General features: G+C 34.8%; 2 protein-coding genes and 1 long non-coding RNA gene across 5 annotated transcripts; 2 read left to right on the forward strand and 1 right to left on the reverse strand.

The window, feature by feature from the left end:
• The first annotated feature begins 3,932 nt into the window (after positions 1 to 3,932).
• On the forward strand, positions 3,933 to 9,196 carry LOC116421431 (zinc finger protein 2-like). 2 transcript variants are annotated; one of them, XM_031950969.1, is made up of 5 exons: positions 3,933 to 4,281; positions 5,085 to 5,171; positions 5,462 to 5,588; positions 6,991 to 7,104; positions 7,720 to 9,196. In XM_031950969.1, the coding sequence occupies exons 2-5, from the start codon at positions 5,142 to 5,144 to the stop codon at positions 8,700 to 8,702; spliced, it is 1,254 nt and encodes a 417-aa protein (XP_031806829.1). In that variant the 5' UTR covers positions 3,933 to 4,281; positions 5,085 to 5,141; the 3' UTR covers positions 8,703 to 9,196. The 2 variants fall into 2 exon arrangements, with proteins under 2 accessions (XP_031806829.1, XP_031806828.1); XM_031950968.1 differs by having other exon boundaries at positions 3,933 to 5,171.
• A 20,491-nt stretch (positions 9,197 to 29,687) lies between these two features.
• LOC116421433 lies at positions 29,688 to 39,055 on the reverse strand. Of its 2 annotated transcripts, XR_004231789.1 has the most exons (4): positions 38,970 to 39,049; positions 32,979 to 33,083; positions 30,042 to 30,176; positions 29,688 to 29,799 (listed from the first exon to the last, which is right to left on the reverse strand). It is a non-coding gene; the product is annotated as an uncharacterized LOC116421433 (long non-coding RNA). The 2 variants fall into 2 exon arrangements; XR_004231790.1 differs by lacking the exon at positions 32,979 to 33,083 and having other exon boundaries at positions 38,970 to 39,055.
• LOC116419037 (zinc finger protein 420-like) lies at positions 38,377 to 59,562 on the forward strand. Its single transcript, XM_031950963.1, has 5 exons — positions 38,377 to 39,098; positions 50,193 to 50,283; positions 50,721 to 50,847; positions 55,636 to 55,746; positions 56,577 to 59,562. Exons 2-5 carry the CDS (start codon positions 50,251 to 50,253, stop codon positions 58,739 to 58,741), a joined length of 2,436 nt encoding a protein of 811 aa, XP_031806823.1. The 5' UTR covers positions 38,377 to 39,098; positions 50,193 to 50,250; the 3' UTR covers positions 58,742 to 59,562.
• Positions 59,563 to 60,948: the final 1,386 nt, after the last annotated feature.

Raw genomic sequence — 60,948 nt, forward strand, 5'->3', positions numbered from 1 at the left:
ATTAGCTTTTATTTGCTCAATTCTAATTTTTAAGAAGTTATTTTTCTTAGCGAACTTTTGTGCCTTCTTTCCCAATTGGCCAATTTGCTGCGTTATAAGTCATCTCTCCTTATTAACTTTTTGTATATCATTTTGTACCACTCTCAATTCTTTATCTAATTTTTCCTCTATCTCTCTTACTTGATTTTCAGAATCCTTTTTTGAGCACTAAAGAGCACAAAACTGGGCCTGAACACAATTCTTATTTTTCTTGTAGGCTTTGGATGTAGGGCATTTAATTTTGTTATCTTCTTTTGAGTGTGTGTTTGATCTTCCTTATTGCTATAATAACTTTTAATGATCAGAAACATTTTTGGTTATCTGTTCATTTTCCTAGTCTATTACTCTGCTTTTAACTCTTTGTTAAAGTAGGATTCTGTTTCCAGAGTGGAAGGGTGCTTGTCCCAAGCTTCAGGGATTTTGTGCAGTCATTTTAATTTTTTTTTTTTAATTTTTTTTTATTAAATAACTTTTTATTGACAGAACCCATGCCAGGGTAATTTTTTACATTATCCTTTGCACTCACTTCTGTTCCAGTTTTTCCCCTCCCTCCTTCCACCCTCTCCCCAAAGATGGCAAGCAGTCCTATACATGTTAAATAGATTACAGTAGATCTTGGATACAATATATGTGTGCAGAACCGAACAGTTTTCTTTTGCTCAGGGAGAATTGGATTTAGAAGGTATAAATAACCTGGGAAAAAAAAAACAAAAATACAAGCAGTTTACATTCATTTCCTAGTGTTCTTTGTTTGGGTGTAGCTGCCTCTGTCCATCCTTGATCAATTGAAACTAAGTTAGATCTTGTCTTTGTTGAAGAAATCCACTTCCATCAGAATACATCCTCATACAGTATCATTGCTGAAGTATATAATGATTTCCTGGTTCTGCTCATTTTGCTCAGCATCAGTTCATGTAAGTCTCTCCAATCCTCTCTGTATTCATCCTGCTGGTCATTTCTTACAGAACAATAATATTCCATAACATTCATATACCACAATTTACTCAACCATTCTCCAATTGATGGGCATCCATTCATTTTCCAGCTTCTGGCCACTACAAACAGGGGCTGCCACAAACATTTTGGACATACAGGTCCCTTTCCTTCTTTAGTATCTCTTTGGGGTATAAGCCCAGTAGAAACACTGCTGGATCAAAGGGTATGCACAGCTTGATAACTTTTTGGGCATAGTTCCAAATTGCTCTCCAGAATGGCTGGATGTATTCACAATTCCACCAACAATGTAACAAGTGCCCGGTTTTCCCACATCCCCTCCAACATTCTGATATCTTTCCTTCATTCTAGCCAAATCTGACAGGTGTGTAGTGTATCTGGAGTTGTCTTAATTTGCATTTCTCTGATCAATAGTGATTTGGAACACTCTTTCATATGAGTGGTAATAGTTTCAATTTCATCACCTGAAAACTGTCTGTTCATTCCCTTGACTATTTCAATTGGAGAATGGCTTGATTTCTTATAAATTAAGTCAATTTCATATATTTTGGAAATGAGGCCTTTATCAAACCTTTGACTGTAAAAATGTTTTCCCAGTTTATTGTTTCCCTTCTAATCTTGCCTGCATTAGTTTTGTTTGTACAAAAACTTTTCAATTTGATATAATCAAAATTTTCTATTTTGTAGTCAATAGTGAGTGATCTCTAGTTCTTCTTTGGTCATAAATTCCTTCCTCTTCCACAGGTCTGAGAAGTAAACTATCCTATGCTCTTCCAATTTATTTATAATCTCATTCTTTATGCCTAGATCATGAACCCATTTTGACCTTATCTTGGGTATCGGTGTTAGTGTGGGTCAATGCCTAGTTTCTGCCATACTAATTTCCAATTTTCCCAGCAATTTTTGTCAAATAATGCATTCTTATCCCCAAAACTGGGGTCTTTGGGTTCGTCAAACACTAGATAATTAAAGTTATTGGTTGTTTTGTCCTTTGAACCTAACCTATTCCATTGATCAACTAGTCTATTTCTTAGCCAGTACCAGATAGTTTTAGTAACTGCTGCCTTATAATATAATTTTAGATCTGATACAGCTAGGCCACCTTCATTTGATTTTTTTTTTCATTAATTCCCTTGAAATTCTTGACCTTTTGTTTTTCCATATGAACTTTATTTTTTCTAGGTCATCAAAATAGTTTTTGGCAAGTCTGATTGATATAGCGCTAAATAAATAGATTAGTTTAGGTAGTATTGTCATCTTTATTATATTTGCTCACCCAATCCAAGAGCATTTAATATTTTCCAGTTAGTTAGATCAGATTTAATTTGTGTGGAAAGTGTTTTGTAGTTTTGCTCATAAAGTTTCTGATTTTCCCTTGGCAGATAGATTCCTAAATATTTTATACTATCAGTAGTTACTTTAAATGGGATTTCTCTTTGTAACTTTGACTGTTGGATTTTGTTAGTGATATATAAGAATGCTGATGACTTATGTGGGTTTATTTTATAACCAGCAACTTTGCTAAAATTGTGGATTATTTCTAATAACTTTTTAGTAGAATCTCTGGGGTTCTCTAAGTATACCATCATATCATCAGTAAAGAGTGATAATTTGGTTTCCTCATTGCCTATTCTTATTCCTTTAATATCTTTCTCAGCTCTTATTGCCATAGCTAGCATTTCTAATACAATATTAAATAGTAACGGTGATAGTGGGCAACCTTGTTTCACTCCTGATCTTATTGGGAATGGTTGCAGTTTGTCCCCATTACATATGATGCTTACTGCTGGTTTTAAATAGATGCTACTGATTATTTTAAGGAAAAGTCCATTTATTCCTATACTCTCAAGTGTTTTTAATAGGAATGGATGTTGGATTTTATCAAATGCTTTTTCTGCATCTATTGAGATGATCATATGGTTTTTGTTAGTTTGGTTATTAATATGGTCAATTATGCTGATAGTTTTCCTAATATTGAACCAGCCCTGTGCAGTCATTTTTAGAAATCTTTCTAGGGACCTGACCACAAGTTTACTTTTCGGTCCTGGAATTGTTAGGAACTTTCTTACCCCACTGTAGCTGTAAGATCTAGTGTGCTTTGCTGGTGCTGAGGCTAGGGCTGCAGCTGTGCTGGCGTGGCTGCACTGGGATTGTGTGCTGGATTCCCACCTTGTTGCCCCAGATCTTTTCTGCTGTCCTTCCAAGTTGTCTCCGGTGGTTTAGAGATCCCTAGACCCATTCTTGTGTTGCTGGCATGGGGCTGGGGCTGCACTGGTGCAGCCTTCCCCAGGCCTGCATATTGGCCTCCCACCCTGGCATCACAGATCTTTTCTGCTGACCGTCTAAGTGGGCTTTGGCTAGAAAGTGTTCTACACCTTCTTTATGGATGTTTTGAAGCTCTAACTTTTGATTAGAGTTATTATTTAAAGGAATTTAGAGTGATTTGGGGGAAAGGTTGGCGAGTTCCTGCCCTTACTCTGCCATCTTGGCTTTGCCTCAAGATATTTTTGTATGTTAAAATTAGCAGATAGATTTTTATTTTAATCAATAACTAGTAGCTTTTACATGTCAGGGCTTGGAAAATATAGTTAGCTATATTCTTAATTTCAATTTTCTACAAATTTGAGATCCTAATATTTTGCTTCTAAAAATTCACAGTAGAATTCTCTGCTTGCCAAACACTAGCAATATATTGATTCTTTATGTTTGTATCTTAGGTGATTTCTCTGTTTTGGATCCTTGACTATTTACTAAGCAACTGTGGTTTATAATTTCTTAATGCTGATTTCCTCCCCCACCTCCCCTTTATCATTTTATCAGCCCTTGATCAGTGATCCAACCTTTGTGACTCCAGAGGATTTGTGCTCTCTCAGGGAGAAAAATAATTATACTCTTTTCTCCCTTCCCCTATTTTCCCAAAAGTCGATGCAGGCAATAATCTGATCCTTTCTTGATCTCCAGATTCTTTAATTCCTTGCTCTACAGGGAAAACTCCGGTTCCTGAAGAGAATTCCATTCAACTTAAAAATAAAATCAAGAATACACATTTGATGAATTTTCAGATAATTTTAATACCAGGAGGGACCAAGTCCTTGACAGAAACCAGACCTACTGCAGGAGATGAGATGTCCATGTTTGAAGTTAGAAATTCATATTAAAAAAAATTTCATCCCTTTCAATACCAGGGTAATTTGACCATCATAGCCCAACAAGCTGGATGGGAAATATGATGTCCAGAGAGCAGTAAGAAGGTGAAGAATTTGATCCAAAGACTTTTACCATATAAAGGTGAGAATGGTAAAAATTTGACCAAATAGAGGTGAAAATGATTTTTTTAAAAAATCGAGACTCGGGTAAAAGAAAAGTACCATAACTAGATCATGGTTTGACCCTTTTTTAACTGAGTGAGCATGTTTAAGAATTCATCTGTTACTATCAAAATCAGTATAAACTGAGGCACAGCGTTGTGTTCCATGCAAGTTCAATTTGCTGATAAGGCTAACCCTTACTAATAATTACCTCCTCAGCAAGCCAAAAGTCCCTGAGTAAAGACACATGCGTTATTTTTATAGACAAAAGAGGGAGCATCCAAAAACTAGAAAGCAGTATTATAAATTGGAAATGTTTTCCCATGATTAGTTACAAAGCTTATAAGCATCATAGATGAGGAAAACAATATGATTGATTACACAGTCTGAAGCAGGACTGGCATGAGGAATGATATGATTGCTAGAAATTAGGAATGAGTGGCTAGCAACAATCCCTCCTTCATCCTGTCACTAAGAAATGTTCATTGTTTCACTCCAAAACCTAGAGAGATTGCCTTTCTTATTTCTTCTTAAATCTTTATATCTGAAATAAAGTGAGTAATAGCTAGGATTTCTTTACCATTAAAAGTCTGTCACATGTTACTATTTTGTTTCCTTTCCCATTTCTTATCTGATAGGATTTAACCAAGAATGGTGTGACATAGTGGATAATGTTTGAGGTATTTACTAAGAAGTAATGAAAAATGATTTTCACAAGTACTTTATTGAATCATCATAAAACAAGACCAGTCTCCTTCCATGTCTCTCTCTTTTCTTCCCCAGCCTCCAATTCTCAGGACTCTGCCTTTTTGTAAGAGAAAAAGGACAGAAAAGGGAGTAATGCCAGCATTCCTGGCTGTCAGGTACCAGGTGAATGGGGTTTTTCTTTCTCCTGAAATGGTGTCATAATTTCCAGATAATGGCAACTTTTCCACGTTCCATAGATCTTCTCTGCTCAGATGGGGTGAGAAGAATATCTTTCATTAATTGAGGCTCTTCCTCAGTAGGGCCCAGAGCTAGGCCCAGTGACATGTGCTTTCTAACTTAGGTCACAGGCCTCTACTTTTCCCCTTTCCTGACAGAATCATTACAGGAACACTTCCTATCAATTTCCTCTGTCTCTCGCTGAGCAAGAATGAGTGAGTGTCTTTGTATTTTAGGAAGCAGTGACATTCAAGGATGTGGCCGTGAACTTTAGCCAGGAGGAGTGGGGACAGTTGAACCCGGCTCAGAGGGTCCTGTACAGGGATGTGATGCTGGAGAACTATGGGAACCTGGTCTCACTGGGTAAGCAAGTCTGCCCAATCTTAAGAAAATGTTCCTCTGTTAAATGGGAGTGAGTACAGAGATGGGCCCGGAATCATTTATATTTCACTGTGGCCGTGTCTGAAGTATAGTCATATAAGAGACACAGAAACTACTTTGAAACCTTGCTGGACTGGGATATAAATGAAGGTAATGAACATCCTTCTGCTTAGGGAAAGTGGGATGCTAGAGACTTTTTTTTTTTTTTTTTTTTTGAAAAATCTGAGTGTCTCCATAATAAGAAGTAGAGGAGCAAATAGAGGGTACAGAAGCCTCTAGCATTCAGAAGGGTGGGGGAGGAGCTCAAAAGGAAGTGGAGGAGTCACCTGTCAAGAATTGGCAGGGTGGGAAAATGGGGCAGAGCTCCTTGGATTATTCAGAGCTTCTAGTAGGCCTTAATGTGTACTGTGAAGTCAATGTTATGGAATATGGGACAATAGAATTTTTTGAATCCTGGGTAGGAGAGAAAAAACCTTGATAGAGATGGCTGCACTGCCTATGTGTTTCACTTATATTGGTCTCTAAACTGTGAATATCTAGAACCACACAAAGCAGGTTTAGCGACAGGTTTTTAGAGCTTGAGCAGCAGTTTAATTAATCAGTTTCAAACTGAGGAATGCAGTTTACAAATCAGAATCTCTCCTGGGAAGGAGAATTGTTTCAGTAAAGGTAGATAATTTTATACACAAAGCACAAGTGGAAAGGGAGGGGGAAGATGGATTACAATACAGTCATTCCCAGGATTTGAGCAGTTTCCCATAACAAGCCCAACAAGTGGAAGACAAAACAATTTTTTTGAGTGTTTCAAATCTTGAGGGTTGTGACTACCCCTCCCCAGTTCTGTGACAGGGACAGCTTTCTGTAGTTCTTGATTTCTGTAGTTCTTGATTTGCTTCACTTTTCATACACAGGTACAGAACAGCACAAAAATGTAGCCATTGTCAGAATGATTGATAATTTTAAAGTACATTGTGAATTTCTGACTCCCAAGCCAGAAAAGGGAGCTTTAAGAATTCTAATTAATATGTTCATTACACATATATCAGTTAATATGAAAATCATACTTTCCTTTTCCAGAGCTCAGAAGTAAATAGAAAGACCAAGATATTATAAAGAGTTAATGAGTGTTTATGAGTATAGTTGTGTCAAAATTGCATTCATGATTTCTGGGACAGGTCTGTGTTTTTAGACAAAGTTCTATGATCATGGCTAAGATACAAAGTCTTGGTGAGCCTCAGTTTCCACATTTCTGAAGTGGGAATAATTCCCATCATATTGACTTCATAGGTTTATAATAACATTATGACAGTACATGTAAAGAATTTGCAAACAGTGTCATCCATATAAATGTTGGCTGATACTGATATTTCCTTTCCACCATTAGGACTTCCCATATCTAAACCTGATGTGATTTTCCAGTTGGAACAAGGCAGAGAGCCATGGTTTCTTGATCTGCCAAGAGCTATAGAGAGAGATTTGCCAAAAAATTCTTTGATGGGTGAGTGATTGAGAACCAGAAATAAAGAAATCACTGGAAATACAGCATAGCAGTTTGTGAGACGGCTGTTTTAAGTAGTGTTGAGACCTACTACAGTTGTTATTGCCATGAACGACCCATGGAGGAAAGCTATGTCTCCTTTCTTTCCTATCACCTTTTCCTCAGATGGGATTCCTCTCCTCTTTTCGTGTGTATTTTACTGTCTATTAGCACATCCTCTCAATTTGCCTTTTCTTGAATCCACCTCCCTTACTAAAATTTCATTTTTCTGGATTTCCTCATGTAATTTATTCTTTGCCCTTCCTACTCATTAGACTGCTCCACATAGCACATTGTTCTAGTGATTTTTCCCATAGTCCAAACATTTCATGTTTGCTGCTTACTTTGCTCACTGCTACATGTACTAGAAAAAGCTAGTCACTTTTTTTAAGCTTCTTACAGAGCAAGGTGCCCTACACCCATTTTTTGTTTCATGCTTCCTATACTGTGCTTGACTAGGTGTTTTGGTGGGATTATTTTCAGTTTCATTATCTTTTCTACTGGAACTTTTTCTTTTCTTTTCTTTTTTTAACTGACCAGAGAATAGATTATAGTTGTGTTTTCTCTTGGTTTCAGACTGGAAGAATTGTTGTGAGATCCAGGAATCATCTCCAAAGCAGAAAATTTCACAAGTAGAATCATTAGGAATATTAATGGTTCCAGTAAACTCTGAATGTAGAGTTCATATGCCTGCTAGCCCATTGGATAGGAAGAAGGAAAACTCTGAAAGGGAGACATTCCTTTCCCATGAGAAAGATTCTAGGCAACTGTTAATTATTCCCTCTAAATTCACCACAAAGGAGCAAGCCCAACAATACGGTCAGTGTGGAGAAACTATTGGCTGTTCGTCTATTACTCGGCATCAGAGAAGTAATACTGGAGAGAGTTCTTATGAATGTAATGAATGTGGGAAAATCTTTAGCTGGAAATGTAATCTTACACGACATCTGCTAACACATACTGGGAAAAAACCTTATAAATGTAAGGAATGTGGAAAATCCTTCTTGAACCATTCTTACCTTACTTCTCATAAGCGAATTCATACTGGAGAGAAGCCCTATGAATGTGGTGAATGTGGGAAAGCTTTCTCTAAACATTCATCCCTTACTGAACATGAACGAATTCATACTGGAGAGAAGCCTTATCAATGTAATGAATGTGGAAAAGCTTTTAGACATAGAAGTGCTATTATGAGACATCATATGACTCATACAGGAGATAGTCCCTATAAATGTAGTGAATGTGGGAAACTATTCTTAAACCCTTCATCCCTTATGGTTCATGAAAGAATTCATACTGGAGAGAAGCCCTATGAATGTGATGAATGTGGAAAAACCTTTGCTAGGCATTCATCCCTTTCTCTACATCAGAGGATTCATACTCAAGAGAAGTCCTATGGATGTGATGAATGTGAAAAAAGCTTCTTTGACTTTTCATCACTTACTCGACATCAAAAAACCCATTCTGGAGAGAAACCATATTTATGCAGTGTGTGTGGAAAAACTTTTTGTAGCAAGGCATCTATCATCCAACATCAGCGACGTTATGCCAGAGAGTAATCCTGAGAATATGATGTCTTGAACAAAATTTCAATTAGATTTATCACTTTGTTAAATGCCAAAGGGTCAAGTTAGTACAAAATTGGTGCTACCTAAAACAAATCTTTTCATATGTACTTCCCCTAAGCCAGTATGGTTTCTCCTAAGCAATGATGATTTTAAAAGGAAAAAGTCAATTTTGGAAAGACTGTCGGGGGAAAAAAGGCATGCTGTAATACTATCAATAGAACCATGAATTGTTTCCTCTTTTTAATAGCCTTAGATAATATCTACAAAATTTTATATCTTTTGAATAAGTCATTCAGTACTAGAACTATATTCTAAGAATGTCAGAATTGATTCCTCCATCATAGGGACAGAGAGGAGGAAAAGAAGAGCCTGTCTCTACAAAACTATTCATAGTACATTGTGAAATTTAGTGTATTACAGTATTGGACTATTATTGCAGGATCAGAAGTGACTAAACTGTGTATGTGTGTATATATATATATATATATATATATATATACACACATATATATATATATATGAATAACAAAATCCATAAAACATTTAAAGGGTAGAAAGGAATGGAAATAAGATAATTTTGATATCAATAGACACATTTTAAATATTTTTAAATTGCCTATGTTTGAATTTTCTTAAATGGTTTATTTGAATGTTTTTATTGATAACTAAATTTTTTATTTTATATTTTATATATACAGGTTAGTATTTTATTATTTCAATGGATCTCTTATTGTATTAATGTGGGTACTCTGTCCAGCAATATAGATTATCATCCCTCTTTGCCTTACATTTTTTCCCACTCCTGTCCAAGTCTTTTTCATACATTCTAATTTAGATAAGACTCAATTCAAGTGATGGAGGTTTCTTCTAAGTCTCTTGACATTTAGTCACCAATACAGCAGGTAGATGCCCAACTGTTATCCCTTGTACTTTCTATATGACTCCCTCACTCTTGTAATTTATATCTCTGACAGACAATATCTTACTCATGGCTTTTCTTACATAATTTTGCATTAGTAAGATGGTTGAAGTGTCTACTATCTCCATCATTTATGTTTTCATTGCCCATAATATGGTCTTCAATTTTGATTCCTGATGTTTTCACAAAATCATGGTGTTTGGGAATTGGAGGAGATTTAGCCATTTAGCCCAATGAAAGGGGTCTGTACTGTAATGTACCCAAAAAACAGTCACCCAGCTATTTATTGAAGACCTCTAGGGAGACAAAATTCACCACCTTTCTAGACAGACCATTCTTTTTTCAGACACTATCTTATATTATTAGGTAGTTTTTCCTGACTTCAAGGCTAAATAAATATGTCCCATTTTTTTCAGTTTCTATCCATTCTTCCTAGTTCTCTTCTTTAGGCCAAATAAAGTCCCTTCTCTAGATGATATTCCTTTATACTTCAAGACAGTTATAATGTACCCCCAACTTTTGTCGAGGCTAAACATACCCTTTTTCTTCAATTGATTCTCATATGGTATAAACTCAAGGTCCTTCATCTTGGCTGTCATTATAAATTCTCCAGTTTATCAATAAAACAAGGTGATTCACAATATTCCAAGTGAAATATGATGAGATCAGAGTACAGTGCACCCATAATTACATTTAATTTTATTTCTAGAAGTTATGTCCTTCTTAAATGGAACCAAAGATCACATTAGTTTTATTGGCTATTGAATCACACAATTACTGAAACTGAGTTTTTGATTCACTAAAATCCCCATATCTTTTTTAAAACAGCGATTTTTCTATCCATGATTTCCCCATCTTAAACTTAGGAAGTTGGAAATTGTTTTGTATTCAAGTATAAGAATTCCTATTTATCCATTTTGGATATTACCTTTGGATATGTATAGCCTAATACTATATGGCCTGGGTATTTAAAAACCTTTAATGGTATTTTATTTTTTCAAATACATGTAAAATACATGTAAAGATAGTTTCTAACATTCCTTTTTGTAAGACTTTTTGTTCCAAATCTTTCTCCCTCTTTACTACTCCCCTCTCCAAGACAGCAAGCAATCTGCTATAGTTTAAATATGAACAATTCTTTTAATTATATTTCCATATTTGTCATGTTATGGAAGAAAAATCAGACCAAAAGGGAAAAAAATCTCAAGAAAGGAAAACAACAAAAAAGGTGAAAATAACTGCTTTAATTCACATTCAGTCTCCATATCTCTCTTTCTGGATGTGGATGGCATTTTCCATCCCAAGTCTATTTGCCTTGAATTACTGCATTGTTGTGTACAATATTCTCTTGGTTCTGCTCACTTTACTCAACATCAGTTCATGTAAGTCTTCCTAGGCTTTTCTGAAATCAACCTACTGATCATTTTTTATAGAACAGTAATATTATATAACATCTATATACCATAATTTATTCAGCCATTCCTCAACAGATAAGCATCTATCTACTCAGTTCCCAGTTCCTTGCCACTGCTACACAAAGAGCTGCTACAAACATTTTTGCACATGTGGTTTCTTTTCCCTTTTTTATGATCTCTTTGGGCAACAGACCTAGAAATGACACCGCTGGATCAAAAGGCAGGCACAGTTTAATAACCCTTTGAGCATAGTTCCACATGCTCTCCAGAAAAGTTGAATCATTTTACAACTTCAATAACATGTATTAGTATCCCAGTTTTCCTACATCTCCAATATTGATCATTATCCTTTCTTGTTATCTTAGCCAATCTGAGAGGTATGAAGTGGTACCTCAATTATCTTAATTTTTATTTCTCTAATCAATAATGATTTGGACCCTTTTTTTATATAATTAGAAATGGCAGTAATTTTTTCATCTGAAAATTGCCTATTCACATCTTTTTACCATTTATTAATTGGGGAATGGCTTATATTCTTACAAATTTGAGTCTGTTCTCTAAATAATTTAGAAATTAGAAATTTAGAATTATCAAAAATGCTGGTTCTAAAAAATTTTTTTCCAGCTTTCTGTTTCTAATCTTTAGCCTGGGGATTTTTAACCTTTTTGTGTGTCATAGGCCCTTTCACAGAGTTGTGTTTTTAAATTTATAAATGAAACAGGATTACTAAGGAAGTTAGTTATGGTGATGTGTAATCCATAATCTATGTTACTGTTTAGAGAGTGAGACTGGTAGGTTTGCTTGAATTGGGGACTTCTTAATTGTAGTAGAGCTGAAACTTTTTGATATCCCACACCAATGTGGTAAATCCCTGAGCTACCAAAGAAGAGAAAAATCAGATCATGTTGGAAAAATAGAAGCTTAAAGCTTCTGTGCTGATAAATATTGGCCTCTCTGACTTGCCACTTCAAGCCTAGGTGAAATAGGGAAACCCTCTTTCCTCCTCAAAAAATGGTTACAAAAGAAACCAGTCATATTGAAATACTTATAAAAAAAGTTCATTTTTCTCAGACTAAGAACCTGCTGATGCCCCAGTTGCTTATTCTTTGTAACCACTCTCTGTAGTATCTGACCAGAGATATACAGAGGCAGTTTTCAACTGTTGCTGTCCTTTTTACTGTAACATCCCTTTGATTTGAAAGGCATCTGGTAAATACATTCTTATAAGCATTTGTTAGGTGTACACTAGCTCTTGCCAGGATTTCTTCAACTCTGCATCATAAGAAATGATCCAGAGACTCAAATCTGTTTCTCAAGTACCACCTTAGCTTTTCTCAATTAAATTTTCTTTTTCATTGTCTTCAATGGTTAATGAAAAGGAAAACAGTTTGTACCTCTGTGATCTTGTTTCTTGCCCAAGACTTAATAATTGTTGGCAATGTTCTTCTGGAGTTGTTGTTTGTGTATCACCAGAGGTGGATAGATTTCATTAAATATCCAAGTATTTAATAAGCACAATCGCTATGTTGTAGATACATGAAAGACAACGGAGCTTCCTGTTAATTGTTATCAGTACACCTGATCACCAAGTGCTATCACTCTTCTTCCTCTTCCCCTTTTTTGAAGATCTTTTACTTAATAGTTTCTGTAGTTCTATGAGAGCATCCAATTATCTTTAGGATAAGCCTCAATTTTTTTTTCTCATTAAACATTTCTCCCTTAGCTTCTCTTCAAGCAAAACAAATTCCTATATTGCACCATAAAAAGATATGTCTTTTTCTGCATCTTGAACCCATCATCTTTTTACTAGGACATAAATAGTATTCTTCATCATTTATTCTTTGGATTCATGTTTAATCATTGCATTGATCAGAGTTCTTAAATTTTTAAAGTTACAATCCTAGCTGTTATTGTATAACTTGGCCTGATTCTACTTACTTTACTTTCTCAGTATACAGAAGTCTTTCAGGTATTTTTTAAAACAATCTCTGCTTTATTTTTAATTTTTTAAGGCACAATAGTTTCCTATTATGTTAGAATACCATAATTTGTTCAGTCATTCTCCAAATAATGTGTATTTCCTTTGTTTTTTGCCACCACAAAAACAAAACAGAACCAAAAAAGCCTACTTAAATATTTTTAAATATATGGGTCTTTTTCTTATTTCTTTGCTTCTCTGAATATATGGTTAGAAGTTTTATTATTAAATCAAAGGGTATGCACAATTTAGTAGCTTTCCAAAATTATTGTACTAATTCACAAGTCTGTAAGGAATGCATTAATATATTTTACAAAACACCTCTAGCAGTTGTCATCTTCCATTTTTTTGTCCACTCTTGCCACGTTGAATCTTTTTTTGAGCTCTCATTGGCCTTTCCCTTCCCTTTCTTCTCTGTATAACATTTCTATTCTTTATTATTCAAACAAAAATCAAGTTTTCCCTCCTCTTTCTTTTTCTCCATTGAAGCTTTACTTCCTTTTTCTTGGGAACCTATTGTTATCCCTTAAAATTTGTGGAGTAGAGTTTTCTTCCAATCTCTTCACTTCCTCTAAGAGGGAGATCTTCCTATATTTAAAACATATATTATAGCTACTAAGCCATGACAGAAATACAAGCATGACACATTCAATAAAAATCACTTACAATTTCTCCTCTTCAGAATAGAATTTCAGCCATGATTCTTAAAACTATGTGTGGTGTTTACATCTCAACCCTAATGATCTGGTTTAAAGTTTTAAAAATTCTTAAAGTTAAGACTTTAAATAACCAATTTGCTTCACCTACTAAACCATTCTATCAATTTACTTACTCCTCTCTTTGTTCCACTTCTCTCTTTTTATTTACAATATTTGTCTCCCCAACTTTTTATCTTGAGTTTATTTTTTCATGTTCCTCTCCCTGGTCCTCCCTAATTTTATGTCATCTTTAATTGTCTTTGATCTTGCTACTCTTATAATCTAGATATAGAGTATGGACAATAACTGAACCTAGAAATTGATATCCTTCAAATTTCCTTCAATTTTTCTCAAATTTTGCTAAATTTATCCTCCCCCAATTCAACTTCTGGTATATTTCACTAGTCCAAAGTCAACTAGTCTTCAACTACACAATTTTCATCTTTTTGGACTCAAGTCTCTATTTCTTTTTCTGTTTCTTCCACACCCTTCTTCCACAGAGGCCTGAAGTGATGAGTCACTTGTGAATATATAACTCTTTGACTATGGAAACCACTAAATTATATTTACAACTAATAAACAAACACCACTACCACCAAATTATCATATACTGATCCTAAGTCCCCTTACCAAATAAGACATATTCAGGTTCAGGATTTCAAGGATCAAAATTGTTACCTTATTCACCTTAAGTTAATCTAATACCAGAGCTTATTTTTTTTTTATTTTTTTTAATTTTTATTTATTTTTTTAATACCAGAGCTTATTAAACACTGTACAAACCATGTGGATATAGTTATACAGGAAGGGTACAAAGAAATGCATGCATTCATTTCTCTTCCAGCTTTTAGTTCCCCCCATTTATTTTGTCCAGGAAGATGAAGCTCCCCACAGTCCCCTACTCAGACCCAGCTCAATCATTGCCTGACCCATTTAGTTGATGTGCCATGGTTTATGGCAAATGAAGAAATCTGGAAGCTCTAATTTAGGGTAAACAAATCCAAAGCACCTTTGAATATCCTGGTTATGAGTTAATCAGATAAATACTGGCTCCTGTGTATTTATCAATGCCTCTAGCTCAGAGTTTTAAACTAGGATCTATAAACTTTTAAAAAATTTAACTTTCTTTTTGAGAGGCAGAGTTAAGTGACTTGCCCAGGGTCACACAACTAGTAAGTGTTTAAAGTGCCTGAGGTCAGATTTGAACTTAGATCCTCCTAACTCCAGAGCTCTTGCCCCCCCTATTATTCATTGTATCACCTAGTTGCCCCAATAATTATAGTTCAACATTATTGGTTTTCTTTGTAATGTGTTATATTTTATAGATCTGTAACACAATAGAAACTAAAACCCCTACTCTAGCTCTTTCAATATGCATATACCTTCTCTTCCTCTTGCTAAAGTGGCCTACAACAGAAATACTCTTTCCATCTAATCAAAAATTTTGGGTCTTAGATCATTTCATGATAATACCAAAATTGAAGCATTTTATGTGATGATGAGTTTTCCTGATAATTAACTTTTCTTTGAGGAAGTGATGAGTAGGAAGAGGGGGCAGGTTGAGGGAGAATGATGATGGAAGAATAGAATCCAAAAAATCCTAATGAAAAATGGAGTAATAATACCTGTAAATATCAAGCTTCTGCAAATTTTAAACACCATAAAATGCTAGCTAAAGTGTTACCAAGAAATTCAGGTAGAATGGGTAGTTTGTTCAATTTGCTATATTTGTATCCCCAGTGCCTAGTGCAGACCCTGGACTATAATAGGCATTTAATAAATACATGTTGATTAAGGGGCATACCTGTGTCATACAGGTAGTAAAGCTCAGGAATAGAATTTGAAACCAGGCCCTACTGACTCCAGGCCCAGCTATCTATTCTTTAGACAAATACCGCAATTAACTAAAACTATACATTATAGAAAAATTGCTGATGTGCTTCAATAGAGGAATTTTCCACATTGGGAGGTCCCTGTACCAAACAGATAACTTTTTGGGTTCCTAAATTCATTTACAAAGGACCTGTGCCAACCAGAAGAGGTTCCCACAACTCTCTGTCCTGTACTGAACCTTATCATTTGGCTCCTTGATGGGGAATGGACAGGAGCCAAACGTGATGAATGTCTGGAAACATGCCTGGGACCTCCAGTGGTCTAAATAATATATGGTATAAAATGAAGATTATTTGGACTTCTAAGGTACAAGTCTCACTGGACAATCGTCTGTGAGTAGACAGTATCCTGCACCAATCTAGAAGATTTCTAAACTCTTTTCTTACTCCAAGACCATGGGCTTCAGTGAGCCTTAAAACTTTGCTAAGTTATTTTGGTTCTAAATTTATTCCAACTTCTCTTAATTCTCACTTCAATGAAAGGTCATTTTTAAAAATGACCATTTGGATTATTAATTTGATATTGATCTGTAAATCACAAAGCAAAACCTAAGATCTTAAAATTCAGATTGATTTGGGTGACTATCATCATTCTTTAACAAAACTTAATTGCAGATGGATCGAAGGAGTTATGGCCCCAAAGAGTCCTTTGGGACTCCAGGCTTCTCCCTTTCCCTGCCTGTTTGGCTTCCGGTCCACACTCTGCTGCTGACAGACTGTATGTAATTCTGGCAGTTGGTTCCTTTCTAGCCTCAGTTTCTCCATCTTGACTTGGACTCAATTTTCCAGAAGGTTTTTCAATAGTGGTTCAATTCTCTTATAATCATTAGGAACCTAGCACAGAGAACATGCTGAGGCTGGCGGGAAGTTGAGTCTGGGTGGAACGTTAGCATGTGTACAGGTGTCAGCTTAGGAATTGGAGATCTGCATTTGTGTGGACCAGCCTAGGTGGGATGGTGTTAAAAACACACTTTTATGTCCATGTATATCCACATGTGTCTGAAGGTTTCCTGAGGGAAGCTACCGGGTCCACATACAGAGCAAGTGAAGGGAGTTTTGGGGGAGTCTTCAGATCCCTAGTGCTATCTCTGTCTCGTGATACAGCATGTACCCCGTTCTTCTGGTTCTGCTAATTTCATTTTGCATGGAAGTCCTTCCAGGTTTCTCTGAAAAGGCTTTCTTGTCGTTTCTCATAGCTCAAGGATATTCTATCACATTCATTAACAACAACTTGATTAGCCACTCCCTAATAGAATGGGCATCTTCTTACTTTCCAGTTCTTTGTCACAAAAGGAGCTGCTTGCTCTTGCACTTTTAAAGCATCTACTATATGCTATGCTATGCTAAAAGTACTGGTGACATAAAAAGGAAGAAAAGACCGTCCCTGACCTTGAATAGCTCACAATCTTGTGGTACCTATTTCCCCCTAATTTTTCTGGATATTTCATATTTATTGTTTCTGCAACAAACATTTTTGTTTGTATTTTCTTCTTATTTGTGATCTTTGGAATACAGATCCAGTTGTGACACTGCTGGATCACTAGGCACAGTTTGATAAGGGTTTAATAGTTTAATAGCTCTTTGGGCATAGTTTCAAAGTGGTTTTCAAAATGGTTGGATCAGTTCACAACTCCAACAATAATGCATTAGTGTCCCAGTTTTCCCATATGCCTTCCAAGATTTATTATTGCTTTTTCCTGTCATTTTAGCCAATCTGAGAAGTGTGTGGTATTACCTCAGAGTTGTTTTAATTTGTTTCTCTAATCAATAGTGATTTAGAACATTTTTCATATGACTATAGATTGCTTTAATTTCTTCATCTGAAAATTGTTCATTCATATCCTTTGACCATTTGTCAACTGGTGAATTGTTGGGAATCTTTAGGGTTAATATCATGTTGATCTGAGTAAAAGCGACTTGCTCCAGCTGTAGCTGTGATGCACTCATATCTTGGCTCAGGATCTGGGGTTTTGTCCTGTCCCAGGAACTGAGAACATGATTTTAATCTTATTGTTTGGTACATTAGATACCTGAAGAGTGGCTTTGACAGTAAATATTAATTATGCTATAAAAGAAGAAATTAGAAAAGTCTTTTAAAAAATAATTTTGGGAAGCAAGATTGTTCTATGTTTACCTTGAAAGGTCCAGGAAATAAGTCCAAAAAACAGTAAGAGTCTGTTTCAGGTTTTGAAACGAAATCTCTGTTAAGACATTACTGTGGGCTCACCAGTTCTGTTAGAGGCAGACCTGTTCAAACCTTGATAAAGGATTCCTACAACTGAAAGAAAGTGCAAACTCAGCTATATGATAGATCAAAGATATATCTTTGAAGTTAGGACAGGAAAAGGCATTTCACTATAAATCAAAGACATTTAGGAGAGAAGTATCAAAGACATTGGTATAATTTCTGCTCTGATGAATATCACATCTGTTTACAATTCTATCGAAGATGCCAAAGTTCAATTCTAACTATTTGCATTTCAGTGGTTAGGTTTGTTATTAAGAGCAAATATAGGAATATCAGAGTGGGTTGTGTATTGAACTCTAAAAGCACTGGAAACATATATAAATATGACTCAGGCTAACAAGTCTTCAAATTTATTGATCTATCTTCCACCTGGCCCTTAGTTTTTATTTCACACCCTTGGTTACTCATTGGAGCTGGACTTCCATACTTACTTTCTTTGTTCTAAAACAGTTTATAAGCTTTTAGCCTTGTAACTAATAAATGGAGTTCTGCATGAGCTACCCATCTGGCCCAGTTTCTTCTTTCACAATACTACTCATGCCTTTGCTGCAGGCAGCAGCAAATGACTTGTATACATATATACATACATATATATATGTATATATATATATAAATATATATATATATATTTAAATCACAGCTTACATTTATTAAGATTTAAGATGTACAAAGCACTTTCTTTACAAACTGGTAAGTACAAAAATATTATCTCCACTTTACAGATGAAGAAACTGATACTTTGATAGATTGTGACTACTTCACAGTTCAGTACTGTATTATCAGTCCAAAGAAGGCACATCATATTATTTCTCATAGTAATATTAAGTGAATAGAATAGAACACCTCTTTTCTGTCCTTTTTTCCCCCATTTTTTTCAACTCTTGCAAAAGCTTGTGTTGCAAATTCTTCTCCTCCCACTTTTTACCTCCTCCCATAGACAGCAAACAATTCAAGATAGCTTAAACATGTTCAATTCTTTTAAACATATTTCCATGTTCATCATGCTATACAAGAAAAATCAGATCAAAAGTGAAAGAAAAAAAGCAACCAACGAAACAACAAAAATAAGGTGAAAATACTTTGTTTTGATCCATATTCAGTCTCCATAGTTCTCTTTCTGGATGCAGAGACTTTTTATCCCTTGTCTACTAGAATGTCTTTGAATCACCTCATTGCTGAAAAGAATCCATGAGAAATGATCATCACATAACCCTGTTGTTGCTGTGTACCATGTTCTCTTGGTTTTACTCACTTCACTTAGCATCAGTTCATTTCAATCTTTTCAGGTTTTTCTGAAATCATCCTGTTCATCATTTCTTATGGAATGATAATATTCCATTATATTTATATACTGTAATTTATTCAGCCCATTTTTCAACTAATGGACACACATTCAATTTCCAGTTTTTTACCATTACATAAAGGGCCACTACAAACATTCTTGCACATGTGGGTCCTTTTCTCTTTTTTATGATCTCTTTGGGATACAGGCCTAGAGACACTGATGGATCAAAGGGTATGCAGATTTTTGGGCACAGTTGCAAATTGCTCTCCAGAATGTTTGGATCAGTTCACAACTCCACCATCAATGTATTAGTGTCCCAATTTCCCCACATCTCCTCTAGCATTTATCATTATCTCTTCCTGTCATCTTAGTCAATCTGAAAAGTGTGAAGTGTGGTATTTTAGTGTTGTCTTAATTTGTGTTTCTTTAACCAATAGTGATTTACAATATTTTTTCATATGACTAGAAATGGCTTTAATTTCATCATCTGAAAATTGTCTGTTCATATCCTTTGACCATTTATCAATTGGAGGATGGCTTATATTCTTATAAATTTGAGTCAGTTCTTTATATATTTTAGAAATGAGACCTTTATCAGAAACATTGGATGTAAAAATTTTCTCTCAACTTTCTGCTTCCTTTTAAATCTTATCTGCTTGGTTTAGTTTGTACAAACCCTTTAAAATTTAATGTAGTCAAAGTTATCCATTTTGCATTTCATAATGTTCTCTAGTTCTTCTTTGTTGATAAATTCCTTCCTTCTCCACAGATCTGAGAGGTAGATTATTCCTTGTTCTCCTAATTTGCTTATAATATCACCCTTCATGTTGATAAATTATGAACCCATTTTGACCTTATGGTGGTACCAGGGTCAATGCCTACTTTCTACCATATTATTTCCTAGTTTTCCCAGCAATTTTTACTAAATAGTGAGTTCTTATCCTAACAGTTGGAGTCTTTGAATTTATCAAACACTAGATTACTATAGTCATTTACTAGTGTCTTATGAATTTAGCTCATTCTGCTGATCCACTACTCTATTTCTTAGCTAATACCATATGGTTTTGATGACCCTTGTTTTATAATATAGTTTTAGGTCTGGTATAGCTAGGCCACTTTCCTTTGCATTTTTTTTTCATCAGATCTCTTGTAATTCTTTTTTTTTCTCCCTGAGGAAATTTAGGATTGAGTGACTTGCCCAGGGTCACACCGCCAGAAAGGGTTAAGTGTCTGAGGTCAGATTTGAACTCAGGTCCTCCTGATTTCAGGGCTGGTACTCTATCTACTTTACCACCTAGCTGCTCCTCCCTTGTAATTCTTGGTCTTTTGTTCTTACAGATGAATTTTTTTAAATTATTTTTTCTAGCTCTATAAAGTAATTTCTTGCAGTAAGATATGTAATTAGTAGATTTAGGTAAAATTGTCATTTTTATTATATTACTTAAGCATGAGCAATGAAAGTTCTTTTTGTTTTTCATACTATCAATATGATTTTCTTCTTTCCTTTTTCTAATCAAATTAACTAAAGGTTCTAATTGTGTAAATCTAACTTTATTTGTGTGAAAAGTATTTTGTAATTGTGTAACTCATTACCTACTCTAATTACTTCAATTTCTTTTTCTTCTTTTATTGCAAAAGCTAACATTTCTAGTACAATATTGAACATCAGTGATAATAATGGACAACCTTGTTTCCAACCAATCTAATTGGGAATGCTTCTAGTTTATCTCGTTATATATAATGCCTGTTGATAGTTTTAGATAGATGGTACTTATTATTTTAAGAAAAACTCTATTTCTGTGCTCACTAGTGTTTTTAATATGGATGGGTATTGTATTTTGTTGAATGATTTTTCCTGCATTAACTGAGACAATCATGTGACTTCTGCTTAGTTTGGTTATTGATATGATCAATTATGCTTGGAGTTTTTCTGATGTTGAACCAGCCTTGCATTTTTGGTATAAATCCTATTTGATCACAGTGTATTATCCTGGAGATAAGTTGCTATAATCTTTTTGCTTATATTTTATATAGATTTTCCCATCATTATCCATTAAGAAAATTGGTCTATAATTATCTTTCTCTGTTGTGGCTCTTCCTAGTTTAGGTATTAGCACCATATCTGTGTCACAAAAGGAATTTGTTAAGATTCCTTCTTCCCCTATTTTTCCAAATAGTTTACATATTATTGGAATTAATTGTTCTTTGGATGTTTAGAAAAGTTCACTTATAAATCCATCTGGCTGTGGAGATGGTTTTCTTAGGGAGTTCATTAATTTTCTTGTTCAATTTGTTTTTTTTCTAAAATGGGACATTTAAGTAATTTATTTTCTCATCTGTTAATCTGGACAATCTATATTTTTTAAAGTATTCATCCATTTCATTTAGATCATCAGATTTATTGGTATACAGTTGGGCAAAATAGGTCCCAATTATTGTTCTAATTGTTTCTTCATTGGTGATAAGTTCACCTTTTTCATTTTTGATACTGGTAATTTGATTTTATTTTTTCCTTTTTCTAATTAAAGTGAGGTTTTATCTGTTTTATTGGTTTTTTTCATAAAACCAATTCTTAGTTTTGTTTATTAGTTCAATAGTTTAATTTCAATTTTATTAATCTCTCCTTTGAGTTTCAGAATTTCAAATTTGGTATTTTATTGGGGATTTTCAGTTTGTTCTTTTTCTAGCTTTTTTTTTTTAAATTTGAAGCTTTTTATTTTCAAAATATTTGCAGTTTTAAACATTGTCTTGCAAAAGTTTGTGCTCCAATTTTTTTTCTCCCTCCCTTCCCCTTTCCTTTAGATGGCAAGTAATCCAATGTATGTTAAACATTTGCAATTCTTCTATACATATTTCCACAATTATCATGCTGCACAAGAAAAATCAGATCAAAAAAGGAAAAAATGAGAAAGAAAACAAAAAGCAAGCATACAACAAAAAAAGTAAAAATACTATGTTGTGATTCACAATCCCCACAGTCTTCTCTCTGGATGCAGATGGCTTTCTCCATCACAAGTCCCAGATGTTTTATATTATCTACAGTTATTTTAAATGGAATTTTTCTTTCTATCTCTTGATGCTGGACTTTGATGGTAACATATAGATATGTTGATGATTTGTGTGGATTTATATTGCATCCTATAACTTTGCTAAAGTTGTGAATTGTTTCTAGTAGTTTTTTAGTTGATTTTTCTAGGGTTCTCCAAGTATAGCATCATATCATCTGCAAAGAATGATAATTTGGTTTCATGATCTACTCTAATTCCTTTAATTTTTTCCCCTCTCTTATTGATAAAAATAACATTTCTAATACAATATTGAATAGTAATGGTGATAGTGAACAAACTTGTTCTACTTGATCGCCATTACATATGATATTTGCTGATGGTTTTAGATAGATGCTACTGATCATTTCAAGGAAAACTCCTGTGATCTCTAATGTTTTTAATAGGAATGGATGTTGGATTTTGTCAAATTCTTTTTCAGTATCTATTGAAATAATCATTATTTCTGTGAGTTTGGTATTGATATAGCCAATTATGCTAATAGTTTTCCTAATTTTGAACCAGACCTGTATTCCTGATATAAATCCTACTTGGTCATGGTGTATTATCCTGATGATAATTTGCTGTAATCTCTTTGTTAACATTTTATTTAAGATTTTTGCATCAATGTTCATTAGGGAAATTGGTCTGTAATTTTCTTTCTTTGTTTTCACCCTCCCTGGTTTAGGTATCAGCACCATATCTGTGTCATAAAAGAAATTTCATCATAGTTTGCATAGTAATGGAATTAATTGTTCTTTAAATATTTGATAGAATTCATTTGTAAATCCATCTGTACCTGGAGATTTTTTCTTAGGGAGTTGATTAATAGCTTGTTCAATTTCTTTTTCTAAAATAGGACTATTTAAGTAATTTATTCCCTCATCTGTTAATCTGGGCAATGTATATATTTTAAGTATTCATCCATTTTACTTAGGTTATCAAATTTAATGGTATAGTTGGGCAAAATAGCTTCTAATTATTGTTCTAATTTCCTTCATTGGTGGAAAGTTCTTTTTGTTTTTCATACTAGCAATTTGATTTTTCTTTCCTTTTTCTAATCAAAATAACTAAAGGTTTATCTATTTAGTTGATTTTTAAAAATAAAACCCAACTGTTTTGTTTATTAGTTCAGTAGTTTTATTTTCAATTTTATTAATCTCCAAAATTTTTCAAATTTCAAATTTGGTATTTGATTGGGGTTTTTAATTTGTTCTTTTAGCTTTTTTAGTTGCATGCCCAATTCATTGATTTTCTCTCTATTTTTTTGGAAATAAGCATCTAGTGATTTAAAATTTCCCCGAAGAACTGCTTTGGCTGCATCCCATAAGTTTTGCATCATGTGTCATTATCATAATTCTCTTGCATGAAATTATCGATTGTGTCTATGATTTGTTGTTTGATTTATTCATTATTTAGAATTGGATTATTTAGTTTCTATTTTATTTTTTGATCTATTTTTCCATGGTCCTTTATTCCACATATTTTTTAGTGAATCATGATCTGAAAAGAATGCATTTACTATTTCTGCCTTTCTGCATTTGATTGTGAGGTTTTTATGCTCTAATACATGGTCAGTTTTTGTGTAGGTGCCATGCATCATTGAGAAACAGATATATTCCTTTCTATCATATTAAATTTTCTCCAAAAGTCTGTGACACCTAACTTTTCTAAAATTCTATTCATCTCCTTAACATCTTTCTTATTTATTTTGTGGTTAGATTTATCTAGTTCTGAAAGAGGAAGTTTGAGATCTCTCATGAGTGTAATTTTGCTGTCTATTTCTTTTTGCACATTACTTAACTTCTCCTGTAAGAATTTGGATGCAATAGCACTTGGTACATATATATATATATATATATATATATATATATATATATATATATATATACATACACACTTAGTCTTGATATTTCTTCAACATCCATAAGTATCCTTTAGCAAGATGTAATTTCCTTCCTTATCTCTTTTAATTATATCTATTTTTGTGTTTGCTTGATATGACATCAGGATCACTATCCCTGCTTTTTTTTTTTTTTTTTTTTACTTCAGCTGAAACACAATAGATTGTTCTAGCCCTTTTCCCTTATTCTATATGTATCTCTCTGCTTCAAATGTGTTTCTTGTATGCAACATATTAAAGGATTCTGGCTTTTTATCGAGTCTATCTGCTTCTGTTTTTATAGGAGAGTTCATTCCATTCACATTCACAGTTAAGATTACTGGTTCTGTATTTCTCACCATCTTATTTTTCCCAAATTATACTTTTTTCTCTCCTTTAACCCTTTCCCTCTTCATCAGTGTATTGTTTATGACTACCATATCCCCCAGGCTGTCCTCCCTTTTCCCAGTCCCCCTTTTCTTATCCCTTTTGCTTTTTATTTCTGTCTTCCCTTCTATTAGCCTCCCCCTTTCTTTTCCCTTTCCCCCTTCTACTACCTCATGGGTTAAAGAAATTTCTATATTATGTATATTATTCCCTCTTTCAGCCAAATCTGATAAGATTAAAATTTATCAATGTTCATCCTTTTCTTTCTTTCCCTCAACTATAATAGGTCTTTTGTGCCTGTTCAGATAGTGTGATTTACTCCATTTTACCTCCCCTTTCCTCTTCTCCCAGTACAATCTCCTCTCCACCCCTAATTTCTTTTTTATATCATCTCATTAAAGTCAATTTATAACTAAACCCTCTAAGTATAGATAGCTCTTCTAACTGCCCTAATAAAGAAATAGTAATCAAGAGTTACATTCCCCCTACAGGGATGTAAGCATTCCTTTAAAAACATTTTTTCCCTTTTTTACCTTTTTATGCTTCTCTTATATTTTTGTAGATAAAATTTTTTATACTGCTCTGGTCTTTTCATTAGAAATAATTGAAAATCCCCTATTTCATTGAATATCCATCTTTCCTCTGTGAGAAAATGTTTAATTTTTCTGGGTAGTTGATTCTTGCTTGTAATCCAGGCTCCTTTGCCTTCCAGAATATCATATTCCAGGTCCTTCAGTCTTTTAATGTAGAAGGTACTAGGTCTTGGGTAATCCTGATTGTGGCTCCTCGATATCTGAATTGTTTCTTTCTGGCTGCTTGAGAGATCTGCAGAGGAGATTGTCCAGAGCTTCCTCATATCTACTTTCCTGGCTTGGGGCCAATGCTGCAGGCTTCCCCACTGCACTGAGTGCCCTGGTCAAGTCCTGCCTGTTATGCCGGGGTTTAGGGGTTCACAATCTGGCTTTTGTGGTTGCATTGGAAGTCTCCCTGATGATCTGGCCTTCTGATCCAGGGCAGAGGCACCAAGAGTGCTGTGTTTTGGCTGAGAGCCTCCTATTAGATTCCCTTCACTGGGGCCACCTCCCACTGATCTTCCCCACACCAGACCTCCTGTACCTCGCCTGTGCTGGGTCCAATTGTTCCCTCTTGCCCAATTGAATCAGACCTTTCTTGAAGTTCTTTCAAAGTATATTAAAATGGAAAATTATTATTCTCTAAACGTTTGTGGGTTCTGTCACTCCAAAATTCAGAAGGAGGCCAGGAAGAGTCAGGCAAAGTCCTGTCTACTCTCTGCCATCTTCATGATTTTGTTTTCTTATAAATATGACTCAGTTCTTTACATATTTTAGAAATGATGTCTTTATCAGAAACACTGACTGTAAAAATTGTTTTCCCAGCTTTCTATTTCTTTTTGATCTGCATTTGTTTTATTTGAATGAAATCTTTTTAATTTAATATGATCAAAATTATTCATTTTGGCTTTCATAATATTCTCTATTTTTTGTTTGGTCATAAATTCCTACTTTCTCCAAAGATCTGACAGATAGTCTATCCTTTGTTCTCTTAATTTGCTTATGGATCACTCTTTAAGCCTAAATCATGAACCCATTTCGACTTTATGTTGGTATAGGGTATTAGATATTGGTCAGTGTCTAGTTTTTGCCATACTATTTTCCAGTGTTTCCAGCAATTTTTGTCAAATGGTGAGATAAATAATATAATAAATATTATCCAAAATTAATATTTATTATATTATTATATATTATTTCATGATATAATATAAACATATTAATTAATAATAAAGATAAATGTCCAGAAGCTGGAGTCTTTGGGCTTAACAAACACTAGATTACTATAGTCATTGACTATTGTGTCTTGTGTATCTAACCTATTCCACTGATCCACCACTCTGTTTCTTAGCTAGAACTAGATGGTTTTGATGACAATTGCCACTTTATAATATAGTTTTAGGTCTGGTACTATTAGGTCCCCTTTTTTTGTATTTTTTTAAATCATTAATTCCCTTAATATTCTTGACCTTTTCTTTTTTCCAGATGAATTTTGTTATTATTTTTCCTAGCTCTATAAAGTAATTTCTTGATAGTTTGATTGGTATGGCACTGAATAAGTAATTTAGATAGAATTATCATTTTTATTATATTAGCTCAGTTTAGATCTGATTTTGTTTGTATAAAAAGTGTTTTGTAATTACGTTTGTTATTTTATATTGTCTACAATTATTTTAAATGGGATTTCTCTTTCTAGTTCTTGCTGTTGGGCTTTGTTTATAACATAGAGAAATGCTGTTGATTTATGTGGGTTTATTTTATATCCTATTTTACTGAAGTTGTTAATTGTCTGAAGTACTTTTTAAGTTGATTCTTTAGGATTCTCTAAATATACCTTCATGTATATCTACAAAGAATGATAATTTTATTTCTTCATTGCCTACGCTAATTCCTCCAACTTTTTTCTTTACTTCTTGCCAAAGCTAACATTTTTAGTACAACATTGTATAATATTGGTGATATATATATATATATATTATATATAATTATCATATTATAATTATATATAATGCTTGATTATGAGTTTAGATAGATGTTGCTTATCATTTTAAGCTCTCTCTAGTGTTTTTTTTATAGGAATGGGTACTGTATTTTGTCAAAAGCTTTTTCTGCTTCAATATTATATTGAAATAATCATATAGTCTTTTCATTTTGTTATTGATGTGGTCAATTATGCCAGTTGTTTTTCTGATGTTGAACTAGCCCTGCATTCCTGGTAATAAATCTTACTTGGTCATAGTATATTATTCTGGTGATGAATTGTAATCATTTTGATAATATTTTATTTTAAATTTTTGTATCAATATTCATTAGGGAGATTGGGTTATAATTTTCTGTACTTTTAAAGTTGATTCTCTAGGATTTTTTTTCTGTTTTGTCTCTTCCTAGCTTAGGAATCAGCACCATATTTGTGTCATAAGAGGAATTTGGCAGGACCTTTTCTTTGTCTATTTTTCCAAATAGTTTATAGATGTAATATTGGAATTAGTTGTTCTTTAAATATTTAGAATTCACGTGTAAATCCATCTGCTTCTGGAGATTTTTTTCTTAGGGAGTAGATTGATGGTGTACAATTTCTTTTTATTTAAAGGGTTAGTTACGTATTTTATTTCCTCTTTTGTTAATCTAGGCTATTTATATTTTTGTAAATATCCATCCATTTACTTAAGTTATCAAATTTCTTGGCATACAATTGGGCCAAATAGCTAGTAATTATTGCTTTAAAATTTTCTTCATTGGTGGTAAGTTTACTCTTTTAATTTTTGATATTAGTAATTTATTTTCTTCTTTTCTTTTTCTAGTCAAATTAACCAAGGCCTTATCCATTTTGTATTTTTTTCCGCAAAACCAAGTCTTAGTTTTGTTTATTAATTCAATAGTTTTCTTATTTTCAATTTTATTAATCTCTCCTTTGATTTTTCAGAATTTCTGGTTTGGTATTTAATTGGGATTTTTTAAAAAAATGTGTTCTTTTTCTAGCTTATTGAAGTATATGTCCAGTTCATTGATCTTCTCTTTCTCTATTTTATGCAAGTAAGCATCTAGTGATATGAGATTTCCCCTAAGAATTATTTTGTCTGTATCCTATACGTTTTGGAATGTTCATTCATTATTGTTATTCTCTTGGATGAAATTATTGATTGTTTCTATGAGTTGTCGTTTGATCCACTCATTCTTTAGGATTAAATTGTTTAATTTTTAAATAGTTTTTCCTATTTTTCCTGTCTCTTTATTTTATTATATCATGTCCAAAAAGGAAGCACTTATTATTTTTGCCTTTCGGCATTTGATTGTGAGATTTTTAATGTCCTAATACATGATCAATTTTTATGTACTATGTACCACTGAAAAGAAGATATATTCCTTTCTATCCCCATTGAATTTTCTCTAGAAAGCTATCATATCCAAGTTTTCTAAGATTCTATTTACTCTTAAAAAAATCATTTGTTATATGGTACACCCTTCTGGGAGGAAAGAAGGATCTCCAGGAGAAAATTTAGTCAATGTAAAATCAAAAGATATCACTAAAATTTTATTTTAAAAATAAATGTGTGCATTTGTATCTGATCCAAATTTGGGGGGTTGGCTTTGAATGGGGAAGGCATAGTTTGTATAACTTTTTAGGATTAAGGTGGAGATTGAATGTATCAACATATCTTTAAATATGTTCATGTATCTGTATGTCTATGTCATGGCTTCTGAACCAACATTGAGAACTCTATAGTTGTTAAATTATACTATCAGTATTACTTGGAGCTCATATTTTAGTTTATTTGCATGTTCTGGGTCCTTGGCTTTCCCTGAATATATGACCTTGAATTTGAAACAAGAAACTGTGGTTCCTGAATCCCTAGTGTTGATTTGTTCTTATTCTATTTCTATTAAGTTTATAGTGATCTATCTGTGCAGTATCAGAGTGTCTCTGCCCAAGAATATAGATGGTTGGTCTCCTCTCCATTACCAAAAACAAGTTCCTCTTGGAGAATCCGTTCCTTTGCTATCTTTGGAATGTCCTAAGTCCTTTGTCTGAAGAAAAATCTGGAGTGCCAGAAAACAAAAATGCTGTGAAGTAAGCAAGGTTATGTGATGACTTATTTTGAGGTAATGAAACTGCTCTTCATTAGTGGTTTATGGAATTACATGTAGTTCCATCTGGTATTATTCCTATTTTATACATAGTAGACAGAGAAGCTAGGAGTTATGGTGGATGGAGAATCAGTCTCAAATTCAGAAAGACCTGGGTTTAAGTTCCAATCTGTGACATTTAATGTTAGTGTCACCCTGGACAAATCAGAACCTCAGTCCTGCAGATCATGTTCTAAGACTATGTAGCTTTACAGAGAAGTTGCCAATCTGTGTCCCTACGCAGTTAAATTACAAGACTGGACCACCTCCCTATTCCTCCCCACTTCCTTCTCCCACTTGCTTCCTCCCTTCTCTCATTCCTGCTCCCCCCCCAAAAGAAAAATTAGGAATAGTGAATGAAATGTTAAATTATTTTCCTTTGGTCAAACAGGTAATTAATTCTAGAACTAAAGCCTATTTTCAGTTCTTTGTTCTAAACACTACACCATAATACTTCTTATATTCTAAAGCCACATTAAGGAAGTAGACTTGATTCTTTATATAGCAAATAGGTTGTAGAAGAAAGGGGACATATTTCATTAAAGGAAAAAATATATTAATCACAGAAATTAACTATTACATCCCAGATCACGTGAAGACTCTGTTGTTATATTCAGGCTGTATTTTCTGAATTGGAAACACAAATCTGTAACATTCAAGAAGCAAAGGGACAAAGTCAACTGTCAAGTAACGGTGGCCTTTATCTTTGATCTTGGGAAAGAGCACAAAGATTATGCCAGACCCTTCTCAGATCTCCCACTTTTAAGTTATTTAGAGAAAGAGAGATCATCTTCAGATAATATAGAGATTTCTGTCCATGGGAATCTGGGTATATAACAGATCATCATTTTCCTCCCTCCCCCCACCACCACCACCAGACTTGTTTACCTTTTTTTTTTCCTTTCCAGCACAGTATTCTTCAGATCCTGTTTTTCTTCAAGAAGGGAATATACAAAAGCAGGAGATTGTAGCCTTATTCCTGGCAGTCAGATTTTAGGTGAATTGGGGTTTCCTCTTTTTTCCCTGAAATGCAGTCATGGTTTTAGAATATGGAAACTAATTTACACCAGTAAATACAGTTAGCAATAGTAATTGTGAAAAAAAAATTTTTTTGAAGCAAGTTTCTCTGATAACAGCCTCATGTCTGAAACATATGAAGAACTAAGCCAAATTCATAAAAATAAGAGCTATTTCCCTCTTGATAATCAAAAGATATGAACAGTTTTCAGATGAAGTAATCAAAGCTATTTATTGCTCTATGAAAAATGCTTTAAATACTAATGTTTGAAGAAATTAAAATTAAAATAATTCTGAGTTAGTTATTAGATTGACTAATAGGACAGAAAAGGAAAATAACAAATGTTGGAGGGGATGTGGGAAAAGGAAATATTAATCCACAATTATTGGATCTGTGAGCTGATTCAATCATTCTGTAGAACAATTTAAAAGTATGCCCAAAGAGTTATAAAACCATTCATACCTCTTGACCTAGCAATAACACTACTAGATATGTATTTCTAAAAAGATAAAAGCAAAAATGTGAAGTATCTATATATAAAAATGTGTATAGCAGTTCTTGCCTGGTTGCAAAAAATTGGAAATTTAAGGGTTCCCATCAACTGGGGAATAACTGAACAAATTGTGTGATATTATTGTGCTATAAGATGTGATACGCAGGATGTTCTCAGAAACATCTGGAAAGACTTATATAAGCTGCTGCAAAGTGAAATGTATTGTGTACAAAATAATAGCAATATTATAAAATGATTAGTTATTAACTATTCTGAACAAAACAGTGATTCAAAACAAATCTGAAGTATGTAAGATGAAAAATGCTGTCTATTTCCAGATAAATAGTTGATGTTGTCTAGAGATTAAAACATATTTCTTTTGCTTTCTTTGTTTTTTATTGATTTTTTGGTCTATGTTTTCTTCCATAACGTGACTAATTTTGCACAACTTACATATATAATGCATATCAAATTTCTTGCTTCTCACTGAGCAGGGGGTGGGAGAAAGAGAGGGATTTGGAGCTCAAAACTGTATATTGTTATTACACGTAACTGTAAAAAAAAATACTAAATCCCCTCTCCCCTGAAAAAGAGAATGGGCTGGATATATTGGATATATTTTATGGAATGGATATATTTCAATACTTTCTAGATGAAATACTTTCTAGGTAATTAATAGCTTTTAGTAAAGTTTAATGATATGTACTTATCTCCATTTTATTTCCTCCCCCAAGATACTCTAAGACTAATATTATCAGAACCACTCCCAGTATATCCCATCTATTTCTCAAGATGTTTTAAATTTCCCCTTTTTCTTCAGGATTAAAGAGTTCAGTCAGGATGTGTTTATATTTCAGGAATCAGTAACATTCAAAAATGTTGCTGTGAATTTTACACAGGAGGAGTGGGAGCAAGTGAACCCTTTTCAGAGAGATCTTTATAAGGATGCTGGAGAACTGTGGAAAGCTCTTCTCACTGAGTAAGAATGACTTTCACTCTGTGATTCACTATCTGTATGTAGTACATTAAAATGTTCTTATTCACTCAGTGGGAGTTAATGCAGAGATGAGACTAGAGTTACTTGTTTTATTGTGACTAAATATGGTTATGAATCATGCTCATAAGAACTGTTTTGAAGCTACAGAGATTGCTTTATAACTATGAAGGTCACCATAGGTGGGACCAAATAATGGATGAGATCCTGGAGAGTATAAGAACTTTTAAGAAATTTTTATTATCTCAGGAATAAGAATAAATGGAAGAGGTAAAAGACAGAGAAAGCTCTTGAATGGGAGGTAAGGAGAAAAGAGAAGATACTGAAAGGGAAGTAAGGCAAGCATGGGAATCAAATATTAAATTTAGAATCACTGGGTCGAGAAAGCAAAGGTGGAAGTCAAGATCTCTTTGAATAGCTTCCAACTCTTTGTAACAATAATTTTAAAACTGACACATAGCTATGTGTTTGGAGAGGAATATCAACAGACTGACCATTAATACCTTTGGTAAATCCTTCATATGAGGACACATAGGCTTTTTGGTTCTAGCAGAAGACTGAACAGAGCAAATAAGAAAAAGATTAATGTCATGTCTTTCTTTGCCAGAAAGAATAGTCTTCTATCCATCTCTGACCACAGAAAATCACAGGATTATAGAATCACATATGCAGAGACAAAAAGAACCAGAGAAGTCATCTAGTTTAATCCCTTAATTTTATAAATTTTATGTTATATAACATATTTTTATATATTTATATAATACATATATAATATAAATTTATATTTTATAAATCAGGTGATTAAGACCCAGAGAGATTGAAGAGTTGAAGATTACCTTTGTTTTCCACAGATGTCCTCCCAGAGCAGAGAGAACTAGTTTGGGAAAAGGTCAAGAGGGGACCTGTCATGGCCAATCAAAAGAGACCAAACAGAATAAAGACCCCAAAGTGCCGTGCTCCCTTGGGATCATGTCACAGTAAGACCTCCCCTCCCACTCCCTCAGATCTTTCTGAACCCCACCCTCTCCAAGGGATTAAATGTCTTCATACATGTCTTCATGAGTTGCTGTCCTACTGGGAGCTAAGCCCCCCTCAGGTTTTCCTTTTTCATCACAGAGGATGAAGCAGTGTCTTCTCTCCTACATTTCAAACTCTGCCAATTGAAGGAGTCAGCCTTGAATCTAGAGAATCTGATTCTTTTCCTAAAAGGAAGTTTCCCTTTCAATAGAGACTACATGATTCATTGTGGACCACAATGGTTAATCAAAAAAGGGATTCTGGCACATTCATGAACATAAGGTCATCTTCTCAATCAGTTACCTGGGAGGGGGGAGCATCCCTGCAGGTCACCTTCTCAATCAGTTACCTGGGGAGAGAAGGGGGAGCATCCCTGCAGGTCATCTTCTCAATCGAGAAACAAAACACCTTTTGAAGAGAGGCAATGAAAGGAGAGAGCACACATGGGGGAGGGGAAATCCAGTTAGAAATAGTAAGTTCTTGTGAAAAGAATTTGAAGCACGTTTCCACAATTTTCTCAAATGTATAAGGAACTGAATCAAATTTATATATATATAAAGATCCATTCCTCAACTAATAAATGTTCAAAAGATATGAACTATGCTCAAAGGACTATAAAATCATGCATATCCTTTGACCTAATAATACCTAATAATATCCCAAGAGATATATTTTTTAAAAAGGATAAAAGGAAAAGGAGCTAAATGTACAAAAATATTTATAGCAGCTCTTTTTTCTCAGGACAAAGAATTAGAAATTGAGAGAATTGCCCATCAATTCAGCCAAATGGCTGAATAAATTATAGCATGTGATTATGATGTAATAGTATTGTTCTGTAAGAAATAATGAGCAGCAAAAAGTTATCAAACTGTGCATACCCTTTGATCCAGCAGTGTTACTACTGGGCTTATATCCCAAAGAAATTTAAAAAAAGGGAAAAAGACAGCAAAATAACTGTTTGGACATGTATACTTATATTGTATTTAATTTATACTTTAACATATTTAACATGTATTTTTCTAGCTTACTTTATTAATTCCCTTGAAATTCTTGACCTTTTGTTCTTCCAGATGGACTTTATTATTATTTTTTCTAGTCCGGTAAAGTAATTTCTTGGCAGTTTGATTTGTATGGCACTAAATAAGTTGACTAATTTAGGTAGAATTGTCATTTTTATAGGGTGTTTTTCTAGGTTATTATGGAGAAGATAGAAACACTCATGGTCATAATGGGGCAAGGGCCTTATCTGGTTAAAGAGCAGAGCACAATATAGGAGGACAATGACTAAATCTATTGCCAGATCACAATTTAGACAGCATTAAAAACTTATACCTGTTCTACCCCCTCACTGAACTATGAAAGCAACAAAAGAACATAAAAAAACAGATGTTCATAACAGTCATTCCCCTAGAAATGAGCAGAGCCTAACTATAACATAAAGCCCAAAGTCAAGAAGTAAGCTAAAAAAAATGTGGAAATAACAACAAAAATGAACTTGACCATAAAAAACTACTATGGCGACAGAAACACTCAAGATACAAACTCAAAAAAAGATAATGACTTGAAAACATATACAAGCAAAGCTTCACAGAAAAATGGCAGGTTGAATATAAGTACAATAAGAATTCTTAGAAGAGCTAAAGACATTTTTAAAAAGCAAAAATGATTTAGAAAATCAAATCAAATTATAGTGGCAGAGATAATCTAAATAAATGAGAGCTATGCAAGAAAATTATGAAAAAATAATTAACAGTTTGGTAAAAGAGGCACAAAAATACTAAAGAAAATAACTCCTAATCATCCCCAGGATAATACACTATGATCAAGTAGGATTTATACCAGGAATGCAGGGCTGGTTCAATATTAGGAAAACTATCAGTATAATTGGCCATATTAATAACCAAATTACAAAAACCATATGATCATCTCAATAGATCCAGAAAAAGCATTTGACAAAATCCAACATCCATTCCTATTAAAAACACTTGAGAGTATAGGAATAAATGGACTTTTCCATAAAATAATCAGCAGCATCTATTTTAAACCATCAGTAAGCATCATATGTAATGGGGAAAAATTGCAGTCATTCCCAGTAAGATCAGGAGTGAAACAAGGTTGCCTACTATCACCGTTACTATTCAATATTGTATTAGAAATGCTAGCTTTGGCAATAAGAGCTGAAAAAGAGATTAAAGGAATTAGAATAGGCAATGAGGAAACCAAATTATCAATCTTTGCTGATGATATGATGGTATACTTAGAGAACCCCAGATATTCTACTAAAAAGTTATTAGAAATAATCTACAACTTTAGCAAAGTTGCAGGATACAAAATAAACCCACATAAATCATCAGCATTCTTATATATCACTAACAAAATCCAACAGTCAGAGTTACAAAGAGAAATTCCATTTAAAGTAACTACTGATAGTATAAAATACTTAGGAATCTATCTGCCAAGGGAAAATCAGAAACTTTATGAGCAAAACTACAAAACGCTTTTCACACAAATTAAGTCTGATCTAACCAACTAGAAAAATATTAAATGCTCTTAGATAGGGCAAGTAAATATAATAAAGATGACAATACTACCTAATCTATTTGTTTAGCACTATACCAATCAGACTTCCAAAAAACTATTTTGGACCTAGAAAAAATAACAACAAAGTTCATATGGAAAAACAAAAGGTCAAGAATTTCAAGGGAATTAATGAAAAAAAAAATCAAATGAAGGTGGTTTAGCTGTACCAGATCTAAAATTATAGAAGAGCAGTTACCAAATTCATTTGGTATTGGCTAAGAAATAGATTAGTTGATCAATGGAATAAATTAGGTTCAAAGGACAAAACAGTCAATAACTATAGCAATCTAGTGTTTGACAAACCCAGAGACCCCCAGCTTTTGGGATAAGAACTTACTGTTTGACAAAATTTGCTGGGAAAATTGGAAACTATATGGCAGAAATTAGGCATCAACCCATACTTATCACTGTACACTAAGATAAGGTCAAAATGGGTTCATGACCTAAACATAAAGAATGAGATTATAAATAAATTAGAGGAACACAGGATAGTTTACCTCTCAGACCTGTGGAAGAGGAAGGAATTTATGACCAAAGAAGACCTAGAGATCATTACTGATCACAAAATAGAAAATTTTGATTATATCAAACTGAAAAGTTTTTGTACAAACAAAACTAATGCAGACAAGATTAGAAGGGAAGCAATAAACTGGAAAAATATTTTTACAGTTAAAAGTTCTGATAAAGGACTCATTTCCAAAATACCTAGAGAATTGACCCTAATTTATAAGAAATCAAGCCATGCTCCAATTGATAAATAAATGGTCAAAGGATATGAACAGACAACTCTTAGACGAAGAAATTGAAACTATTTCTAGCCATATGAAAAGATGCTTCAAGTCATTATTAATCAGAGAAATGCAAATTAAGACAACTGAGATACCACTACACACCTGTCAGACTGGCTAGAATGACAGGGAAAGATAATGCAGAATTTTGGAGGGGATGTGGGAAAACAGGGACACTAATACATTGTTGGTGGAATTGTGAATACATCTTACCATTCTGGAGAGCAATTTGGAATTATGCTCAAAAAGTTATCAAACTGTGCATACCCTTTGATCCAGCAGTGTAACTACTGGGCTTATATCCCAAAGAGATCATTAAGAAAGGAAAGGGACCTGTATGTGCACAAATGTTTGTGGCAACCTCTTTGTAGTGGCCAGAAAATGGAAACTGAGTAGATGCCCATCAATTGGAGAATGGCTGAATAAATTGTGGTATATGAATAATATGGAATATTATTGTTTGGTAAGAAATGACCAACAGTATGATTTCAGAAAGGCCTGGAGAGACTTACACGAACTGATGCTGAGGGCTACCCAAAAACACCATAATTGACTAAAAATGGACATCTTAGGAATTATGAGTAATTAAAGATATTGGTAAAAGTAGAGATAATGAAGGGAAGGAAAGGAAATTTATATAGCATGCCAGTCACTGTGCTAAGTGCCATTCAATATCTCATTTGTAAACCTCTTCCCAGTACATATCTCTGTGGGGATTAAAATTATCCCATCTACAATAAGCAAGACTGAGCTAGTGGCACTTAATTAAAAAGTCCATGGTTCCCTTCAATGAACTGGATCCCAGGTCTTCCTCATGATCTGAGATTCCCTCATCCTTTGACAGCCCTATTTTTATAGAACTAGATGTCCAGTCATTCAAGAATAGCTATACCAAATAAAGTAAATTCCATTGATTGACATTTGATACATAAACTAGAAAAAATAATATGTCAGTCAGGTCACAAGTTTGGTGAAGCAAGGAATATCTTCACATACAATGGACAGGCTTCTCCTTGGTTTGGGCAGGAGGAAATATGGTACAAGCTATCATAGTCAGTAACTTAAGTGGTCATAAAATGTTTGCTCCTGTTGGACAAGTAATTGGTCTGGAAGTATAAAAATTTGGGGGGACTTTCCATGTAGTTATCACCTCTGCCATGCTGGGGTGGGTTACCATGACAAGGCTAAACAAGCATGAAATGCCTTTAGTTAACTTCCTATAATTAAACAAGTGAACTTAGAATCTCTTGCTCACAGATCTGGGATCTTATATGATGTATTTGATATTGTGAGGGATTCAGAGACCCTTACCCAAAATGATTACTCAGAGATCACTCAGTAGAAAGGAGAAAAGTTGTTTATTGAAAACCTCCAGAGGATGAGCCGTCCCATCGCGAGATAAGAAAGAGAAAGCTCGCGGTAGGAGGGCTAAAGAAGTAGCAAAGATACATAGCTTTTATACAAGAACTTACATCACAAGTAAGAGAGCATTGAGAAGGGGAGGGGGAGGCATCTAATTGGTTGTTGCTATTTGGGGAGATTGGAATGGAAGGTTTCTGTTTCCCTGAAATCTCCTGATTTCTAGGAAATAAAATCAGTCTTTCAGGCTTAATCAAGCAGACAGTGGTCCAGCTAATAGACTAAATATTGATAAATGTCAAATACCAATAAATGTCATCAGCTCAGGTTAAGTAAATATGTTTCTAGCTGGCCAAGGCTCAAGTAGATATGAGCCTGTACATATTATACAGGTCACAGGGGAAACGCAGAAATAGTAAAATAAAATACAGAAAAAGAATTCATACATTCCTGTAAATTCTTCACCTTTTCTCTCTCTATTCCATACAATATGATTCTATCAAGTTGATTAATTCCCATGGAAATGGAGCAGGGGGTTTAAATGAATTATTTCTTAAAGCTCAAAATAAGAAACTTCCCAGGAGAACAACTATGTCCCTGAATCATTTTTGTCTTGGATAAAACATGCCAGTAACATGCTACAACAGTGGTCTAGGACTGAATGTAAAGAAACAGAGGAAGCTGATGATACACCAAATGGTGACACTAGAATTTAGTCTCAAACTCAGTCTGACCCTGAGGTTTTGCGGCTGCTGTGCAAGAATGCTTGCAAAGACTAGCGACTGGATTTGGTCCATGTCCTTTCTCTTGTGACCTTCTCAAGTTTCTTCCCAAACAATATTTAGTCACGCAAATAAGATTTTTCCCCCAAAATTAGCAATGCCCAATTTTAAAAAATATTGCTTTCTTTAAAAAAAAAAAAAATCATGTATTTCTACTTTTATTTCTTCCTAGAGAGCCATCCCTTATAATAAAAATCATGGAAAAGAATTCCATAAAACAAAGGTGTGTGTGTAAATCTGACGTCACATTCCACATCCTGCCTCTTCCCAGAAGCGGGAGGAGGCGTTTGGTCTGACAGGTTGGCCGCGTTCCCTTTGGGTTTGCGGAGGTTCTTTCCACGCCCCCTCCTCCTTGCTCCCCTCCCCCGGCTTTATCCCTGTGCAGCGGGGTACCGGGCTGCTCAGAGCGCCCCCCCCCCCCCCCAGGCTCCCAGGCACAGCCCCCAGGGGCACGCCTCGGCGTTTTCTCCCGGGCCAGACCTTTTTCGGGCTACGCCACTCGCCCCGGGGCCACGCGAACTCCTCGGCGTCCCTACTTCGGAAGAGAGACGGACGCTCGGGCTTCATCTTCCCAGCGGTCTCGCACAGGTTTTTACCTGTCTGAGTCTCAGGCTCTTGGGGGAGAGGCAAGATGACACCTGCGGCCCCCTTCCCATTTCCCCTCCCCCATCCTGGGCCGAGCTTCGAGGGGATGCAGGTGGGATCTGCGCCTACATTTCCCAGACCGCACAGGGCCGTGCGGCCTCGAGCTAGCCTCATTTCCCAGAATCCCTTTCGAGTCTGACCTGCTGTCTCCGGTGAGGCTGGAAAGCTGCCGGAAGAAATCCGGGACTCATCCTTCAGAGAGCATCTCTCTGCGCAGTCGTTTCCGCCTGCACCCACGGTTTACATCTCTGCGCCATCCTGGGCCTGAGGTAATAAGCGTGTGCGTGTGTGTGTGTGTGTGCGTGTGAAGCAGGGGCTGCAGATCCTGGACAGGTGCACAACCGAGAGATGGAGAAAGCGAGGCCCTGAGAGGAGAGGCGATCTGCCCAGCATCACCCAGCTCATCGGTGGCGTAGCAGCATTCACAACCAGGTCTTTCGACACCCGGGGCAGTTTCTGTCCCCTGCTCCCTGTTCTCCCCGCTACCCCGATGACGGTGGTTCTCTAGCCCCTGTTGTTAGCAGGGGAGAGTGGAGGGAGGTGGTCAGCCTGGTGGGAAAGGGGTCCTGGGCTAAGGAGCTGAGGGGGGGGAGGGGAGCACGAGGAGGGGGAAAACGGGAGAGGGCAGGGAGAGTAAAGGGGAGAATGGAAGGGAGAAAGGGAGAGGGGGAGGGGAAGAAGAGGGAGAGCGAAGAAAGGAGGGGGGAAAGAGCGGGGAGGAGGAGGAGGAAAGGGGGGAGAAAAGGGAGGGCAGAAGCAGGGGAGGAGAGGAGGAGGGAACAGAAGGAGGAAAGGAAGGAAAAAGGAGGGGGAGGGTACAAGAGAGACATAAAAGTGCCTCCTGGTTGGAGGCAGAAAAGGGATGAACGCTGCCGTCAGTTCAGGTCCATCCTGACCTTTTCTGATGAGGCAGGAGACTGATGACGGTGGTGAGCCTGGAATGGAGGCTGGTTTGTCGTTAGTGGATAACAAAGCTTAAGAGGTTATATGAATTCTAATGTGAAGAGGTTCAAATAATAATTTCTTACAAACGTTAGAAGTGACATCATTCAGTTTGAGCCAGTTATCATAAAGTCTGTCAATATTGAATCCAAATTATACTCGAATTTCTACCTTCCATAGAACGGTAACTCTAATGGAAGATGAGATCTTTCCAGTTATGCTGAATAGATCTTTCCAAATATATCAGTAAGAGCATTGTCTGAGCTCTAGAATGATTGTAACTAATATTGCATTTGACCTGTAAGTTTTCATCCACAATTTCATAGCATGATACTAATAGCTTTATTGAACTAAATTTATAAGATATTAAGACCTGTTTCAAATAGTTATACGATTATAGTCTTTCCAAATGGCATTCAGGAAGGTGATGCTCTCATTGATAGATGAGAAGCTTGAGAGAGCAAAGATTAATTATGGATCAGTTGGACATGTGATTGGACTTTGACAGTCACTTGTCTATCCACAATCTACATGCCATATAGTGGTCATTATTAAGAAGCAACATCTATATATCAGCATATCAAAGTCATTCTACAACTTTTGATTATTCTTAGTTATTACAATGGTCTTGAAAGTGAATAAGCAGATATCTGAAACAATTTACGTGATGATCAAGGTAAGCAACACCAACAAAAATTAGACTTCTATCGAAGAGAAAGCAGAAGCTGCTTTGTAGGTTAGACAGGAAGCAGGATGTGGACTATTGCACTATCAGGTCAAACTTTCTATCCTGTGCTCTGAGTTGGTTTTTACAAGGCACTATATTCACAGCAACTAATTCTCCTATTATAAGAGTTATTCTGTTTAGAGGAAGTATTGTAGGATACAATGGGAAATAACAGAATCTGAAAACAATTTACGTGATGATCACAAGGTAAACAACCACCACAACAAAACATAATGAGCACCTTTCTCATCAAAGAAAAGCTATGAGAAGCTTTGCTTTGTAGGTGTGCAGGAGCAGGGATGTGGAATATTGCATATCATGTCAAACTTTTTCCTGTGTTGGTTAGTTTTTCTAAACTTTCCTACTTTCTAATTACTTTATTATAAGAGATGGCTCTCTGAGAGGAAGTAGGTAGGGATACAATGGGAAATGTAGCTGCTGTGAAAACAAAAGACATAAATAAACATTTATTTTAAAAAAGAGAAATAAGCCAAATCTTGTCTCTGAAACTTCTACCCATGATTCTTACCACGTAGAATAAATTTATATTCTTTTTAACATGACAGCCCATGAGTCATTGCTACTGAAGATAGCAATTGTGTTTCTTCTAAATCTTTTCTAGAGTAAATATTTCAGTTTTTCAGTCAGTCATTATAACATAAATATCATTTGGGGGAACATCCTCTTCTTGTAATTAATGTGGAATAAAAGTGGCAAATCTAAGGTCAATGAAATAAAAGGTAAAAAAATAAAATGAATGATCGTCATCAATTTTGAAAAACATGGAGAATGATTTCAGGGTAAAAATATAGGCCAGAAGCTGGTAATATAATGGTAAGTACACTGAAGTTTCTATCTCAACTGCCAAAAAGTTGCCCTGGTATCTCTGGTTAGGGAATCACCAGAGATAAGAGACAGACTGGGAAAGAAATGCAAATACGGCATCCTCTATGCAAGTTATTGCACAATTTCTCCTATTTTCTATAAGGGCTGAAGTTTTTAGCATTGTCTTTTTAAAAACAACAGTGGTATCATACTTCAATAGGAGATTCTTCAGGCCACAGAAACCTGCAGACCTAGAAAATCACAAATCAGCATCTATGTTGTATTTTCATTTATTTCCCTGTTACATTTTATTCTGGTTTGGTGAATTTTTGGGGTTGCTTGGGCCAGTTGCCAAGACTTTGACATCTCTGTCTTAAAAGTGCTTCTGGAAATTTATACTTAAAACTTTTTAATCCACTCAGTTTGCTCAACTCTTATTTGTTTCCACTTATTCTTTCTAATCCTCCTCACCCTTTCTAAATACCTCCATGATTTCCTTCTCTTTCTCATTGAATTCAAGTCCTTCTCCCTTCTACTAGTCTTATAGAAGTCAGATTCTCATTCAATATGTTTCTGGTTAACTGCTGTAAATTTTCATTGCTGCTGTATTAGTTATTTTCTTAGGTGTGAGGGAAATTATAAAAAATAAGTTCAAGAGAGTGAACTGGTGGCTTCCAGGAGCTCATATGTTAACTGCAACACACATGCACATTTCTTTGTAGACTGTCGCTCATAGAACATGATTATCTGCCCTTGTCTTTAAGAATTAGAGGAAATATTGGGTAAAATCAGATTATTTGGGGTTAGCAAGAGATAAGCAGTAAGAAAGTAGGAATAAGGTATAAACCACCTATAAAGGGTTTTGACGGTAAAAAAGAGGCTAAAGCTATAAAGAGTCGGGTATAATCAGTATTTAGTCTTTGGGTCTCATACAGTAGAATTAACATTTTTGGTTAAATTCCAAAGTACTTACCTTTGAAAAAATCCTTAAAATGTCACATATTCAGTACATTATCTTTAAAATGCTTGGCTAAAAAGGGAAAAAGGTATCTTTTCAAGATGGTTGTATCATGTTAGATGGGCTTGACATAATTGTTATAAAAACAATGGAATATAATTTTTTATGTTTTAAAGTACCTACAAAAGAAGCATGGACCAGGATTTCTGCTGAAATAAAAGAAACAAAAACAGATAAAGACCTAGCAGGCAGGAAAACTGAAGAATAGGGAAAAATATTCTTGAAAGGGCTTTACACATCATTTTTCTTCTTCCTACTTCATGATACATGAAAGGACACAGGAAAATAAAAAGGAACATGAGGATGTCTGTTTACTAGTTGAGGGCTTCTTAAACTTTTTCTAATAGCAACCCCTTTTCGCCTGAGAAATTTTTACACAACCCTGGGTATGTAGGTATGTAAAATAGGTATACAAATCAGATATTTATTGATAATAAATCATTAAGAAATTTATTTTAAAACATTTCTTTGTGGGACAGCTAGGTGGTACAGTGGATTAGAACACCAGCCCTGAAGTGAGGAGGACCTGAGTTCAAATGTGACCTCAGTTACTTAACACTTCCAAGCTGTTAATTGTACAATATTTCAGAGTCTGATTCTTTTTGTACAGCAAAATAACGTTTTGGTCATGTATACTTATTGTGTATCTAATTTATATTTTAATGTATTTAATATTTACTGGTCATCCTGACATCTAGGGGAGGGGTGGGGGGGTAAGAGATGAAAAATTGGAACAAGAGGTTTGGCAACTGTTAATGCTGTAAAGTTACCCATGTATATATCCTGTAAATAAAAGGCTATTAAAAAAAAAAAAAAAACCACTTCCAAGCTGTGTAACCCTGGGGCAAGTCACTTAACTCCAATTGCCTCAGCCAAAAAAACCCAAAAGACAAAAAAACAAATTCTTTGGTATACATGTAATTTTACTATTTATTAAAGACAAAAGCAAATTCCCATACATTTAATGAAATGGTTATGCTTATTTATTTTTACATAAAGAATTTAATCTTGACACAAAACATTCTCAGTATTTTTTCAGAGTTGATCCATATTTTGATTTTATAATTGTCAGTCTGAAAACACCTCCTTACTTAAATACATGGATACAAAATGTTTAGGACCATTTCAGAAATTGTTGGAAAATCTGCCCTAATCCCAAGCCAAAATTCATTTAACAATGTTTTTTAGGAAACTCAAGTTTTTTGTTTTTTGTTTTTTTTTAATAGCTTTTTATTTACAAGTTATATGCATGGGTAATTTTTCAGCATTGACAATTGCAAAACCATTCGTTCCAATTTTTCCTTTCCTTCTCCCCACCCTCTCTACCAGATGCCAGGTTGACCAATATGTGTTAAATATGTTAAAGTATAAGTTAAGTACAATATATGATACATGTCCATACAGTTATTTTGCTGTACAAAAAGAATCGGACTTTGAAATAGTGTACAATTAACCTGTAAAGGAAATCAAAAATGCAGATGGACGAAAATAAAGGGATTAGGAATTCTATTTAGTGGTTCATAGTCATCTCCCAGAGTTCTTTTACTGGGTGTAGCTGGTCCAATTCATTACTGTTCTATTGGAACTGATTTGGTTCATCTCAACGTCGAAGAGGACCATGACTGTCAGAATTGATCATCATATAGTATTGTTGAAGTATATAATGATCTCCTGGTCCTGCTTATTTCACTCAGCATCAGTTTATTTAAGTCTCTCCTGGCCTTTCTGAAATCATCCTGCTGGTCATTTCTTACAGAACAGTAATATTCCATAACATTCATATACCACAATTTATTCAGCCATTCTCCAACTGATGGGCATCCACTCAGTTTCCAGTTTCTGGCCACTACAAACAGGACTGCCACAAACATTCGTGCACATACAGGTCCCTTTCCTTTCTTTAAAATCTCTTTGGGATATAAGCCCAGTAGTAACACTGCTGGATCAAAGGGTATGCACAGTTTGATAACTTTTTGAGCATAGTTCCAAATTGCTCTCCAGAATGGTTGGATGTATTCACAATTCTACCAACAAAGTATCAGTGTCCCAGTTTTCCCACATCCCCTACAACATTCTGCATTATCTTTCCCTGTCATTCTAGCCAATCTAACCAATCTAGACAATCATACATTGTTATGGGATAATAAATCTGTTCTGAATTCTCTCCATACTGACCTTCACCAGCTAGTTGGTCAAAATTGATTTGTCTAATAGCTCCTGTTTGCCTATTGCGTTGGGCTTGAATCCTACATAATTCGTGAAACTCCGAAAGGCACAATAAATTTTGTCCAGGTTCTAAACATGTCTTTGCTATGGATTTCTAATCATTCGGGGTTAAGATTTCATAAGACAAATTATCTAGTAACAGCTTAACATAAGAGGATGTAGCCCCATAAAGAGTGCAACCCTTTTTCAAATCTTTAATTTTTTCCAAATTAAAAGGAGTGTATTTTCTTTCTTTTTGACCTGAAGTCAAGCTTTTCAGTCACAGGATATGCATTTATAAAATCAGATGTATCTTCTTCACTTTTTGCTTTAATTAATGCCTCTTCTAATCTTGTCATATTCTGCTTCACAGGAGATGCTTTAATAGGTGGTTCTGATTGCATTACTCCCTCTTCCCCTCTTACTTCTTCCTCCACCCATGAAGGGTTAATTGAGGGGGAGGGTCGGGAGGGTCATGACATGAGGAATGATCTAATTTCTCTTGCTGTGAAGTATCACACTCCAAATTGTACTTAACTCCATTCTTATCTGATTCTTCCTGCTTTTCACCTAGTTTAGTTGGCACTTCCCCTTCTTGCTGTTTCTTCTTTTTCCTTATTTTAACACTTATAAAATTTCCTAATGCCAATTGTATTAAATTATACGTATTAAGTATGTCTTTGGAAATTGTCACGTCCATTTTTATCGTAGAATTGACAAAGATCCTCTCCTACTAATTTCCACTCGTCTACATCCAATTCTTTTTCCAGAGAGAAACAAGGACATATGTTCTTTACAATTTCTAAAAGTTCATTGATCTGCTGCAAAATTATAATCAAATCTTGTCTTTCCATAACTTTGAAAATGCTCTCTAAACATTTTGCTTGAACAGAAACAGAAGGCTGTTTTCTAAACATCTGTCCCATCTTAGCTGAAATTCTACTTTAACTCTTTTAACAAAATTTCTTTGTTGTACTCACCCTAATTTTTGGGTTGAGGAGACTTTTCCACTGCATCAGGATCAGAGGCTTTTTTCTCAGGAATCTCAAGTTTTAAACCTATGTCACTTGATAACTCAAAAAGTTCTTGAAATTTTAAAGGCAGTGGACTGATATTTGATTTCAGTTAAGTATGGTTTATAAACACTACTTAAGTTTTTTAGAATCAAAATTTGAAAGGAAGTATTTCTGAAATTTTATCTCTAGGTCTTGTAGATTATCACATAACTTCCAATTAAATCTTTGGGAAGGTTATTTTTAATTCTAAAATCATATAACTATAAAAATTTCTAAATAACCATTTCCATCCTATTCTTCTACATATTAATTTTTAAGTAAAACTTTTAATTTTATCTTTTAACATAAATCTTAGAATTTTTTCCTTGAAGTAACCTGTTTAAATCAGTTTTTTGATAATATGACAATTGAAATGACATTGAAAGCCATGTCATTATGAAAACATTAACAAAATCAGATTTCTGCTTAGTCAAGTCAATAACTTCATCTTTCATTTTCAATAATCTGTTTAAACTTTACCCTCTTGAGAACCAGCTTACCTGTGCATTTAATAATTACTTTTTATAATCAGATTCCATATCTTTGCAAAAGTTTGAAAACAACTGACTGTTAAGGGCATGGCTTTTAATGAAGTTAATGATTTTGATTGTATTGAGAATCCCAACATTTTAAGTATGGTGATTTATTTATGGCTACAAGTGCCAGTCCAATGGACTCATTATAAATGAGTAAAAATGATAAATTCATTGCCACCAGCTTTAATTGTTGCTACAAATCTAACATTCTCACCCATCATTGTTCTAGCAAAATACTCATATTTTTGTAAAAGAAGGAAATAACAGCAATTTTAAAAATTAAACATTCTAACACAATACAATTCAAAGATATATTAATTTCATAGTTAACATGTTGAGGAGTGACATTAAGAAAATGTCTATATTTTCCATTAAACTATTATATTTCTGTAAAAGCATAAAACTATGTTCAGTAAAAACAGCAATTTATAACATACAATTGTCATGAATCTTGAGCCGAGGTGTTTCTGGTAGTATTTGTTGGCATTGTGTGGTGTGATGGCAAGTGCAGACCAAAGTATGCATGTTGTGTGTCCAGAACCAAGGCTGCAATGAAGTCACATGATGCAATGTGGATAGGCACTGCCAGAAATACCTTGGATACATTATGTGTTTGACTTTGAATTAGTTTTTGGGCCTTGCACACATTCAGAAACCTTTTAGTATTGACAAATTTTTTGCCAACTGCCACATTCAATTATGTGACCCCCATATAGGGTTGCAACCCACTTTAAGAAGCTTTGTACTAAGACTTACATGAATTGATGCTAAGTGAAATGAGCAGAACCAGGAGATCATTATATACTTCAACAACAATACTGTATGAGGATGTATTCTGATGGAAGTGGATTTCTTTGACAAAGAGACCTAACTCAGTTTCAATTGATCAATGATGGACAGAAGCAGCTACACCCAAAGAAAGAACACTGGGAAATGAATGTAAATGTTTGCATTTTTGTTTTTCTTCCCGGGTTATTTCTACCTTCTGAATCCAATTCTCCCTGTGCAACAAGAAAACTGTTCGGTTCTGCACACATATATTGTATTTAGGATATACTGTGACATATTTAACATATATAGGACTACTTGCCATCTAGGTGAGGAGGTGGAGAGAGAGAGGGGAAAAATTGTAATAGAAGTGAGTGAGTGCAAGGGATAATGTTGTAAAAAATTACCCTGGCATGGGTTCTGTCAATAAAAAGTTATAATAAAAAAAAGAAAGAAAGAAAGAAAGAAAGAATCTTTGTACTAGTTTAAGTGTTATGAGTAAATAGCAGGATAAAGGAACAAGGGTCAAAGATCACAGAGGAGATATTCATTTGAGAAAACTATCTGTGAGAAGTTTATAGGAACTGAAAGTGACAGGAACAGCAGATTCATGTGTCTCATATCAGACTACATTTGTAACATATTTATTGATTATAATAAGAGGGAGAAATAACCTTCATTATTTAAATTGTTCCTTTCTCCTCCCTCCCCCCAGCAGCTTCTTTTTCCTCACTGGTTTTTAAAACCATTCCTTTCTCAGACCTCACCAGAACTTGCCTATGATTTTATGCCAGGTAGATTATTTTTTCCCCTATCTCCTTTATGTAAAAGACTGATACCATGCAGTATGAGTTTGTAATATATTTCCATTTTCATTTCAGTGATCCTACATTTATCTACTAAATCCTTCTCTTCTGTATCAGAGGAAAAAGTAATCTTTAAAAGCAATTTATTTGGGGCAGCTAGTTGATACAGTGGATAGAGCACCAGACCTGAAGTCAGGAGAACCTGAGTTCTAATGTGACCTCAGACATTTAACATTTCCTAGACGTGTGACCTTGGGAAAGTCAGTTAACCCCAATTACCTCAACAAAAAAAAATAAATAAAAGTAATTTATTCATCCCTGGATACCATCCCCTCCAGCCTTCTGTAACAACATCTCAACATATTTCTCTTCTTCTTAAGATTTTTAATGCTTCTGTCTCCCATAAGACTTATTTTTTCTGCTGTTAAACATTCCTATCTTTCCCCAGACCCATAATAAAAACCACCACCACCAAATCACTGAATTGAGTCTGCTTTTTAGCTGTATCTTTGAACCTTAAATCCTGACTACAGAGATGCATTTGGCTATTGAGCAGAAGAAATCTATCTGAATCCAATCTAAATATACCCATTACACCTAGACATAGTTTAAATACTAGGAAGGAGCAATGATTTGACAGACACTTCAGGACTTCTGATCTTAGTGCAGCCTAAGGTTTTCATAGAACAGGAAGGTCTTAACTTGCAGTATTAGTACAATGCCTGACCATTCTGTTAGGGACTTACATAGGGATACAGCATCCTGAGAAGAGTGAGAATGCAAGGACCCATCTTGGAGAATGTGACCCAAATGCTTGCAGACAGAAGAGAGAATGATTTTAAAAAAGCCAAATTGAAAATCAATGGGAAGAAAGTAGACCTTGATCTGCTATCAGAGAGTAAAGACTGTTTTTTCCATTCTTTTTATCTGTAGTTCTTAACACACTTCCTAACACATATTATTGTTGTTGTTCAGTCATTCCATGTTGAATCATACTGTCCATGGAGTTTTCTTGACAAAGATACTGAAGTGGTTTGCCATTTCCTTCTCAAGAATTCATGGTACTCTATTGACTGAGACATCCAGCTGTTTTCTCTGTATCTGATACATAGTAGATGCTTAATAAATGATTGTTGACTGGTTGGCTGTCAAGGCTTCCCACTGGGTTCATTAATTAAACATATCTGGGGTTTCAGCATCAGGCTATTTAACAATCTTCTAATTCACCTTATCCTCTTTCCATTTTACTGTATGTAACCACACACATTTAGAATTAATGATTGGAGGAGAGCAGCCTCTATTGGCCATTCCTATTGAAAGCACTATTGACTTACTCCTTGTACTCTCAAAATTTATCTGAATAGGCCCCTTTACAATAGGTTTTGTGCTTAACCTGAGAACCTGAAGGTCTGAAATGCTATTTTAGTGTTAAATCAATGCTAATGAGAATTGGAACAAATACTGTATTAAGAATTTTTTGTATGTCTGACACTTAATAATTCACATACTTTCCCATATCCTTTCTCTAATGTCTGTAACATGAACTTTGGGGTATTTTATTAAGCAGTAGTGAAGTCTATTTTCATGAAGGATTTGTGAACTCATTCTCATTCTTTTATGTTGGTGGTACAGTAGACAGAGCCCCGGAATTAGAGTTAGGAACACCCTAGTTCAAATCTGACCTTTATAAATATGGGCAAGTCACTTCATCTCTGTTGGTCCTCAGTTTCCTCCTTGATAAAATGTATATGATGATAATAGCACCTACTTTGTGAGGTTGCTATGAGGCTTTTAAAATAAAAGAATATCTGTAAAATGTTTAACATGGTGCCTGATATCTAATGGAACCTTCACAAATGGTTGTTATTATTATTATCACAATTGTTAGTCATTTAAAGTGTTGAGATAGCAGGTTAAAAGCTAAGTAAATAGTTAGAAGCAGAGGCAGAAAAGTAATTCAGATTTCTTTATTCCTAGTTTTCCTAAACTGCAGGGCTTAGAGGGGGAAGTATAGGAGGTCAGAGTACCCGAACATATGTTCTGTATCTATTACTTACTTTTCCCTTTTTTTTTTTTTTTTTACCCAGGACAGATAAATCCCTTTAGGTCTCAGTTTTCTCACTAGTAAAATGAGGGATTGGACATCTCTTTCCTAGCTCTCAATATAACATTTTATAATCCAGGTTGCTTCTCTGACTCTTGTCTATTTTATGAAGTGGCTTCATCAGAAGAAAAAGCAAAAAAGGAAGATCAGAGAGACTGGTTGAATTGTTTATTCAAAACAGGTTTCCTGACTCAGGGACAGAATGAAGATCTCAGTGCCAGAGGTTCTTTCCTCTGGTCCTTAGAAGGAGGGCAGTTGCTTTGTCCATGCTTCTTCTGACTTCTTTGAAGTGAATTAAGGATGGCGTTTAGAGACTTTTCACCTGGGAGCTCTAGAATGTTGCTCATCTTCTTCATATTGCTTTTCTCCTTTTCCAGGTCGGGCTCTTGAGATGCAGTTTCTACTCTAAGCAGGTTGTGCAGAGACTCAGAAGGAATGGCCACCTTGTCCCTGACAGCCAAGTGCCAGGTAAATTGACCTTCCTCACTTTTCTCTGAACTTAACTTTCCAGAACATTCTTTTCCTCATCATGGAACCTAAGTTTCTCTGCTTAGTTGTTTCCCCTGCAAAGACCAAAAGTCCACTTCTAAAACAGTAAGAAATTGGGCCCATCCTGGTGGATGCAGGGCATCATAATAACTATGATCATAAGAAATACCCTTTACTCTATAAAGTACTTTTCCTCAGTGAGTACCTCTTCTGTAGGCATGTTGATATGGGATTAAGAGACCTTTCTTTGACAGGTCACATGCTTGCATCTCCTTTCACATTCCATAGTATTCACATGCTTTAAAATCATCAAACTACTCTGTTTATCCCATCAGTTGCTCCAAATGCTCTTATTTTCATACTTTCCTATTAGATAGGGAAGGCTTTATGAGTGAGCAAGAATATGTTTGTTTCAGGAATCAATAACATTCAAGGATGTAGCTGTGAAATTCACCCAAGAGGAGTGGAGGCAACTGAACCCTGCTCAGAGGAACCTGTACAAGGATGTGATGCTGGAGAACTATAGAAACCTCATCTCATTGGGTAAGGATGGTTTCTCCTTGTGATTCAGAATTTATCTTAAATTTAAAAAATTCTTTTTGCTAAATAGTAGTGAACACACAACTTGAATTGATTTGTCTATGACTATGTGTCTTAAGGATAGTCATATAATAGATAGTGATGGCTGTGTAACTGTGAAAGTGATCATGAGGTCTTCCTGTTTGCTTTGGAACCAGGTGAAGGTGGGACTGGGGTGTCCTGGAGAGGTTGAAACCCTTGAGAGATCTGGATACATCAAGAATAAAAACAGGAAGAAGAGCTTTAAGACAGAGCTGAGCCCATGGATTTAAAAGTGCTAACTAAACGCAAGAGAGAGATATCAGAGAGAGTCATATGGTTATAATAGTTCATAAGTTCTTCTTCCCGTCAAGATTCTCAGAGCTTTCTATCCATTACTCCTAGTTTTTTCATCTAGTACCATACACAATAAATCTAATTCTTTCCTACATTATAACCTTTCACTTACTTGAAGACAGCTACCACAACCCTTTCTAAGTCTTCTCTTCTTTAGGTTAAATATCTTCAGTTCCTTCACTTATCCCTATATAGTGTGACCTTAAAGCCCTTTCCCATTCTGGTCACTCTTTTCTGGATGCACTCCAGCTTATCAATGCCCTACCTAAAATTGGTGCCCAGAACTGGACACAATTTTTCAGATATGGTTTGACCAGATTAGAGATCAGTAGGTTTAAAACCTCTCCAGTGGAGTTCGATGTAAAATTCTTGTGGATAGAATTTTGTTTTATTTTTGTCTTTGTAGCCACAGGACTAGCATAGTAACTGATGCAGAATATCAGTGTGGAAATAATGAAGTTAATATGCATTGAACACTGCCTTTCAAAAAAAATATTGATGTATTTTGGTTTTATATCACCAACATTTCCCAATACATACCTTCCTCCAACCCAGAGAGCATCCCTTGTAACAGAAATAAAAAGACATCATCCCTTTCTTAAGGAAGCCTAAGATCACATTAGTTTTCTTGTTTCCTATATCAGTCATACTGTTGATTCAATATTGAGCTTGTAGTAAACAAAACCACAGCTCTTTTTCATGCAAACCACAGTCTAAACATATTTTATCATGTTGTAGTTGTAAAATTAATTTTTGAATCCCTGTGTAAGATTACTCAGATATAACTTAATGTTCAGCTTAACAAACAGTTTTTGGATCTTGTTAAATAGTGGGTTAGCTGTTCTTATCAATTGTGTGTTATTAGCCAATTTGATAAACATTTATGCTTATCTCCAGGTCTCTGAGAAAAATATTAAATATCCCGGGGCCAAATACAGATCCCTAGAGTACTTCACTAGAAACAACCTTCCAAGCTGATATCAGATCCTTTGGGTTTGGCTATTTAGCCAAGTTTGAATCATTCTAACTATGCTGTCTTTTACATAAAGTGAGACAAGGTTGACCACATCTCTTTATCTTGTCCACAAGTATATGGTAAGACGTTATCAAATATTTTGCTAAAGTTTATATAAATTATATCTACAGTATTCTCCAATATAGCAATGTAGTTACCCTATTAAAAATGTAATTAGTTTGACATCATCTATTTTTGATGAAGTTGTACTGTGTATTTTCTAAATGTTCACTAATTGTTGTTTTTATATTTCTGTCTAGAATTTTCTCAAGAGTCAAAAGTAAGTTCACTGGCCTATTTAGTTTGCATTCTCCAATATCTTGCCTTTTTTTTTGGGAAATCCTGTGGTATTTCTTCCTTTCTATCTGATATTTCAAAAATCATCGAGTATCTCAGCAGTCCCATCCACCATTTTTTTCAGTCTCATAGGATGATGATCTGGGTCTAAAGATTTGAACTCATCAAAGGTAATTAGAGTATTGTCTTATTATAGCAGTCCTTATCTTGGGAATCAGCTTCACTTCCTTATTAGGGATTTTTGTTCTAATATTTCTAGTCCAAAGTTACTTCTTGTCAGAGAAAACAGAAGTAAAAAAGAAAAAGAAAATTGAGCAGCTCTGCCTTCTGTAGATCATCCCTTATTATTATCCCATATTTTTCCCCCAAACACAGGGGTCCTATTGTTTTTTGATCATCTTTTTCCCCAGTATAGGTTTAAAATTTTTTTTATCTTTGACGCTTTATCTCATTCTGACTGTTTTCACCCTTCTTATTCATCTTCTTGTTACCTTCTCTTGCTACTGGATGTCTTTTTCTGTAAATGAATTTTCAAAAATCTAAGTAGGTAGTTAATTCTCCGTGTATTCACATTGGTTTCTTTAAACACTTCCCCCCTTTTTTTTGTCTTCAAAATTTCATTCTTGAAAGTTTCCTGAACTAACTTCCTTGTAGTGTGCTTTCTAGAGCCCCCAAGTTGGGGTGACAAAACATACCATTGCCTTCTAGAGCCCCAACACTGGGGTGACAAAATGTAGCATCTGGACTAGCTCTCTGGAGAATCTCTGGATGAGCTTTGGTTTTAGGTGGAGGAGTGATGAAGGTAGGAGAGCCACCAGGAAGATTTCTGTCTCTGTCTCTGTCTTCTGTGTCTCTTCTGTGTCTATGTTCTCATCTGAGTTCGAGCTCAAGCTCGAGACCTTGAGCTCTCTTCTCCAGTCCTCTCAGCCATTAAATACCTCAGTCTGATTATATCATTACATTATACTAAGTATATTCCAATTAAAGTGATTATGTCATTATATCATCCTAGAGTGATTACATCATTATATCACACTAAGTATATGTGAACTAGAGAACCATTATATCATCAATTACACTGAGTAAGCATCCTGCTGTAAGTATCCTTGCTTCAAGTATACCTTTCCCAGAGTTCCCCGACTATCTGTGGTCCTCTATACTGTGGTCCCATAGAATTGTAGGAAACTACTTTTCTTTTCTGTGACCACTTTGAAATCTGTTCTCCCCAAATCTGCTTGACTTAACCTCTCATTTTCTATTAGAAATTCTAATATGGAATGGTCACTTCTCTCAGTCTTTTCCATTCCAGTCTCTAATTCTTCTTTATTGGTGAGAAAAGGTTATAGAATAGACATTTCTCTTATTAGTTTTTCTATTGTTTGAAAGATGAGGTTGTTATTGAAACAAGTCAAGAAGTTGTTATTTGCCTTGTTTTTGCTAGAAACTGCTCCAGACATCCATTATGCCTTGAACGTATTTGTCTCCATTTTGGTTTAGATAATTTGTAGGATATTTTGGTGACAATTTTAGTTGTGTTTTTACTAATATTGATCCTTTTGAAGTTATTTTTATTTTTACCAAACTTCTTACCTCTAATTCCTAGATTTCTTCATATGAATGTCTCTTTTTAATTTCACAATATTGCTACATTTTCTGGAGTGGGTGTAATAATATCCTAACCACCTGTATCCATGAAAGTTAGGTTAGTTTTTTCCTGCAAAAGTTATTCTTATGACTTAATTGGCTCAACTTAGGCCATTGATATTATTCCATGGTTGCCTGAGCACAAAACAGCCATAAGAAGAACCAGGTGTTCTCTTTTACTTAGGTGGTGGACTACTCTGGGCAATTAAGAAGCAGGGGAGTTTTGATGAGCTGAATCAATTCATGGAATTATTGATGCATGTCCTTGTTGAATATCTTTTTCCTGTTGTAGCTAAATTAATTTCCTTTTGTTAACTGTTGAATGACCAACATGAATCTTTCATTTCATTCAGATATCAGACTTAAAACTACCAGAGTATTATTCCAAGTTAGGCACATTCCCTTTTTAAACTATTCTTTTTTGAAGACGGCATACCCTTCTAGAAGCATAATCCAGTTATATATTCTTCCAAATCTCAGTGTCAATTGAGCCTCCTGTGTTAGTTCAAGGATTCTTAAACTGGGCTCCACAGAAATACAGATAAAAATCACAAAGTCTGTTGTATATTAAAAACTGGATATTAAAAAATATATCTTCATTTCAGTATAATTGGTTTCCTTTGTCATCTTATGTATTTTATTTTATTTTAAAACATTCTAAAAAGCTGTCAACAGACTTCACCAGACTGCCAAAGGGGTCCATGACACAGGAAAGCTTAAGAACCCCTCTGTTAGGTTTTCTGTTCACTTTGCTACCCATATTTTGAGCTTGCTTGTTATAGATATTTGAGGTGCTATAGATTTTATTACTTGCCCTTTTCTTGAATTTTTGTTTCCAGTAAATTTCTGGATATCTCTACTACCATTTTTTCCTTGACTGATAACCATTTATAGTTTGATAAGTATAATGAAGCCTTTTTTCTCTCACTCTTCCTTTTCAGTTTTAAACCCTTTTGACTAGATTGGCAAGACACCTTAAATATATTATTACTACATCTTGTTAGGTATTCTCCATTCCTAGTTATTCAATACCTATTGACTTCCAAGAAAATGAGTCTGGATCCAAGCAAAAAGGAAAGAGTAAATACATATTTATCATTGTTTCTGGGCATTGTTATCCTACTGCATATTTTGCTTAAATTAGAGCATATGAAGAGGAGGTACAGTTTTCTGAGTGTCCTTAATGTATCAATATCAGCTTTCTGGGAGTTTTGATGAAAAGAGTTGTCTTATTTTAATGGCAAAATTAAGCCCCTTATGATCTCTACAAAGGAAAAAAAAAGCCTTCCTAGAGGGAACAGATAAATCCATACCTTTATCTTTAATGGAAATTTGACAACTGATCAAATGATGATGACTGTATTTGAGAGTGGGTTCATGTCAAATGATGAGGGACTAACTTGTGGGACATTTGTGTCCCTACAGAGACTACTGTGTTTCATATCCTTTTCCAAAAACAGGATTTTCCATTTCTAAACCTGATGTGATCTTCAAATTGGAACAAGGGAAAGACCCATGGGTATTTAAAAAAAAGAGATCTAAAGGAGAAGACATACTAAAAAATGCCTTAGGTGAGTAAGATCCAAAACAGATGAGATATATTGAATGTAATAACAGTTTGATGAGAGGAATTTCTCCTCAGCACTCAAAACCCATAAGACTCAAGTAGGAAAGCTCTCTTTCTATTTCTTTGGTGGGGGAGAGTGGAAAGAGCGGATTACCTTTCCTTCTAATGTGATTCCTGTTCTTTCCTTTTCATATAAACACATGTGTATATATGTATATACCCCCCCCCCAAATGATCTTTCAATAAATAAATAAGGAAGGGGGAGTCTCTTGAAAGAATGAGAAGAGTAGGTGGTAAAAGTTAAATATGTAGTGAGGGATTTGAACAGATATAACTACACATGTGTATATATATATATATATATATATTTACTTATCTAGCTATGTCTAGCTAATCCACACTTACCCATAACTATTTTTTCCTCTTTTTAGGGACGCTTCCCCCCATTTATTTACTCACTAAAAGATCACTTTTTAAGAATTTAATCCATTTCTTTATTTATACTTTTCTATTTCTACACCTTCTCTTCTACTTATTATAAAAACCCTGGTAATCTTGTTTTCTGCTCACTTTACTTAGTGACTTAAAAACCTTCATTTCTGTCATCTCACTCTTCTTCCACTTGTTAGCTTTCCCCCAGATTATGAAGTTATTTTTTAGAAGTGAAAAGTGTGTGTATATATATACACACATGCATACACACATATATGCACATCTTGTGGAAATTATTTTGTTTCATTGTACTGTATTCTGCACTACCCCTGCTTCCTAATAAAGTTTTCTTTTCTTATCTGACAGAAAATAGATTGCTTTTATTTTTTTCTCTGGTTTCAGATCAGGAGAGTAAGCCTAAAACCAAAGTGTCACCTCCAAAGAAGAATATTTCTGAAAAAGAATCCTTGGGAACATTGAGAGAAAGACTCAGGGAAGGTCTTCTACATCCTGCAGTTGCAAGAGTTTCTATACCTGAGGGCCAGTTGGAGAGGCAGAAGAAAATTTTTAAAGAGGAGAGTCGGAATAAATTCCTTTTCCACAATTTCAAACAATTATCAGTCAGCATTCCAGAAAATTCTACTAAGGAGAGAAGTCATGAATGTAAAGAATGTGGGAAAAAATTCTTTAACTATCTATCTCTTATTCAACATCAAAGGACTCATAATAAAGAGAAGCACTATAAATGTAATGAATATGGAAAAGCCTTCTCTAAATGTTCATCCCTAATTGAACATGAAAGAATTCATACTGGAGAGAAGCCCTATGAATGTGATGAATGTGGGAAGGCCTTTAGACAAAAAGGCACCCTTATTCTACATCAGCTAACACATACTGGAGAGAAGCCTTATGAATGTAAAGAATGTCAGAAATCTTTTAGTTTTAGAAGTAGCTTTTTGAGACACCAGGTAACTCACACAGGAGAAAGTCCTTATAAGTGCATTGAATGTGGAAAAGCCTTCATTAATTTCTCATCTCTTAGTCGCCATCAGAGAATTCATAGTGAAAAGAATTCTTATGAGTGTAATGAATGTAAGAAAGTCTTCTTTGACCACTCATCCATTATTCAACATCAGAGATCTCACAAAGGAGAGAAACATTATGAATGTAATGAATGTGGAAAAATCTTTTCTACACATTCATCCCTTACTGAACATGAGAGAATTCATACTGGAGAAAAACCCTATGAATGTGATGAATGTGGTAAAGCCTTTGTTAATTGCTCATCCCTCAGTCGGCATCAGAGAATTCATACCGGGGAAAGTCCCTATAAATGTAATGAATGTGGGAAAGCTTTCAGACAGAAAGGAACACTTAATTTGCATCTTCTAACACATACTGGAGAGAAGCCCTATGAATGTAATGAATGTGGGAAAACTTTCAGCCATCGAAGTAGTTTTTTGAGACATCAAATTACTCACACAGGAGAAAGTTCCTACAAATGTGGGGAGTGTGGGAAAGCCTTCATTAACTGCTCATCTCTTCGTCGACATCAAAGAATTCATACTGGCGAGAGTCCTTATGAATGCAAAGAATGTGGAAAAGCCTTTCGACAGAAAGGTACATTTACTTTACATCAGCTAACACATACTAGAAAAAAGCCCTATGAATGTAATCATTGTAGAAAAGTCTTCTTGAAACATTCAACCCTTATTCAACATCAGAAAATTCATACTAGAGAGAATCATTATGAATGTAATGAATGTAGCAAAACCTTCTTTGACCACTCAGTTCTTAAACAACATCAGAAGATACATCATGGAGAAAAGTCTTGTGAATATGTTGCACGTAGGGATTTTTCATCCCTTATTCAATATCAGGAAACTCATAAGAGCAAGAATCATGAATATGATGAATGTGGAAAAGCTCACTCTAAGCATTCATCCTTTAATGAACTTGAGAAGATTCAAATAGGAAAGAAGCCCTATGAATGTGGCAAATGTGGGAAAACCTTCAACTCCAAAAGTAGCTTTATGATACATCAAATGTTACACAGAGGAGAAAGTCCCTATACATGTAATGAATGTGGGAAAACCTTTTTTTACCGAAAATCTATTAATCGACATCGGAGAATTCATACTAAACTGAGGCCATATGAATGTGATAAATGTGGAAAAGCCTTCCTTGATCGCTCAACTCTTACTCAACATCAGAGGACTCATACTGGAGAGAAGCCCTACAAGTGTAATAAATGTGGGAAAGCTTTCAGCCATAGAAGTAGCTTTTGGAGACATCAGCTAAGTCATACAGGAGAAAGTCCCCATGAATGCAATGAATGTGGAAAAACCTTCTTTGACCGCTCATCTCTTACTCGACATCAGAGAATTCATAGTGGAGAGAAGCCCTATAAATGTAATAACTGTGGAAAAGCCTTCCTTAAACATTCATCCCTTACTGCACATGAGAGAATTCATACTGGTGAGAAGCCCTACAAATGTGACAAATGTGGTAAAGCCTTCTTTATGGCCTCTTCTCTTACTCGACATCAAAGAACTCATACAAATTAGTCCCTATGAATATAATGTAGTAAATCCTCTAACCGTTCTATGTTATACATAAGATAATTCACATTAGTGAGAAGTTGGTATGGATAAATGTTCAGTAGCATGTCATCTGTTGGATAGCATTATTGATGTTATGCCAGAGAGTAGGTCTAGAGATAAAATTAAACAAGAGAAATTTGAGTCATACTTTTAACATGACGCTTTAAAACTTCAGATTGAGAGGTAAGACAAGACATCCCAAAATACTTTAAACTGTTTACTTTTTTATTTTATTCAATTTGTAACCAGCAATTTTGGGGTAACTGATTTTTAGGTACCTCAAATAAAAAGTGTATCTTTGAAAATCTATTTTTCCCAGAGCTGGCCCCAGTCTTTGTTGGGCTTCAGCCCTTGAAGTTCACAAATACTTGAAGGAAGAACTTTCAGGAAAATGGGGGAGAGGTTGTAAAACAGAATATTTTCTCAACCTGTGCCTCAACGACAGCATCACAGACACCAAAAAGAGAAACAGGACTGCCAGGAAGTACTCATAAGATGGAATGTAATGAAATTAACAACAAAATTTCCAATGTAATAAATACTATTTATTTTTTATGGATTAGTATTGTTCTAGTCCAATTTTCCCCTGATGATACATTTCCTGAATAATTTATTTATGCCACTTCTCTTGCATAGAAATATATTGCTGCCCAACTGTTACCAGCTCTCTAAAGAAACTGAGGCCAAAAAAGGTAGGAAAAAATTATGGTGCAAAAGCACCCACAAAGCACAGCTGAAGTTATTACAAGATATTTTATTAAGCACTCTGAAGACAATAAAAGATGTGATGAAATGAAAAAAATATTGTGAAGCTAAGGAACAATGAACCACTAAGGACCTTCAGGAGAAGGTGGTGATGAAACTCTGGAAAATTCCATGGAGAATGTATTTAAAACAATGTAATCTCTGAAAAATCTAATACTTATGCTGGAGAACAAAACGATAGAATAGAAAAACAAACCCAGAAAAGTACTCAATTCAGAAAATGTTCAGAAGCTATGCAAACAAATGTTACCTGTATCAGGAAGATAGAGCACAGAGAGATAGCTTTGGAGCTATCTGAAAACTGAAGAAAGAAAGAATCTGACAATTTTGTGACAGAAAATTGATTAACAACATGTCTGAAATGAAGAAAACAAAGGTCAGCCTGAAGATCAGAATAAAAGTTATGCCAGCAGAATTCTGGAAGATTTTATACCAAACTGATAAACTACTAATATGATTCTGATGCTATCATTGCACAGAACAGTAAAATGGATGCTCTGTTATTCACAGAGCAATGAACCCAAAGCTTCCTATGAAGACCATTCACTAGGGTATATAAAGCAGTTGCGATCTACATTGGTAGAGAAATTACCTATACTGACAAATTTATAGTACCTGATGGAATTGGTGTGCATTTATGTATATATATGTGTGTGTATATATATTTATGCATATATATGTATATATATTTATGCACATATATGTGTGTATATGCATATATGTGTGTATATATATTTATGCATATATATGTGTGTATATTTATGCATATATGTGTGTATATATTTATGCATATATGTGTGTATATATTTATGCACATATATATGTATATATATATTTGCAAAGGCAATTGGAATTGTGACTTGCCCAGGGTCACGTAGCTAGGAAGTGTTAAATTTCTGAGGCCAGATTTGAACTCAGGTCCTCCTGACTTGAGGGCTGATGCACTATTCACTGCACCAACTAGTTGTCCCAAGTGTGCATATATTTACTATATAGAGGCACATACATATTGACAAAAAGTATAACTTCTTGTCTTGAATCCAAGTCATTTTTAACATCTATTTGTCTAGATAACCCAAAGTGGTAACCAAAGAGAAATAACAGATTAATGTCTGATAAATGGAGAAGGAATTAGTCATTCAATGAATAATGGCAGTTAGGTGGCACAGTATATAAAGTACTGGACCTGAACCAGGAAGATTGGAGTTTAAATATGATCTTATATACTTAATACCCATGTAACCCTGGACAAATCACAACCTCTGCCTCAGTTTCTTCAGTTGTAAATGGGTATCATAGCAACAAATTCTCAAGAGTGTCATGAAGATCAAAAGTAATATTATTTGTAAAGTGCTTACTTAGCACAATGCCAGGCACAAGTGTTTAATAAGTCTTTGTTCCTTCTC

This window comes from Sarcophilus harrisii, chromosome 2 (assembly GCF_902635505.1).
Source record: "Sarcophilus harrisii chromosome 2, mSarHar1.11, whole genome shotgun sequence".
In the NCBI taxonomy this organism is placed as follows: Eukaryota; Metazoa; Chordata; class Mammalia; order Dasyuromorphia; family Dasyuridae; genus Sarcophilus; species Sarcophilus harrisii.

Bases quoted from the DNA above. Each gene is read 5' to 3' on its own strand.
- LOC116421431 (XM_031950968.1), top strand. From the start codon at position 5,061: ATGTCTCTCTCTTTTCTTCCCCAGCCTCCAATTCTCAGGACTCTGCCT. The intron at 5,172-5,461 runs GTGAATGGGGTT...TTTGTATTTTAG, and splicing joins TCCTGGCTGTCAGGTACCAG to GAAGCAGTGACATTCAAGGA. The intron at 5,589-6,990 runs GTAAGCAAGTCT...TTCCACCATTAG, and splicing joins TGGGAACCTGGTCTCACTGG to GACTTCCCATATCTAAACCT.
- LOC116419037 (XM_031950963.1), top strand. From the start codon at position 50,251: ATGGCCACCTTGTCCCTGACAGCCAAGTGCCAG. The intron at 50,284-50,720 runs GTAAATTGACCT...TGTTTGTTTCAG, and splicing joins CCCTGACAGCCAAGTGCCAG to GAATCAATAACATTCAAGGA. The intron at 50,848-55,635 runs GTAAGGATGGTT...TTCCAAAAACAG, and splicing joins TAGAAACCTCATCTCATTGG to GATTTTCCATTTCTAAACCT.